This window comes from Lampetra planeri, unplaced genomic scaffold (genome assembly GCF_965212315.1).
Source record: "Lampetra planeri unplaced genomic scaffold, kcLamPlan1.2.h2 scaffold_361, whole genome shotgun sequence".
NCBI lineage: Eukaryota > Metazoa > Chordata > Hyperoartia > Petromyzontiformes > Petromyzontidae > Lampetra > Lampetra planeri.
In genome coordinates, this window is record NW_027615184.1 from 3,833 (window position 1) to 67,580 (window position 63,748).

Sequence of the window (63,748 nt, forward strand, 5' to 3'; positions counted from 1 at the left end):
TCTGCAGCTTAAAGACAGAGACCATCTTTGGAAAGTCTCTGCGTCATTTGTTGAGGTGAAGTTGGTGACTTTGAAAGAAAGATGACAAAAAAACGAGAGAAAAGTACCATCTGGAGGTCGTCAATACGGCTGTTGACTCCGGCAAGCATCTCCTTCCTCTCCTGGGGGGTCTCTGGACAGGGGTTAGAGCGACGCACGGAACCTGGGGACACACACCTAGTCAGCTCAGAGCCTCTGAGACGTGAGACATGGAATGCTGATTTGTTTGGAGTTTGTTTCTCCATTCTAGAGCTGGATTTCCAGAAACACATCAGCCTTTTTCTATTTTTTACGCTCTCTCCTCGGATGTCTCTACATTCACACCATGAAACAAGCTCTTTGTAAATTTGTGGTCGTAGTAGAAGTGCGCTGTCCAGACTCATTTTCTGAGCTGCGGACAGGAAGTTGAAAAAGCACCCCTCCACACACACTCACACCCTCACAGGACCCTGGAATTCAATACAGCAGTGTTACCTGTTAGTATGAATATAAACGGGGACAAAGAACTCTGTCCGTTTCAATTCTTTCAACTTGAATTACTTCATAACGAGTTATGAATCAATTAGAATGCACCATGATCTCAAAGCTCTGTTCTTGGTACTGTTTGTAAGTTTTGATGCCAACTAATTAACCTGGAATCTGAACAAACTATTCATTTTTTTACCTCAAATACTAATAATACTTTTAATCCAATGTTTACACTCTGTTAAAAATCCTATCAAAACTTCAAAACAAGTGTGCAGTGTACAAAGATACAAAGCCCCTAAAGGCACATGAGCAAAAAAAAAACCCAAAAACACTAGAATGAAAAATAAAATCAGGAATGCACCTCATATGTACTGGAAATGCCATTAGATGGGCATGTGATAGCATTTCCGTTTTTTACAGGTGTGCCCTACGTAAGTGCCCTGAGCAGTTGTGAGAATTCCAACTTGAGTAATAAAACACCAGTCAGAGGCAAAGGCATAAGTATAAGTGTGTGAAACGGTGTGTATCAGGTGACTGACGGATCTTATCCACACACACTCATTTGCACTGTTTGAATATGCTGCAACTGATGTAGCGAACCAACTTCAGTCTTCAGTCTCTAGTAAAATGCATCTGAAATATTTGGGGCTATCCTCTTTTGTGACACCCACCCTTCACAGATCTTCTTCACCCGGTTCTTCAGCTGGTCACCTTGGAAAAAGATGATGAACACTGACTTGTGGACTTGGTCTCCCTGTTGGAAAGAAATATATATACTGGTTTGACATACTTTGAAATGAATGTTAGTTCATTTACATGTATCAATATGACCAATATTTCTGTGTTCTACTGATTCAAGTCAGCATGAGTAAACTGCCACTGAATGTCATGTGATCTAACCGTAGCAGGGTCCTCTAGTGGATCCTCAATCTCTGCCTTCCGTAAGAACACGTTGCCACGACACACCCTCCACAGCATCCTCTCAAAGGTAGGAATCCTTTCCCTGCCGATCACCCCAGCAACAAACCTGCACAAAAATAAAAGTGCTCAGATCTGAGAACACAGTCTTATGTTCATGTATGAAAGGGAATGATTACTGAACATATTTACTCCTCTTGTGAAAGTTTTGTTGCATCTTGGATGCGAGTTGTTATTTGCCATCAAGTAAATCAATCACAGAAGTACATATGATAACATTTTGTGTACTTGCGTAGTGTGTGATACAGTTCTTGAGACTACTCTCATATTAACCAATAATAAAAGCTGGTTTTACCCCAATCTCAGTGGAGCCCCACGCCCCCCCTCGTTGCCCTCCATCAGCGCTGATGACTCTTCCAGCAAATTGGGATCCTCCATCTAGTAATAACAGAGAAAGAGCTCAGAATGAATTCAGTAAATGGGATTTTATTATCCTGAATGGATGCTTGTGGTGCTGTACGACATTAAACCTTCAATAAAACGGAGAAACCTCAGTGGATCTAGTGTAGTGTTGACATGGGAAGGAGACAGGACAAACCTCATCGAAGAACTGCTGTGTTCGGCGGAGGATGTGTTTCAGCTCCGTCAGCTCTAGAAAATTCTTCTTTAGAGCTTCCTGGTTAGTGTTGATCTCCTTTAGTTCATTCTCCAGTTTCTCAAAGGTCGCCTGCCAAGCACAAACCAGACGTTCTGAAATTTAGCTGATGGCAGGTTTTCAAGCAGGTAATGAACAGGTGCTTCCTGTATTTTTTTTTGTAGTACATAGAAGAAGATAGCATTCTTTAGGATCTGTTTCCTGGGAAATTGCATTTTTGTTTTTTTACCCATTGAAACATGCATATGAAACACACACACACACAGGGCCTTAAAGCATAAATCTGGTGAAGGGGCCCCGATAAACCACGTGAACGATCTGATGCATTCAGCCTACTTGTGCACTTTATACTAGACTTGTAAACCACTACTGGCAAAAGCCAATAGAAGAATTATTCACTTTTATGAAAATATTTGTTGATATGTATTTCACATATAAACATTAAACACAGAAGAAATAAAACAAACAGAAAGAAGAAGAAACGACAACAACACAACCTCTCAAAGGACCAGAAAGGAGGCTGTAGGGGGCCCTCGCGGTCACTGGGCCCTCGCTGGCCACCGCCACCACCACATGTCACTGTCAACAGTAAACCTATTTCCTTTTGGACCCACTTACTGAGGATTACCCATTGATTACCTCGAGATCGATCATGTCCCTGGGAAAAGGCACCTCTGGATTTTCTCCAGTGTCCACAGTTGGGATGTTGGCCTTCTTGATCTCCTTCTCCACAAACCCTGTTCCACACAGATGAGACACAGGCGTCAGCAGAGTCTGTGTGCCGTGCATGTAGGATTAGAAGCCATCAGTCAAAGACTATGTAGAACTCTGAAATCTCTATATTGGACATGAGAATTCAAAGCTGCACTGAAGTAGCTGTTTGAACCACACTCACTCAGTTTTCTGTCCATCTCCTCACACCGCCTCACTTCATTCACAAACTTCCGCTGGAACACGTTTACATCTGGATTGAGCTACGAATTGAGAGATAAAACATCGATAACAAACAAATAATTATTGTCGTAGTCGATTGTGAGCAATATTAGCTGAATCATTATTGGTATACGAAGAAAACATTTCTTCAGGAAAGTGTCTGACTCGTCAAACATTTCAGTTTGATTAATGAGACCAACAAGAAAAAAAAGGTTCCATGAAAACGTTCCTACTTACGTCCCTGAACTGGACCATGCCCAGTTCTCCCAGTTCACTGACACAGCAGTAAGCTGCCTCTGACTGGAGAAACAGCTGGGCCAGGGTCATCTCCTCACTCCTGAACAGTTCCCCCATGACGACCACCACACCCCAACTCAGCTAGGAAAGAAGAAAACCTGTACAGGACAGGAGCAAGACGGGAAAACTACATTTCACATTGTTTAAATACATTCAGTGGATGCTCTGTCACACAGTAAACAGGTTTTGACCCAATATAAAATAAATAAAATATCTACTGCAATATTTCAATAACTGCTGTTCCTGTTCCTGGTGTTAGAAGTCCAAAGTAGAAGTGGAGGACCAGAGACAAATGATTTCTCTTGCTTCATAGCTCCACTTTAGTTTGTGTGGTGAATCTGTTAAGTTCTGCATCACTGCACACATGTGGACATATTTGTGCATTTAAAATAATTTCTTGTTATTCAAGTTGCTAATCAATAATTATTAATCAGTAATCCATCTGTAGTTTTCATTTCCAGATAGCTGTTATTAATTGTTATTATTGTTACAATTGTTAGCATTTTCACAATGCACTTTGGAATTGGGAGTTGCTATTTATTTTATTTTATTTTATAAGGTTTATTGTGTGCATTATGTTTCTCAGAATTTCTTTGTAAGTGTAGTGGTTTTATTTTTATTCTCTGTTTATGTTTATCCTGGCATGCAACTGAGAGAGAGAGAGAGAGAGAGAGAGAGAGAGAGAGAGAGAGAGAGAGAGAGAGCGGGATGCTGGTGTCGCAGCATCCTTCTCCTCCTCGTCGTCTGTCCTTCCTCCTCAGCTCAAGGACGCCATGATGCTGCAGTCCGGCCTCCAGCTCTGTCGGAGCAGCCAACACCGCTCACAGGAAATGTGTCCTCATTTTAAATACGACACCATTCACTGCATCATATAAGATACTGTTATTTTTTAATTCCCTCCGCTGTGCTCAAATATTCTGCTAAGTAAACATATTACGCGCTGTAGAAAGCGACCTGCCCTTCGATTTCGACTATTACAGCACAGAAAATAATGGTAAACAATATAGATATTCCAAGTCCTTAATCATTACATAACCTACAAAACGATCTTTTATTACCAAACGGTATTTTTGCGACCGTGACGTGACGTGTAAAGATGTCGACGTGCCATCGAGCTCTTTCAATCTGTTCCAAAGGCAACAATGGCTAAACCAAAAACGGACACCGAGTGAGTAAAAAATGACTTTTTTACATGTATCTATGAAACATTTTCGTTAGAATCCTATCATATATTTACCTATCGCTGGACAGTCAAAACCTCAGACGGATGCTGCGCTCCAATCGGTGCATCAAGTTAGACACCAGCAGGAGAAGTGGAACGACCGGTTGACACCGCCAGAACAAAAGCTTTTTTTTTCCCTGTTTGAATGACATTTTTTCAATCAAACGGCTTAATTTTACGTTGCAACGTTATTAAATTATTTCAAACTCAACTTATTAATAAATAATCAAATAGTGGTCGACATTTTACTGTAGTATCGGCCGCAGGCCATGCAGGCTTATTTTTCTATTGAAAATATAAACCGGATACACAATAAATAAGTCTCGCTAACTTGATCTGTCGGAGTCAGGATTTAAAAGACAAGAAGAGAAACTGGTTTCTTTTAATTTATATCTATTGTATTCTGTTTAAATCATTTCTCCGATTATTTCCACCTGTGTTAACATATTTTTACAAACGCACTGAATGTGCAATTCAGTCTGTGTGTAGAGTGTAGAAAGGATGGATGTGTGTGTCTCCTTTAGTTCATTACCCAGTTTCTTGTAGTTAGTCAGCCAAGGACAAACCAGATGGTTCAGACTTTTACCTGATGTCACGTTTTCAAGCAGGTACCGTGTTTCCTGTTTGTTTGTTTTTTTTTGCATGATTTTAATAGATGGATTGATTGAAAAAAAGAGTGAGTGGAATACAAGTTCCAGTTTCAGCCTCTGTTCTCGTTTCCAAGACGTGTTGTGGAGACTCATGGCTGAGGAACGACCTCCTCAGTCCCCTCAGTCAGTGGAACAGGACATTGTCAACAATCTGTCACTGAAGCTGTTCCTACTCCTGCTTATGTCACAGTGGATGATCTGGATTGTTCATGATGGACAGGAGCCTGTTCAGCGTCCGACACTCTACCACAGATGTCAGGCTGTCCAGCTCCGTGCCAACGACAGAGCCCACCTCCCTCACCAGTTTGTCCAGGTGAGAGGCGTCCTTCTTCTTCAGGCTACCCCCCAGAACACTACCGCGTACAGGAGAGTACTCGCTACCACAGACTGCTAGACGGTCTGTACCAGCTCCTCACAGACGTTGAAGGACACCAGCCTTTGGACAAAGTACAGACGGTTCTGTCCTTTCCTGCACAGAGTGTCTGTGCACATACTTGCTTTACATGTCATATTATGTCAACCCTACTTTATTGACTAGCCTCCACATCTGTTTCACCCTGCCTCTCACCCGGTGTAAATGGATAGAACAATCATTTTCTTCCAGCTCTCTCCTCTTCATGTCATCATTTACAAATAAGCAATTCAATTCCTTCCGGTTGTTCTACGTCTAAAATAAATCCAGCGCTACCTTCAATTTTACTTTCCAGACCTGCCTGACATTCCTTCTTCTGCTGCGCCTGAGCTTGTATACATGCAGATCAGTTCAACTAACTATTCCAACCATGCTGCTCGGACCAAGGGGCGTGTTTGGAAAACATAAGGGGCTGAACTCCACCAAGTAGCTGTAGGTGGAGTTTTGTGCTGTGCCGTGTGTGTGTCTGTGCACAACACATGTATTTAGGGAGGATACAGGGGAGGGGTTTGGGGGTGGGGGGCGGGGAGTCAAGTGGAAAAAAGAGAGTGGCCGGAGAGAAAACACTGCCTGCTGTAGCTTGACTCAAGGATCTCTTTGTGGCACTTACGTCCCAGTGCTCATGTGGTAGCATCCGACTTTGCTTGGTTTCCCTGCAACTTGGTGTAAACCTTGGCATTTGAAGACAGGACAGACAGACAGTGAGAAGTCGGTGTCAGACAGACCAGCTCATTTGCAAGCAACAACAAGTACGTGAGGAAAGAGAAGAGGGGACAAGAGAATAAACCGCTGAAAGGGCACACAGATAAAAGGATCTGGAAGAACCACTGAAGAACTGAAGAAGACGAATTTGCTGACGTCACGCTATAAATCCAAGTGATATGGCAGCCATGGAAGCCCTGGAGCCTTCAAGTTCTCAGCTAGAGCCACAAACCCTCACTGAGATCTCAGAGGATGAGGTCAACCTCCCACCCTCAGAAGATGAAGACGATGCTTTTGCTGCACCAAAGAACGAGCAGTCCGCCATGGGTACAGAGGGGGAGGTTAACGTGGACCAGGATGAACCGGCAAAATTAGACCCGCAGATGAATGGGGTGATGGTGCTGACATTGCTGGACAAGATCATTGGGGCAGTAGACCAGATCCAGCAGACCCAGAGCGGGCTGGAGGCCCGGCAGCAGGAGATGGAAACGCTCCGTGACCGGCATCCAGGGCGAGCTGAGCAAGCTGGCCAAGAACCACAGCACCACATCCAACAGCGTCAACAAGATGATGGAGAAGGTGCGCAAGGTGAGCGTGAATGTCAAGACCGTGCGTGCCACCCTGGAGAAGCAAGGAGGGCAGATCAAGAGGCTGGAAACCAATGAGGCTGAGCTGCTCAAGAGACGCAACTTCAAAGTGATGATCTACCAGGTGGGCAAGGGTTTGTTTTGAGCATGTTTCAAAGTGTCTGCTTCAGCTGTCACGTCCTACCGGTACAGTGCATGGGACGGGTGTGGTCAGCTGGGTACCGGCTTTTCATGAGTGAGCTGGACGCATGCCCCAAGACTACTTCTAAAAATGACTCATTGACTGGATTTATAACAAATATATTCTAAAAACATATACTGATTCTGTCAATAAATGTTATTCAGTTTGTCTTGAATAACTGCTTAACTGTTACTATTCATTGCTGCACATATTCAAGCCAAATATGTAGTATAAGTATGAATTTGACATGCTGAAAGCAACGCTTGTCACAAATGACATCCAAGAAATTCAAAAGTACTCTTACACTGGAGCCAGACCACTTGACCGTAACTTTCCACTCCCGTGGAAACAATTACCAGCAGTACTCACTGCTTGGAGTCAAATAAAAAGAATTATTTACTTGGTCATTCTGCTCTGAGTTGACAGGAACAGTTAATGATGTTCAAAGAAAAAAAAAAAAAAAGCACATCGGAGAATGATGACACCACCCCTGCTCCACCCCACATCCAATGTACCTTGATCCAATACTCCGTTTCCAATCCAGGTGGCTTCCAGATACGTTCCTTCAATAGCACAACTGGTGAAACACAAGCCCCCACAAGTGCACTCAGCATATCTGTTGTTCAAATCATTCATTGGAAAGTCATTTCATTTTAAACAGGGATAGAAAATACCTCTGCTGAAGCAAAGAAGGCTCGAAGAGGTGAAGGTACTAAAGGAAATCATCCTGTGAGGGTCAATGTTTCATTCAAAAGACAAATAGCTCATTTTTTCATCAGAGGGGAGTTCTGTTTCTTTTTTTAGCCTGTGAGGTTGCAGTGGGATGTGTAATAGCTTGCAGCTTTTTGCACAGTGCTGCGAGAACATTCAGAGTTTCCACCCTTGACTCATACATGATGGCTGGGACCGACCTCACTCCGTTTGTCTCAGTCTCCATGCCAGAGCTGAGCAGGAGCCAAATGAGAGCTCCATCTTAGGAAATCCAGAGTCTTTCACCGCAAATAGCAGTGTACTGGGGAGATGTTTGCACAACAAACCCTGCGAATGCTTCTTGGTCTGCTGGCACAGGAAGACAGAAGACTGGTCAGGAGATCTCCCAGCAACAACCACTGGTCTCCATTATCTGACTGAAGGGACTGTTCATCTACCCGTATTCAACCCAAAATACAATATGTTACTGTACTGAGTAGTTTTTTGTATTTTTGTTTTTTAAGTAGAATTAAAAATAGGTCATTTTAAGTTTTGACTGAAGTATCGTACTTAGCTACAATATAAATTCCAGCTTCAAGTTGGAATACAAAAAGGGGAAAAATGCCCCCGTAAATCAACACAGTGACAAGTTATGTGATGAGCACGAGCGCCTTCTAATATAATGTCACATGTTTTATGTTGTTATTGAACTTAAATTGGTTTAGGGTTGGGATTCATACCCTCTCAACCTACACACTATGTAACTCAGTTACTTTTACTTCAAGTACATTTTAAATGAATTACTCTTTACTTTTACTTGATCAATATTTCATTAAAGTATTGGCACTTTTACACGAGTGCAGTATTTTAGTATTCTGTCTAGTAGTGCTGAAAGTTGTAGTTGACAGTCGAGCGCATCGAGCACCTGGATTTTGTTCTTGTTCGTGAACAGCGTGGATCCAGTTGTAAGAGACTGGAATGCCTTTCTCTGGCTTTTCCTAACTCAAAACACTGGCCCTGTGTGCAGTTGCCAAGTGTGACTTAACCTCAGATTCATCTTATTTTAAAAGAGGTGTTCTGATTCCACTTTACTGTTTCATCTTTGTTGCCTCTAGATTCTCTTAAAACAGCAGTAGACAGAGAGCAAGACCTCAGGTGAGGCGTGGTGTTATTTGGCCACTGAATGCTAAACACATAAATAAGAACAAACAGCACTGAGGACTTCCTAACACTTTCACAATAAAGACTCTTAAAATGTTTGTGTAATACTGGCTTTAAAAGTTACTAAATCAATCTGCTCTGCTCCACGAAACAATTAACTGTACTAGAGGGCGCCATTTCACGCACGAATTGTCATGGCAGCTTCTACAGTCAGGCTGATTCAAGAGACAAATCATGTATACGCCGACCTTGGCTGTTACTTGTAACTGAATGTTACTTTACCATGTTGACCAAAATGGAGAGGGTTCTTAATTGACCAATGCTGCATCCGTCCAAAAGTTGTTTACTGCAACAGCCAACAGGAAAAACAAATACTGGCAAAACAAATACTGAAGAATTAAGTCGCTTCATATAGACGTGCATTGCATTCATCAAAAAAAAAACAAAAAAAAAACAAATACAACAAAAACAACAAAAAAACCCACATTATCTTGCAGTTATAACAGATTTAAGAATTATGACAAAAATTCTCATAATGTCGATAAAGGTGTTTTTTTTTTATTGGGTGAATGCAATGCACGTCCATAGCTTTGTTACCTATATTATTTAAAAAATAGTTTCATCTGCACAACAGGAGGCTCCAACATAACGCTGTGGCTCAGAGCCTGTATGTGTGTACATTTTATCAGTAGTCGTAGTACTCGACTCCCACAGCGAGCCTTTGCCATATAAAGATATTTTAAAAGAGTGCTAATATTCTAAAACGGGATGTGTCTGTTGGTCAATCAGCCCACCAGCTGCTCTCAGACACCTCTCTTTGACACCTGTAATTTGGAGCAGAGCAGTTTGTACTGCGAGGAAAGACCCTGCCCTGGTGATCTGCTGACAGTAAAAACACACTGTGACTGAGAGGTGTTTAATGTTCGCGGGTGCGTGCACATGTAGGAGGACAAAGCATCGAGCTTTGTAGTGGAGCATATGGTTTTAATCTCTGCTTTACTGGCGTCTGTCTACCTACCTTTTCTTCATCCAGAAGAAGGCCATGGTGCAATGTCCCTAGGCAAAATATTTCAACTCTAATTGCGCCAGATGCTGTCGTTGTGTATGCACTAGTAAATGATCCATTACAAAGCACTTTGATTCATTAACGAGAAAGACAATTTGTTTAGAATGGGCTTGACTGGAAAGAAGACGCAGGCGAATGTGTTCACCGATCCAAACGGGGATTCATCAGAATGAAAATATCAATTGTTTTCTTCTATTACGAATGAGTTAAAAGTGTTTTTATTCATAGTGATCACACAGACAGATAGATACTGTACATCTGTCAGGGACATAGTTTCACATAGATGTCATTTGGCTCACGGTGAATTGCGTCTGTGTTAATTCATATGGCAATCTGTTATGTTCTATAGAGTCAGGTTTATCCAGCTGATACAGTAATGAAACCTTTCACTGGTCCACAGTCCCGTCCCATCTGCCCTCCCCAGGCATTGTCTGTCGTTTTGTCACTGATTCGCTGCCATTAACACTGACCAGAAAAGAGCGATAAGCTAAGAGGGAGTACACACAGAGTAAGATATTATAGCACTATGGATGGGTGGTGTTGGTGGGGGGTATGAGATGAAGTGGAACAGAGGGAGACATCTATCCACTTCATACAGGGAGTGCATGGGTGTGTTGCGATGAAGAACATGGGACCATATTTAGACAGCTGATTCATAGTGCAGGCATCCATTTCTCCATGCTGACCTCCTCCTCCTTCTCCTCCTCCTCCTCTTAATGTTCCACCCTTTCCCCAGCACTCTCACCAGGAGACTTCACTCCTCTTCTTGTCCTCTTCACCCTGCCCCACCCTGCCCACCAATCCCAGCTTCTGGATAGTTCTTATTTTTCCAGCAGATCTGCCCACTTGATAAATCAGGTCTATGTGAAGCTGAATTCAATATATCAGCAATCGATTACCTCAGTATCTTAAAATGATGGCCTGTCATATTGTCATAAGTTTTTCAAAAAAAATGGATTAAATTATCATTCAGAGCAAACTTGTAAAATGTAATAATAATAATAAGAAGAAAGTGATGATATGCAGCTTCTGTCTTTTGTTATCACAGCTTCATCCAAATACACATTACCCTCAAAGACAAGATTGCAAAGAACATATTTTGCCCACTGCCTGAGTGCAAGCAAGCTGCCCAAAATATTTTTCATGTCCATCTATCATGAGAAAACCCATTCTTGTTACACAGGTCAATTCAGGACCATATATGGACCTGGAGACTCAAACGTTCCTGGGTTCAGTTTACAAGGGGGATTGTGTGAACGCTTGTTTTATCAGTGTCCAGTACTTTCTGGCTGCTGTACAGTAAGTACAGGTGGTTTGCATGTCAGGCAGAAGCCTGATCAGAACAATGTACAATGTTGCTGAGAAAAGGTTCAGTGAGGGATAAAGAGGGTAAAAGGATTAGCAAGAGAGAGAGGGAGCTAACGGAGAAAGACAGAGAGAGATGACTAAAAATAGTCGCTATCTCATATGTGTTTGATTGTGAGAAGGAAAGGGCCCTTAGGTTGTGTTCCTGTTTGATCTGAGGGTCAGGATGGCTGCTTGTTTATGACATGTAGAAATGTTGCTGTTTGTTAAAAAAAAAAAAAAAAAAGGTCCTTTCGGGAACTGCATTAGATTTTACTACCTCTGGTAAGGTAGTGGTGTTTGTTCGCCTCTCTGTCTGTTTTATCCAAAAACATCAAAAACATCAGATTTTGTTTACAGCAATGCTCCGTGTTCAAAACAACACAGCAAATTTAGCAAACTTTCTGGACAAATCGTAGCAAATTTCCACGGCCAACTATTCCGCAAATAGGAAACATACCTCTGCATTGAGTGAGAACAGAATGTTCAGTCCACACAGCAGCTGACAGACACTTGAAAGAGCTGGGAATTACAAATGATCTCAAAGCTCAACAATATGAGATGGATTTATATTTTAAAAATATTATATGTATTATTTGTTTTACACTGAAGATATTTCTATTAATCACTCACAAATACCTATCTACATATATTTATGAATCTATTTACACATCGTCATTGGAATATACCCAACGTATTTGGTTGTTGCTGGGGAGGGGCTGTGAATTGGATGCTTGTGACTCATAATCAAAAGCCATGATCACACTTTGTTTACTCATGATCAGTTGGTCACAAGACTGCCCTTCTGAAACTTCTCATTGTTGCTGCTGCTATTTGCCTGGTAAAAACGGGTTATCAAATCTGGTGTATGCAAACACTTCAGCCTTAACCCTCAGTGTTTATATGTACATGTTTATATGTCTCAACATACATGGTCCAAGGCATATTTTCCTTTGTATGTTTCGTCTCCTCAAGGCTGATTACTAAATATATTAATCTATTTAAATACACAAACAAGTCACCATACCTATTCAAAATTATGTACTATTGTGAGATTTCATTCGGCTATTTAACATGTTCCACATTATGATAGGCATCTAACATTCCTTCTGGCTGAAAGTGCAGCACACATTGTACTAGCACCCGAGCAAACAGGAGAGGAAGAAACCACTTGTTTTGCAGCTTCATAAATCCCTCCATAAATGTCAACCTCCTCCATTGTTATTGGAAAGACTAACATGGGGTCTCCATGGAAACGGCCCCTGTCATCCCTTTCTGCCCAAGTCTCTGTTAGTCAAGCATGGGAAACGGCTCATGGACTCAGAGAGGGCCAGAAAGGATTGAGACAGGGCTGTATTATCATTCAGTCCCTTTTAGAAAAAGTCAAACCTGCGTGGAAATCTACTGGAGAATTTGTTCTGGATTACACTCCGTGAATCACTGTGCTATTTTACAAAGGACTGGAACAGAGTCTGTGCGAGTGCATTTGCATGTGTGTGCCCATAAACATACATGTGCTGACCCTGCATGAAAGTACATTAGAATACCCCTCCAACCAAAGTTGTAAAAACAACCACGGTTGACAATGACAAGCTGTGTCTTGCAGTGGAGGCTGAAAGGAGTGAGAGTGGAAACATCTCCGAGCTCCCTCACTCACACACTGCTGCATGGAAACACTTTATTTAGCCCTGTTTTGTGCTGGATTCATGTGTATATGTTAAAAAAATAAAGAAAAATACATGTAGTTTGCTAAAATTTACAGAAAAGAAGCAAAGAGAATGCTGGTAACTGGAACAAATGTATCATTTCAAGGAATATTTTTGCTATTTTGCTTTAATGTCAAGAATGATAGTAAGTAGCAGTAGTCTATATGTGCGGTGCTACACTAGAGCTCACCAAGTAATGCCTCACATAAAATTGTCAAAATAACCATCACATACTGCCAGAAATCAACTGTCAGGAAGTAAAACAGACTGAAATGATGTTCAAATAAAAGAACAGTAGAGAGTAAGAAGCATGTTCCTGTGCTCCTGTGCAACGACAGGCCTGATGATTCATCCTCTCTCCCCCCACAGGGAGCGATGGCATGCCATCACTTTATATAGCAATCTCTCGCTCTCGCGCTCTCTTTCTTTCTCTGGTCCCATCTCTGTGATTAAAGGGAGTGAGTGGAAAACAGAAGGAGAGTAGGGAGCTTTCTCCCCAGAGTTTTATGTTGTATGTGACCATCACAGTCTTTCCCATGGTACAAACATGAGAAATGTGCTCACACAGAAAACACTGCACCATGTGTACTCATCCATCATCATGAGAGCCATTCTGAGAGGACACTTCATGGTGGCCCAGAAGGGTCAATGAAATACAAAAGGCACAAGACAACACATAAACCACAATGGAAGTAAACTACAGTGGACGTTATGCCATAATGGATAACCAGCCAGATCATTTATGCCGTCTGGGTGATACTGGCTGTCGTTGGAAAGAAGTAAAGAGAAATTGATGTGTGTTATGGGCAGACAGAATGTCCGTGGCAACAATTTGTGTGCAATATTCTTTGAAACCTCTGATAAAACCAGGATCCACAGGGAGTAATGCATGTATGCTTCTGTGTTACCTATGGCATAGGGTAAGTAGTAGTCTGGTGTGGACCTCTTCAGAAATGTAACAATCGCCCAGAAGGTGATTTGTGAGTGGAAAGATGAACAGAAAATCAGGCTGATCTTGTTGGAGTTGCTTCACATTTAGTCTGTATCACTTGAAGTTAAAAAACAACAACGAATAAGCGGGCTCAAAGCAGCATGTCCACCTCTGCCTATAAATTCCAACTGTCCTAAACAGTTTGTGAGTGGAAAATAATGCTGAGCTTGTTGGGGTTACTTTCACTTTCACTTTCAAACGTTGGAAGTAAACAAAGAAAAACACAGATAAAACAAAGCGCAGCGCTGGGATTCAATGCACTACATGTACATATACTGTAGGTGTCATATTTGTAATATAGTCATGAAAATAGAGCTCAAACCAAAGTCCTGTCACATTCATTATTATTATTATTATTATGTTGTAAAGTCCTAAGGTCTGAATTAGGTCATTCACTGCACTATACTAAACTATGCACTATACACACTGCTACTAATTATGAAAATTAAAGTGTGTGTGTTTGTGTGTGTGTGTGTGTGTGTGTGTGTGTGTGTGTGAGTGAGTGTGTATGTGTATGAGAGTACTCATATAGTATGAGTATTCTCATACTATAGCTCACACTGTACAGCATGAGTGGTGCTACAGGCACATCTTTCTCTCTCTCTCTCTCTCACACACACACACACACACACACACACACACACACACCACACACACACACACACACACACACACACACACACACACACACACACACACACACACACACCTTTCCACAGCAGTGGGGCAGTTTGTGGTCTCGAATTTAAACAGGAAAAAAGGAACAGAGAGGGGTGTGTTACGGCGGGATTCCTCTCTCTCACCCTAGTGCACAAACTTTAGGCCACATTTGGATGTGCACAGGTACAATAAGTTTCAGTACATATAATCTTCATCACAGCCTTCATCAATACGAAACATGTTGCTGTTACTTGTGGAAGCATGTTCAATATGTTTAAATAAAAAAGCACACATTTGACACCATGTTGTCTCACATGTTCACATCCCTCCCAGCAGGGAACCGTCTGCGTTTTCTGACTCGTATATTTTCTATTGCAGCTGTTTTTTTCCTTACATCTGGAAACATTATGCTTCCATGGAGAAGGAGAATTAATATATGAATTAATATATTTTACTTCTTTCTCTTTTTTTCTTTTCTTTTATTTCTTCTCAAAGTGGGATTTTGAAACAAACATAAGCAATTACATGACCAATGCACAGGCAACTTTTACTAAGGCTACAACCAATGTCTTCATTAGAATCTTGGTAGTTGTTATTTGGGGTTGTGATTGTATCAGCATATCTTGCTGGGTTAAATCATAGACAATTTCACTTGTCAGTGTTCAAGTAACCTAACAAATCTCTGACTTAACCCACCAAGGTATGTTGACCTGACTGTGTGTCAACATGTGACCGTTGGAAACCTGGATAATCCATTAAAACTGTAGATAAGGTGTTGGGTTAATACCTGTGTTTAGATTGGTGTCTATCATGTGTGCAGAATCAGATATGACAAAGTGGTGCTCTTAGAAAATCCAAACCTTTGTTGCTATACGACAAAATTCAGAGGGGGTGGTAGTAAACACGACAACATTAACTAACATGGGGGCACTACTACTTCTAGTGATCACAGGCTCTCTGTGGCTCTCAGTCACACATGTTGTGCTTTGTCGTAATTTGCAGCTAACCTCTGCCCACACTGTAATTTTATAATTTTAGTGCAAACTAAATGATGAAAACGATTTCCTCATCCATGTTTGGAAAGAGGGACAAAGTTGTCAGTGTAATCTTGCACCAGACAATCTCACACACACACACACACACACACACACACACACACACACACAAACACACACACACACGCATACACATGCGCATGCACACACACACACACACACACACACACACACACACACACACACGCGCACACACAACATTCCTCAATCATCTATTTTCCATGGCTCTGAGTGCACCTTCCTGTCTTTAGCACAGCAAACACATGGAAAACAATGTCCTGTTAAATTAGGAGGGTCAGGAAGTCAGCACACCATGGTGGATGCATGTACTTTACCAGACACTCTGTTCATGTACTTTTCAACACACACCCCCTAGCAAACTGTGTAACTGTGTATCCATTGGATGCCCAGGTTCCCCCAAGATAAGGCAGTTCAGGAATGATAAATATCCAGGTATGACGCAAGGTCGCTTATTGTCAGAATAAATTAAATGGACTTTGTGTGGTCAGTCATTTGAAACATATACCAATTCTAAGTAGTACATTTCAGCTAAGCCAAGTTTTTTTTTTTTTTTTACATCACTCCCATTTGGGCTTTCCTGAACGCAGCTGTCCAGGAAAACCCGAATCCCTCATCTAAGGTCAAGTTTACCCAAGGTACTACAGTACAATACCTTCATAAAACTACCATTAAGCTCCAGCAGAAAACAATAGTCCCAGCTCTCATACCTTCCAGCCAACACTTTGATGCTATCGGCTTCCTGCGGAGCAGATGGTTTTCCATTACTCTGAAGCATCATCCCATTTGTGTTATTACTCATTCACACAATACCCAAACTACCCCTCCCATCTGTGTCTTTTGTTCTGATCTTGCTGTGTTCCTGTTTTGATCATGAATGGACTGAGAGGAAAACACACAACATACAACAGATACTGGCCTTCATGCAGACAGACATGAGCCCACTGGGGACTGACTTAGATTTGCCATCATGGAAAGAGGAAGATCACCCCTCATTCTTGTCCCTCCATTAACAGCTTGGTGTTTTGTATTTCAAAGGAGGAATGGAACACAAGAGCGAAAGGGTGAAAAAAGCCTTCCTCATCTTGAAGGCAAGGGTAAAGGTGAGAAAGGTGGGTGGGAAAAAGAGGGATCAGGGGAAACATGGAACAGGGAATGGAAAAACAGGAGCATGTAATGAAGTGGTGCAGGAATGCTTCATCAGGGTGGGCTCAGGTCAGGTCATGTTCTCCCCTGTTCTCGATATGTTTCCTTGTGCGGGAGGCTGAAAACTGTAAAAACTAGCCCCTTGAGGCTTCACATAACAACCCATTCATTTCTTAACAATCTATTACTATTACTCTCTGATAGCTCCTCTTCCCTTCTAGGACTTTTATTTGAAGAGTAAGAGATGGTCATGTGAGAGAAGCAGAAAGGACTTCTTGGAATGGTTTGTCTGGACAATATAACCCTAACCCAATAAATTATTGAGTTTAGATCCACACATTTGTATAATTCACACAACCAGGGTGGTATTCAGTTAACCAACTGTTACATGTCAAGTATAGTCACTTTGGCGGATCCTTTTGCTTGGAGAAAAACAATGGAAAGTGTGACCTCAGTGTATACCCTCTCTTACACAAACTAAGGGAGAAATGAAGTAAGAGAATTATAAGCTTATGGACAATCCAGGCTTGTGTCAACGTGCAAAAGCAAAATACAATTAGAAGATAAAATTTCACTCTAATCCAGACAAGCATCGACAACCATCTCAGCAACTGCTTGTCAGTGACACCGTAAATTCGCTGCATAATATTTTGCTTGCAGCTCTGACATACAAACACCCTCCCTCCTAATTCCACATTTGCATTCCATTGTGTCTGGGACAGTTACAGTTCTCTCTGTGACATAAATGTGTAAACACTGGAGTTTGTGTTACAGATTCTTATTCCCACTCATTTGCAATAAAAACTGACAGGTGATTTTCCTCACCAAGAAAACATATGAAATAAAACACAATTAAACAGTAATTGAAACCTTAAATTCCTGCTTAATCTGAGTGCAGTTAATATTTACTGTACGTCCATCAACCTGGAACACGTTGTAAGGTGTATAACTGCCCTAACTCTGTTGTGAATGTTACTTGTTGCTGTAGAGGCTGACATGTTCTTTACCTGTTCTGTCAGGTATACAGATATTCGGGTATACAATCTTAATTCTTTTCCATCACTGTTGGTTTTACAACGCTGCAAACAAGCATGAATGTCCAACTAAGGAGGATACCGCTATATCAATATCATTTCCCCTGATATTACATCATTGTTCTGTTTTTGATATGTTCCACTGCCATCCTGGTTTTGTGTGCACTATAAACCTACAGTTCCTCTGCAACCTGAATGAAACAAAAACCCAACTTCCATTCAGTTACACTAAACTGCATCAACATTCTTTGTGTTCTATTCACCACAGGATGAAGTCAAGGTTCCCTCAAAACTCAACATCTCTAAATCCATGAAGGTATCTGAGTCTGTGTCAGGGAGCAGAGGGGGCAGCCTGCTCGAGCTTAAAGAAGGTGTGGATGAGCCTGGAGAAGGGGAAGGAGAAGAAGAGAAGACAGACAAGCCCCATGTAGACCTTTCCTCAGATGAGGAGGGCTTTGGGATCGAAGACACCGCTGAAGAGTCTCGTGCCGAGCGAATCAAGCGAAGCAGCCTGCAACGCGTACAAACCCTGAAGACGGTCTTCTCCAAGGAGAAAATGGATAAGACAAAGGCAAAGACCAAGCAAAATATTGAGAAGACAAAAATGAAAACCATGGAGAACTTGGAAAAGACAAAGCAGAAGACTAAAGACAACCTGGAAAAGACAAAACAGAGAACCAGGGAGAACATAGAGAAGACTAGGCAGAAGACCAAGGAGAACCTGGAGAGGACTCGTCACAACATTGAGAAGAAGATGGGAAAGCTTGGCACACGCATGAGTGTCAACCCTGAGCGCAAGCAAAAGATCCAGACATCCCGTGACAAGATGAAGAAAGCCTTTACGCCTGATCACGTTGTGTATGCTCGCTCCAAGACAGCTGTGTACAAGGTGCCCCCCTTTACCTTCCATGTCAAGAAAATCCGTGAGGGCGCTGTTGAGGTGGTCCAAGGCACTGAAATGGTGGAGGTGTCCCAGGACGCTGCCCCCTTCAGTGTGGTGGATGGCGAGGCTGAGGAGGATGCAGTGGAGGTTGAAATGGAGATGATGAATGGAGCAGAAGACGATGAAGAGGCTGAAGAAGAAGAAGAGGAAGAAGAAGAGTACAGCCATGAAGCCCGGCAGGAGAATGAGGACCAAGACAGAGATAGCGACTAGATATCAAGAAAAAAATTGCCAAAATTCTTTGCATCAACCCTGAAGTTCCTTTGTAAAAAAAAAAAAAAAAGAAGAAGAAAAATGAATAAATTGTGTTGATTAACAAGCTTGTGACCTGGGCAATAATCCAAGTTGATAACGGCTGTTCAACAAACTTACTGTTGTTTTCTGGGAGCAGGGCGATATCACCCCAAAACAACTACAACAAGTGAGGTATGCCCGCTTGCTTTCTGTAACGTTTCAAGATAAGACAGTTAAGGTTTTGGGCACAGGCCTTGACGTACGTCCGCATTCCAGTGTTTCCCTTCCAAATAGCCTGGGGGTTGTTTCTGACTGACATGCCTGATCATCTGCTAATGTCTTTCTTACCCAATGTCTCTGGCTTTTCTATCAAAGACTACAAGAATACCAACCAGACAAATAGATGATTCCCCAAGAATTCCAGAAGCACTGAATCCTCAGGCTTAATGTACATCAACCTGTTTGTTATCAATGGGTTAAACTACTCGTTTCTACCTGTCCCAGAAGGTAGTTGTTTGACAAAAACTATGGGCAAAAAAGATTGGTCTATTATGCAAATCTAACAAGTCAAAGCCCATATCTAGCTGGTGGGGTACAATATTATTATTAGTAGGAACTTTGACCAAAACCTTTGAGTTTAAAGCAAAGAACAGGTTGTGTACTTTCACAGTCACCAGTTTCAGATTTACCAGTTTTCATATTTACAAAAGCACTTAAGGGTTGTGGATGGATAGTGTGATAAAATTGAAAAGGTGGTAAGAAAGAGAGAACATAGTCAGTATTGATGGAAGAAGAAATAATATGTATTTTCTCTCTTGTTGAGTTTTTAAATCATCAAGGGACCTACCTACTTGTCTCCTCTCCTATCAATTGAATGTCAGTCGATGTCAGTTTTGACACTTTCCAAAACGTCATCAGAACAAATTAGTCACTTTGAATGAAGGCGCCGCACCTCATTTTGGTAAAGGAGGCAATCACTGGAGACAAATATATCTGTCCAGAGCTCGTGTTATCAAAGAGTCTATCTCTGAGTCCCTCTTTCACGTCACTATGTCACACAAGTCAGTAAACGCATTTAAAATGATGGAATCAAGCGATGAGCTTTCAAGGGCTTCCCCCTTCTTACATTCACACTGCCAGGAACACTGAGGCTGAGTTCGCTGGCAGTCTGCTGCCAGCACATTCCTGCAAGCAATAAAACAATCTTGTGGGCTTCATGATGATAATGGTAATCCAAAGGAGGTGAATGTAATACTTGCCTTGCTGCCTTGTGACCATACACCTACTTTCAGAGTTCCTATTTTAGTAGAAGGAGCTAGAAAAGCCCTTCAAAATGTAGTTTAAAGAACTGTGATTGTCAGCGTTCCAGAGACGTTTGGTTGTTCTTCCAACATTTCTTACTGCAATGAAAATGTTTGTTTCCCATTGTTATACATGAATAAAATGTTCACTCTGACTTTTCAGCTGCAGATTTTCAATGCTCAAATCATTCATGAACACAGAAACGTATTCATATTCAGAACCAGAAATACTTTGCATTTATGAAAGAACATTACTCCTTTTTTTGTTCAGTTGTTTGAATACTGAAGGGTTTTCTTACACTACTAAATTGACTTATTTAGCCAAATGATCATGCTGTAATTCGTAATTCTGCATGTTTTAATGAGCTCACAGTTAGGTAATGTGTATATTTTATGTGGTCAGGCTTTACACTTGGCTTCTTATCTTTTCGATTCAGAAATCAAAATGTACACCTTACGCCCTTGCTGCCTTTTCACACGTTCTGTCAGTATTCCGAGAGAACCAGTATCCATGAAAGTGAAGTCTGTGTGATAGAGAACACTTTTTTCATAGATTCATGAAGTTTGCTGTCTCCTGGGACATAAGCCTGTGCTATCATTCAAAGATGCCTTTCATAAATAAAATGAAAAAAAGGATCCTTTCAACAGCTCTCACAGCCCTTACGTTGAACGAACATGGAATGTCAGCCGCGTCGTGCCCTCTTGAGGCCTGTCTTGTCACATACGATTTAAAAATGTGAGGATGTAGCTGTTGTTGCAGTCTGCTACTGACCCCTAGAGTCCAGTCATCTCAAAATGTTTTTTGGTTTTTGTTGTTTGACCCAAGATAAACAATGGTTTTCAACAACTTCAAACTGTCATTTGTATGAATTGATTCAACCTTTTTGTTTTAACATACATTCACATGATTCTATCTATTCTTATGTAACACAATGTATACATGCGTAAGACTGATTCACTGCTTCAAGTATGTCATGGTTGATTTTCATGTTCTTTTCTATGTTCAGATAGATTTGTACTTCCATGTGGATGTTGAGAGTACAGTGAGCTGAAAACTAATCGCAGCATACTTTGGGCTGAAGGATATTCACCCCTGGACAGGTTCAACCTCTCCAAGAGCCATCGCAGAGATGAAAGATTTGTGAATCCAAAGCTGGAGAAAACATTTTTTTTTAATGTTGCCAAAAGTCACTCCATGATTTTGTTTTGTCACTGAGATTTTCTGCAAATTGGACCAACCTGCAGTCATCTGTTTTTGTTTTGTAAATAATTACTGCAATGACTGCTGCTTACACATACTCTCCCCGTAGCCATCTGCTATCCTTACGTCTGTTTGTCTGATTCCTTTTAAATGTTTTATTGCTTAACCACTAATGATTGATAAATAAAAGCTATTTGATTCAGTTTCTGTGTCTTACTGAACGTCTCACAAAAAAGACATACTTTCATTTTGCGAGAATTACCTTCTAATCAAACAACTTTTTCACCCTCTGTGAAAGTCTGTAGGTCTAAGAACACACTACAGCTACCTACAATGTTAGTGTATTGAAGTGTAAGTGTCAGGTTTCTCATAAAAACACTAAATGCTTATCAACATGCAAACCATTCATATTTGCAAAGTTAGTTTAAATATGAGGCAACAGATGATAAGAGCCAAAAAGCTCTGAAAAGCCGGCCCTTCTCTAGGAACCAAGGCAAAAGAGCTGGTTCTCAAAAAACAGCAGAACTTCCCATCACTTGTAGTTTGCAGAGACAGACAATGACTCTTCATTTACATAAGGCTCAAGAATGTGAATGCGTATTCAGAGGACAGTAAAATAGAAAACAGGGCAACATACTACAATATCTATGAATAAACTATCATTCCATACAGTATGCATTAAATTAAAATACAATAAAACAGAAATGATGCCTAACAACAACAACAACAACAACGCACTTTTCTCTATAGGATCTACGAAGTTAACTGTTATACACAGTAATAACCAGTTGATAAGCTGTCACTAGCCGCCATTATGTCTTTTATTTTGAAACGGACCACCTCAGCTCAATGCTGATCAGCAGCAGCGGCTTTATCACAGGCCAGGAAATGAAGTAGGGACTGTCAGGACGTAATTTACGTCAACTTACCTGCGTTTAAAGTGTTCAAAGTTGTGTGTAATTTTTGTCCACTGCCTCTCCATGGTGTTTCTGTGACGTGTGTTGCAGTCTCTGCAAAAGGTAAGTTCAAAACGGAACTGCAATGGTAGCGTGTGGCCCAAGTGAGTCGGGGCTTTGGTCGAATGTTGTGACATCCTGTCGTGTGAGTTTCACGATGCTAGCTGATAAAATAGCATAACTTGGCTAACTGGCTAACGTTGAATGCCACCGAAGTGACGTTTAGAGACAAAACGTCAAGTCGCCACCTTCCCGACGTGTATTTACATGTCACATGACATCAGCACTGAATGTATTTGCGCGAACAACAGACGTTTCAACACACTGTGAAGTTTGTGTTAGCAGCTAGTCTGTCACTCAAACGTCCCGCCCTCTTTTATTTACTGAAAAAGTAACACCAATGCTCATTATTACTATTAGTAACTTTTGTCCCACTCTTCTGGCTTAAAAAGCATTTTTTGTCCACTACCAATACATGTTTCAAACGTATTTACTCTGTATTCACTGGGGAGGAACTTGCTGTATTGATATGGTGATTTTTTGAATGTTATATCAAAATGTGCTGATGATTGACATGAATCGTTTGGCTAATTGGCTTTCTAGACTAGAAATCGTTTATTGTCAGTAAACAAGTTTGTCCAACTAGACCACTGCTCCTGTTGGTGCAACAAAAAGTATATATAAATAGTAAGTAAAAATAAAGTAAGTAAGTGAAGTAAGTAAAATAGTATAAAATGAAAAGAATAAAATGAACTAGATTAAAGTAAAAAGTATGCGGAAGCTTTGGAAAGCATAAGAACCCAGACTCATTTCCCCTTCAAGGAAAATGATCTGGGACAAAACACAGTCTTTATTTATTTTATTTTATTTTTATCTATGTTTGTTGTTGTTTTTTTCCCAACATGACAACCCTATTGTCAAAGTTCCGATATGTTTACGTAAGATTAGCTGTTTCTGTCACATGTGTCACATGTTTAGTTTTTGCAGAAGCAACAACAACACAAAAAAGATTTATAGTGCTTGGCACTTGAAGTCTGAGTTGGGATTGGAGTAATTTTCCAAGCTGCAGCCAACTGGATGCCTTCCTAACCAGGGAAAACAGACTCAGACATTCAGTCCAACTGCCGAGGACATCTTTATTGAAGACAGGGTTGTTTGCGCTCTTTCTCTAAGCTGCTTTTTGTAGCACAGAACTGTTTTACTTGTTGCCAGTAGGAATGTTGTTGCACATCATCGGATTCAGCTAAACCACAATAAAAGACATCCACTGCCAACATAGACTCAAGATGGGATGTTCAGCAGGTAGCAGGTTAGAGCTCAGCACTGACAAACTGATGACAGTGTTTTGATGTTTCTCATGTTGATTGAGAGAGACCAAAATGTTTTTCTTGGCTTTCACTCTCTCTGTTCCTTATTTTGCCCTCATCCTCCTTGCTTCCACAGTAGCACCATGGCAATGTGGATCCAGGCCCAGCAGCTGCAGGGCGAGGCCTTGCACCAGATGCAGGCCCTGTATGGTCAGCACTTTCCCATTGAGGTGCGACACTACCTGGCCCAGTGGATAGAGAGCCAGCTCTGGTATGAAATAGATCTCCATCTCAATCTGTACATCGACACCAGGAATTTACAACCTCACACTTTACCATGCTGGGTTATATTGTGTGATTTAAGCCATCCAGTTATTATGACCTGGATGACTGAGAACCCTCACATCTCATATCATAACACACTGTGTATCTCCACCAAAGATTCAAGACCTTGTCCTCTTGTCTCTGGTTATCTATTGCCGCGTTTCCTCTTAATAGTTTTAGCGCTACTCTGCTCGACCTTTTTGTTTTGTTTTGTCTTTCCATTCAGGATAGTACCTAGTACTCGGTGCTCCTTTTGGTTCCCTCTCTGGTGAAGTTCCAAGAGAGCTGAGCTGATACTAGAATGTGAGGTCCACAGAATCCTCGCCTCTGATTGATCAGAGGGACGTCCGCACAAGAATCTAGTGGCCTTTTTAAATACCGGCAATAGTGATACAGTTTAACATGGCTCTGTGCACAAAAAATGGCACCATTTACAGTACAGTACAGACGTTGATGTGTTTGGCTGGTGAGAATGTTCACTAAGAGCTGGACGCAGCCAGAAAGTAGCTCAGGAGTTTCAAGCACATTTCGTCTCGAGCAGCATGTTCACTGTCTCCTCCCATGTCTATGTGTTTGTGTCGTGTACAAAACACCATCATGGCATTTTCACGCAGTTGTTGCTGTGACGACCCCTCTTTTCTGTAAATCCATGTTTGTCGAGCAATCCGCACTGTCAGAGTCAAATCATCAGTGCGATAGATGTCCCACATACAGACAGTCAATAAGACGTAACCATAGGATGAGAAACATTTCATTCAATGTGCATGAAAGCTTATAATATGCAGGAAACTTCATTCTTAAATACATTCGTTCTCTTCATTGAAATTGATATCCCATGTTTTCCACCTCACAAGTAACCACCAATGTTCCATTCCTCAACATTTTTCTCTTAACCTTCCTCTTGTGTATTGCTTTAGTGTGCTTTTCTGGAGTCCAGCAAAAAATACCTTGTAATACTCTCTCATATTTTTTAAATTGTTCCCTAGTCACAATCACTACCCGTCTTTCACTTCTATGTACCATCCATTTCCCAGCTGTCATCATTCTCCCTTCCTATGGCGTTCTGACCCGTCGTGTCCCCCTGCACCCTGTCCGTTCACACTACTGCTGTAGTCAGGTGTCTTCACTGTGACCTTTATTGGGTCATTCACAGGGATTCTGTGGAGCTGGACAACCCAGCAGAGGAAGCCAAAGCCAAGCATCTGCTGGACAACCTTGTGGCTGAGCTGCAGAGGAAAGCCCATCTTCAGGGGGGAGAAGATGGCTTTCTTCTCAAGATCAAGCTTGGACACTATGCAAGCCAGCTCAAGGTGAAGTAGGATAACAATCCAGCACAGTGTTGCTATATTATTGTGTGTCCTAGCAGCTGTCAGAGCTTTCACCACCACTATACATAGAGTTGGTGCATTTGTGGAGTTTCTCTGAGGAGATCGTCCCTGTCGCCCAGCAAAGATTTGACATGTCTGGTTTTCATTATCTAGAGAGAAATAACTCTGACAGTGTGTGTGTCTGTGTGATATCCCTGCAGAGCACTTATGACCGCTGTCCTTTGGAGCTAGTGCGATGCATCAAACACATCCTGAACTCAGAGCAGAGACTCATCCATGAAGCTTCAAATGTAAGTCTTGAGGTGTCATGTTGGTGTGTTTTTCATGGCCCTGAAAATGCTAATGATGCACAATTGAATTGCTCATCTGGAGCAAATGTAACCATTTAAATGTGCACAGGCAAACTGTGGGAGTGGGGGGCAGGCCATGGACAGCCTGTCCCAGCGACATCAGCAGATCAACCAGGCCTTCGAAGAGCTCCGTCTGGCCACACAAGAGACTGAGAATGAACTGAGGAAGCTGCAGCACAGCCAGGAGTACTTCATCATCCAGTACCAGGAGAACCTGCGGCTCCAGGGTGAGGACAGGGGTCTCTCACACTCACACACACACACACACACTACCATCCATTGGTGTCACTGAGAAATTATTTTAGAAAGAAAACCTGTGTTTTTATCAATAAAGATAACATTCTATTAATCAGTCTGGACCTTGTTAGTGTAGTAAATGACTATTCTAGCTGGAAACAGATGATTTTTATCTCCATAGTTATACACTTCATTTAGATGTGACACAATTAAGCAGTGAATTTGTTAAAACATCGGTGGAGGTGATCTGATTTCACTTATTGGAGTCATGGTTCACAGATTAGGTTTGTATATAATTTATATCACTGGCTACCAACTGTTCTGAGCAGATAATGTATATCAGAGTTTTAGAAATGTACTTTGTCTTCTCCCACACACCAATAATCCACAGTTATTGGAGTTGGACACTCAGGTTCAGCCCTGTGAGCGACTGTGGACAGATGTACGCTGGGATCGGCTTTTCCTCCCCGTGGACATTCACAGGATAAGCGGTTTAGCAAATAGATGTTTGTGAAAGCAGCTGCCTGCTCCATCTGAGCTGAGCTGTGAAAGATAACGGTGAAATAGTGAGCTGACTGCAAAGCTCCAGAGTCATCCATAATGCTGTGGAGACGTACATCACGAAATGCCACCCCTCTGACATTACATAGCTGCTGGACTGCTGGACAGTTTTAACAAGCTCTCTTTTTTTTTGAACCTCCTGCTTCGTCAGCCCAGCTGAGCAGTCTGGCTTCCCTGCCTCCAGCTGAGCGCACTCAGCGGGAAACCAGCCTCCAAAGCAAGAGGGGCCACTCTGGAGGCCTGGCTCAGCAGAGAGGCCAGCACGCTACAGAAATACCGGCTGGTAATGAGGATACCACATAAACGTCATGCTGTATCTTTGTAATACACAAATAATGATTCAGCAAAGAAAATGTGATTATATGGCTCATTGGTGGTGGTTTTGTCATCTTAAATCACTGTTACTGTCTCTATGATGTCGACTGTTTCTCATCATGTGGCTGGTGTTGTGTTGGCAGGACCTGTCAGAACAACATCAGAAGACTTTGACCCTGCTCAGGAAGCAACAGACTCTGATCCTGGATGAGGAGCTCATCCAGTGGAAGAGGAGGCAGCAGTTGGCTGGCAACGGCGCTCCTCATGAGGGAGGACTGGACATCCTCCAGTCCCTGGTAAATATTGGATGTTGTTGTACGGATTATTTGTTTCCCTCCAAAACAGAAACAATAGACAGAGACACATATACTTTTGCTACATAACAGTAACACCAGGATCAGACTACACGAATTCTGTTGTGGCTGACAAATCTCTCGTAGTGTTGATTTTGTGTCCGCAACAGCCTGTTCAAAACACCAGCATGTCAAACACAATCTGTGACATCGACCCACAGAATGACATGTTCATTACCGTGAAGAGGAGGAAGGAAGCTGTAATCACACTCTTCTCTCTGAAGGATTGTGCTCACATTGTCCTCACCCCAGTGTTAAGAGTTCGGGTCCAAGTTGAATGTGGTCGCAAGAATGAAACAAAAGTGCTGACTCCCTCATCCAGCATTTCCATGATTGTTGTTTATTACTTAGACATCAGTCTCAGAAAGGGACACAGCTCTGCCAGCATGACACGCAGCACTTCAGGATTAATTCAAGTTCTCAGAAGAAGAAGTCTCACCTGTAGTGTTGTCAGTCTCCTGACCAAGACACAGGCTGAATTCATGCCACTGAAAGACAAGAAGACTGTGTAGTCTGATGATCCAGACATGAGTCTTGGTGGCCCCCATCTTGTCCTTCTGCCCTCCTTTCGGTCAAAATGATGAATCTGTTTCCATGTCCTGTCCTTGTCAAACAGGTGTGAGAAGCTGGCCGACCTGATCTGGCAGAACCGGCAGCAGATTCGACGCTGTGAACATTTGACTCAGCAGCTTCCTCTGCCGGGGCCCCATGGAAGATCTGCTGAGCAAGCTCAATGCAGACATCACCGACATCATATCTGCCCTGGTTACCAGGTTTGAACCAGTCCTTCCCTCCTTTGTGTTGTGTAGAAGTCAAAGGTCAAACAGCTTAGATGCATCTTTTCTAATGGCTGTAGAATAGAATCCTTTCTGTTGTCATTGTGTACAGCTTTCTCTTGCAACGCTTTAAAATGAAAGATTTTATGTGCAAAAAAAATACCAAAACCAAAATAGATACAATTTAAAAATAAGATAATATAGGACAGAAAGAAAGGTATTGGCATTATTTACAAAGAATAGACAAAGAATAGACGAGAGAAAATATAAAGTTGCTGTCTTTTCTGTGCAAGATGAGCACGATTTTTCCGTTATAAATCCAAAATCTAAAGGCTAGAGACTTCATTGACCAATCACAGTTGAGTCCACACAGCTTCTTGATTGCATCGCCAATCAGAGCCCAAACTGCCCAGGAAGTCTTACACAAGATATTTGCATACATACATAGATGCATACTGCCATGGGAAGCTGTTATTAGCCAATGGGCTTTGAGCTGAAGTTGTGGTTACTGTATGTGTACAGTCTAATTGATTATTCACGTCGGCATTTCCCTCTTGTGTTCAGTACATTCATCATTGAAAAACAGCCACCACAAGTGTTAAGGACCCAGACCAAGTTTGCAGCCACGGTGCGTCTGTTGGGTAGGTGGGAAGCTCAATGTCCACATGAATCCACCTCAGGTCAAGGCAGTGATTGTGAGCGAGCAGCAGGCCAAAGCTCTGCTGAAGAATGAGAGCACACACAGGTGAGATTAAAGATTCAATATCCACTCATAGCTTCGCTGGTGATGTCCCTACTAGTCATCAATGAGAATTTTTTTTCTTTTGCATTGCTAGTGAAAGCAGTGGTGAAATCCTGAACAACAACTGTGTAATGGAGTATCACCAGGCCACAGGCACGCTCAGCGCACACTTCAGAAACATGGTAAGCTACCGTATGTTGGTTAGAGTAATACCACACCAGTATTTACACCTTGTTTTTTTGTTTGTGTATGGTACTGAGGGCTGTGTATGGGTAGATAGATTTCTTTATTACAGACACAAAAAATAGAACACGGTAAAAAGAAAACAAAAAACACAAACTGACCATGACCACTACGTCCAGGATTAGTTATGTAGAGGACAATTCCGTTAACAAAGTGAATTACATGAAAAAGATCCTGCATATGGATATGGATAACTGCAGCACAAGTTGGAGCCCCAAGACTAGCAAGCATCTGACTAGAACTACAGCTCCTAGTGAGAATGTATGATTGATTCATACTTGATACTAACTCTGAAAATAGACACATTGTTGACAAAGTGTTTCTCTTCACTGAACTACATGTTCTCCCTGCCCTTGTTTTTTTCATGCCACAGCGAAGCCATAGCTCTGTGTGTAGACAGTAACCAGGTTCGGGAGGAGGCAGATTGGAGTGTGTCATGTCACTTGATGTGGCTACTTTGGCCTGTGTCCTAGCACGATGGTCCTGGCTTGTCTGCCCCACTGCCCTGTGCTCATCATCTCACACCTCAGTGGATGTACTGTTAGAGTTGTTAACTATAAATTAAAAGGGGGGGAGGAAGCCAGGAATAATATGTCCCTTATCGTCACCATCGTCATCAAAGTCTTTTAAAAAACAAAAACTGTGATTTATTATATTTGTTCAATTACATATCAGCTACATATATCATGCCAAAGAAAACATGAATTTGTCTTACTAATGTGTGTGTGTGTGTGTCTAGTCACTGAAGCGGATCAAGCGCTCAGACCGTCGAGGAGCGGAGTCCGTGACAGAGGAAAAGTTCACAGTTCTCTTTGAATCCCACTTCAGTGTCGGAGGCAACGAGCTGGTCTTTCATGTCAAAGTAATCTCCCTTGACGTTTCTCCTGTTATACATGTGGATGGCAGCTAAAATAACATTGAATGCTTCGTTTCTGATTATACATACAGTCGAATCCAGAGAACTCAGTTCAGTTCTTTAATTTATCCTTGAACAAATTTTTTCCTTGAACCTGCAGACTCTTTCACTTCCTGTCGTCGTGATTGTCCATGGCAGTCAGGACAACAACGCCACAGCAACGGTGCTGTGGGATAACGCCTTTGCTGAGCCGGTGAGTTGTCTGTTTCTGGGTTGTCATGTTACACAGTGGCCTTTCTCTGTCAAACAGGGAAGTGGTGACTGAATTTATATGTTTACACAGTGTTTCAATGTGTGAGCGCATGGACCTATAATGAAGAGTCTGAACTGTCAGACGCAATAAGGTCCAGGTTCCTATTTCTGAGTTAGCCGTTTGCTAACTCAGAAATCTAGCATTTGGGCATTTTGAACATCTGTAAGACACAAGAAAAGATGTTACTTAATGATCTGTCCAGTAAGACGATCAGCCCTGGGACAGGATCTGTGTGTGGCTCAGCATGTAGAAACCCTCCAGAGACTGTGTTGAAAAGTTCCTGACCAACACTACTCGGTCCACCTCAAAAGCTAAATTTTTGGAAATTCTGTGCGTCACAGGATTCCTGTAGGGTTGTTGCAGGGGGACAGGAGTTTGGGCATTGGACAGGGGAAAACACACAGGAATGGGTGGTGCAGGGAAGAGCTATGCCACTGCCACCAGTACGCTGACTTTGTAGGAAAATTCCACCTCAACAAAGCGACAGAAATACTGTGCAGCTGCAGGGCCTGGACGTCATTGCTGTCTGCAGACCAGAACCAGCAACATCTGCTGCTTTTTTTTTTTCCACTGTAGCAGATTTCAAAATTTCAGAAATCAGAAATCAAACTTTTTTTTAAGAATGTAGATTTACTAAAACCATGAGTAGCAGGTCTCTCTTCAATCTATTAACAATCACATATGCTCACAAGCTCCAGTAATGATGGCTGAATATTGCCTGCATCAGATCATATTTTCTTGCATGATTAATTTCACTAGTGTCATTGTGGCAAACAAGTGGTTCTTTCAGTCTGGACTTTGGATCTCTTTCAGTCTGGTTACTAAAGATAGAGTCAAGATGTTGTCCACGTCCTCGTCTCCTCAGGGCAGGGTACCTTTCATCGTGCCAGACAAGGTGTTGTGGCCCCAGCTTTGTGAGGCCCTTGATATGAAGTACAAGGCAGAGATGCACAGTGGGCGCGGCCTGTCGGAGGATAATCTGGTCTTCTTGGCGCAGAAAGCTTTTTCAAGCAGCAGCAACAACCCTGAAGACTACGGCAACATGACCATATCCTGGGCACAGTTCAACAGGGTGAGCAGACGGCCATCCACCAGATGTAACCTGAAGAAGACAAGCTGTAGATTGACATCATGGAGCTCCAATAGTAAGACACCTGTGTTTCTGGAATGATGTGGTGTGTTTCATTTGTCCAGGACAGCTTACCTGGACGCAATTTCACCTTCTGGCAGTGGTTTGATGGTGTTGTGGAGCTCATGAAGAAACATCTCAAACCACACTGGAATGACGGGTAATTCATACTGACTATTCATGTAAAGTTACTTCAGGAATGAAACCTTTTCATACTAATGCACTGAGTGATTTTCTGGGATGGAAAAACTTTCATGTGGGTCTGAACCCACCAAGGTCCACAGGCCTGTCACTTGAAAATGCACAGCGATAACACAGCAGTGAAGTATGCGATATAAAACATTGTTTTCCCTAATTTCCTCTATTTTGTTTTATATTGTTTTATTTGTCTTTCAAACCAGGTCATTGCATGTCTCTAAACCGGGGAAATCCACTGAACTGAAGCCTTTATTGTCCTGCAGTGAAGGCATTTATGGCATTACAGCAGGAAGTCACAAACCAGTAGACATGATAGAAGAAAGTATACAACTAAAGGAACTCTAAGGATTTTCACATGAGAATGGTGGTGTTATTGGCTGAGATGTGAAAGGTGACAACGCTGAGTATGACTGTAAACATAATTCATCATTTTATGGGACTCAGGATTATTACAGTTTTTATCTTTCTTTCATTTATCTTTATGCTTTATGTCTGTCTGCACAGACCACAACCAGCATCACTGATGCTGATGGTGGGAAATGTGGTACTGGCATCTGTAACCAGTAATAATAATGATTTTATTATTATTAATTAAAAGTAAAATATATATATATATTTTAATTTAAAAAAAAACAGTAAAAGTAACAAATGGATGTTCACTGTAAGAATAACAATAGGAACAAAGTTGTGTCTGTACCTGCAAACGACATTTAGTTGCGTCCCTCTGATGAACTGATTTACCACATAAGAGAAAATGGCTTTATCAGCTTCTAGAATGGATTTCATCATTTGACAAACTGGTTTCACACAGTGACGGAGCAGAAGAGCGTACAACTACAGCCGCTGGTGAAGACGCACACACGTAATGATCATGTGTCTGGATTCTTCCAGGGCCATTCTGGGCTTCGTCAACAAGCAGCAGGCGCAGGACATGTTGATGTCTAAACCCAATGGCACCTTCCTGCTGCGATTCAGTGACTCTGAGATTGGAGGCATCACCATCGCCTGGGTGGCTGAGAACCCCAACAAAGCAGGTATCACTCTGCCTCTCCTACATGATCTGATGCAGCATTTGTCTCCTCTGCCGCAGCCGTACGTTTCCATCAGTTTCCATCAGTTTCCATTAGTTTCCATCCGTTTCCATCCGTTTCCATCATCGGTGCTCTTGTCTGTGCAGTGATTGTAGCTGTCTGCTTCTTGACTAGGTGAGAGGCTGGTTTGGAATCTTCTGCCGTATACAGCCAAGGACTTCTCCATCCGCTCTTTGGCGGACCGCATCAGTGACCTGAACCACCTTCTCTTCCTCTACCCTGACCAACCGAAAGATGACGTGTTTGCCAAGTACTACACCCCCCCCTCTCTGTATGTATCAGATGCAGCCGTGACCTTTCCTCAGAGAACCAAAGAAGTGACACCACAGAGGAAAAATATAGAACCAACATGATTTGAATGTTTGATTTCCCTCTTCCAGCTAAGGCAGTGGATGGATACGTCAAACCACAGATCAAACAAGTTGTGCCAGAGTAAGTGTTTGTTCCTCTTCTGTAAAATAACCAACTCTGACAGCAGTTGTGTAACAGCAAATTGGATTATGTCGTATAAGCCCCCTAAAGGAAGTGGTACAGAGCTGATTCTTGTGTATATAGTCACATACAGGAGTTTATAGCCATGTAAGTCTTGCTGTGATCATAACACTAAATAGTACACAAACCTGTCAACAATACATCGTCATAGAAACATGTCACGTTTTGCCGGTTCTGTCGGTCGCCGACGCCTCTCCCGTCCTCCTGATTCCATGTGAATGCAGCGTTTTGTGTGTGTGTGTGCGGCAGATTCACCACCCCAAACCCTGAACCCAGTGGACCAGCTCCTACATTCATGGACCAGACCACGTCTCCCTCAGTGGCCCTCCCCAACAGCTTTGCTACATACCCCTCCATGTAAGCATGCTTCTTTTTCAAGTCACTGAGGAGTCAAGGGTTTTATTTGACATTGGCCATCGAGTTCCAGCTCGACCCCACTCGGTACCTCGTCCATGGGAGTGCTGTCGTCACAGCAACGGCTGGTTGAAACTGCTGTGAGGGCGTTTTATACACAACGCCAACAACGGAGGAGATGGTGAACCTGGATTCTTTAGTGACCAGTCAGAGGCCGACTTCTGTGGAAGTCATGTTCTAGCATCTGCTCGGCTAGTTTGAAACCTGAGCAGAGGAAAAACCAAAGAGAACATCAGCTACCAGAAATAATCCCTGATGGAAACGAAAGAAAACGTGGAGTCGAGTTGAGTCGAGCTGGAACCGTGTGGTGGACACGGGGCTTTAACGTACGTTCAGGAAGTTGTGCTCAGCCACGTTAGCTCCAGTCGGTCAAAGGTCTTTACTCTGTCAAACATCCGGCTGATACCCGTTTCAGGAGCGACACCATGCTGGACGCAGAGGGAGACTTTGACCTGGAGGATACGATGGACGTGGCTCGTCATGTTGAGGAGCTGCTCCGCAGGCCCATGGCCAGCCAGTGGAGCAGTCAGCAGTCCTGAAGGTTCTCCAGAAGACCCCCCCCCGACCCTGTCCGTTAGCTTCTCCACACAGTTCACTAGACCACTTTATCTCAGCGGCCATCAGGACGTCTGACACAGGGACTTCCTGTCTACCACAGAGTGTTTATAGTCAGGACAAACCTGAAGGTCTGTTAACTCTCTCTGGGATTGTTCTGAGCTTTGCATTCATATGTGCCTGAACATTCTTCAGCTGACTGAAGCCTTTCAAACATACTTAACATTCAAAATCTCAGTGGAAAATCAGGGTAACAGTACAAAGCCTGGACACACAACTCTGAAATAAGTCATGAAGTCAAGTGGTTGTTCGTCTCCACGTCGTGCCTTGAAACCGTTTAACACTCACCTACGTGTTGATTAACCCACTTCTACCCTGGTCATTGGCCACAGAAACAGAAATGGGAACATTAGTTGATGTTTTCATGTGTTGTATCAGCTCTAAGTCACATCGGGTGTCACTTCCCTGGGCTTCACTTTTGTCTCGCCCTGTTTCTTTTTCTTCTGCTGTGTCCCACTCGTCAATATTCTTGTCCTCTCCAGACAAGTGTAAAGGAACGTTAAAATGATCCATTTTGTTTGTTTTCCTCGTCAAATGTCCAGTTGTTACCGCTGACAGCTGTTCAGTGTAACACATCTCCTGTTGGATCCTCCCAAAGACCCAAACTGAGCAACCATGGACCTGCACAGGCAGACATGTGGAAATACACCCAGCTGCAGCTGTAAACAGCTGTTCGCTCTCCTATTACCAAGAATGTTTGTTATTTCTAGTCAAAATGTCTCATTTCTAGTCAGACAAAACTCTTTACACTTACATAATAATAATAAATAACTTATTTTTAGACCACTTTCACTTGTTTCTAGCAATTTTTTTTAGAAGCAAAAAAATCCTACGCTTATGTCCAGTAAAGAAAAATGCTTGAAATAATGAAAATTGCCCACAAACAACAGTTGATGTTTTTTATTTCAAGTGTAAAGAGATTTTTAGACAAGTGAGACATTGTGGCCAGACATAAGACAAATATTGTTGGTAAAATTTGGACATCACAAACTGCAACAGCTTTGATGGACGTCACAGTCTGCACAACACAAGGTTCAGTGTTTGTTGGTTTATCTCCACTGGGAGATGTTTGTCTTGGATTGAAAGGGGGGTTGCTACATAGAAAACACAAAAAACAGGTACAGGGACAAAAGAATTAGCTCCCAACCTACATGTGCATTCTACAGAACACACACGTTCTCCATCACACATCTGCTGTCACAGCCAACGTCACACGCTCTAAATCTCATATGCACCTCTGTCCTTAGACCCTGAGCTGAGGGAAAACCTGCATAGATACCTCTACAAGGAGAATGGAGAACCCTCGGAACCATTGTACATGTACAGACAAGGAACATTTGTGAGCAGCGCTTTGATTCAGCTCAGTCTGACAGGGCACAGAGGATTTTATTATTTCTGTAAGTGCAATAAAAGCTCGTCAACCAAACCAAAGACAATAAGACCATGAAAGCAGAGGAACTGCACGAATGAAAAGTCACAGCAGGTGGTGACAATGGACTGCTTGTCTGACATTGTTTTGTTGTTATTTCTAAAGTTCCTCATGTTGAACGTCAGGCAGATGGAATGTTACCATCACCGCTTGATGTTTGGTAACAGACTTTCTCTGACCCCAACACACTCACGTTTGGTACAATATGTGTGCGACAAACCCAAATTGTCATTGGATGAATGAAATCCATCCACATCCGTTTGATGTGGCTCGCAAATATTTACATGTTGCATTCAGTGTCCAGTCATTGGAGTGAAATGATGCTTGTGTTGTAGCTATTGTTACAGGTCAGCCTCGTGCCAATGTCCATCTCTGCCTCTGCCCGTGCTGCTCCTCTCCCCACTGTCAGAGCTTACTGGTGTGTGTGTATGTAACCTACATTTACAAAGATACTCATTGATTTCTCCCAGATCTGCTTTGTGGCCTACATTTTTATACACCAGTGTGTACAATTAATGAAATACTTTAGTCTGTAGCCAGTTGAGGATAATCAACTACATACACAGTTTTTCTGTGAAACCTGTTATTCCACAAATCATATTTAGTGGCTTTTTGTACTGGGCGTCTGTGTATATATGTCTATAAGTCTGTCTTTGTGGACATTTGAAAGCCATTGTCATTAGTCTCATTAGTCACATCAGTCTCAAAAAACTGGAAAAAAGAATTTATTTTCAACCATGCCAACTGACAAGAATTGAAAAAAAATGTCTTTTACTTTTTGTTAGAATGTTGACTAGACGCAGAAACACTAACTCTTATGTGAACTGCTAAATTCACCCAAAGCCAACAAGCATTGTCACGCTCACACCAGCACTTATTTGATACTTCTGCTAATAGTCATTGTCTCTCATCTTTATTGGAATCAGATGTATGTGTCTTCAGTGTAAGGTTGTTTTCAGCTCGCTGTGTGTGTTCAACAGCCTCTGTACAGTCTGCTGGAAAAAAAACACAATGGGCTTCATGTTGAAAGAAGTTTGGAAATGAGATTAAAATATTTTTTTCTACTCAATATATTCCGTTTATTATGATCAGTGTGCTTTTTCCTACTCATTTCATGTTATATGCTCTTGATGGCAGAATTGGTAGACGTGAAGAATTTACTTGCCAAACATTTATTTACTGTAACAAATATCATCATCATCAGCTCATGTAAAAAGTTGGAGAAAAATTTAGTGAATTTCTGAATTCATTTGACAAGGTTTGAGTTGTTTCACATAAACAATCCAGATTCCTTCATCAAGATCTTCTGTTTTCTAATGCTTTTGAATGCTGGATATTCTTTGAGGACAACCACCTGTGAGTAAATAATTGATTTCAGCTTGTTAATGTGGTTTTTAAAGTGTTTGTTTGGTTACTCTGGTCATTGAATCTTAAAAGGAAAAAGGTCACCGTATATTGTACACAGACATGTTGAGGTATGTGGCATTTAGGTGTACAACTGATCCTCAGACTACGATTACAAACTACCATGTATCTTGGTTTATCACGGGCAACTATGGAAGCCCATTTCTGCCACTAAATACAAAAGACAAATAAAATGGAAAATCCTAATTATGAAAATGTCATTATTATGAGATTTAAATGTCAAAATTATGATACAAAAGATTAAATTAAAAAGTCATAATAAGATCATCTCAGTATAACATCAATATTCAAATTTTTTTTTTTTAAAAGCCTGATGACAAATACCCGTTGCCTGATTTTATACTAAGATGATAATAATGACTTTAATAATGACTTTACTTATGATGATAATGACTTTAAACTCATAATTGTGACTTTCCATGATATCTAATATTAATGTAGTGTCAATGGGCTTCCATACAACTGAACTGTAAAGAACACAGAATGTCATGTGTGCTCTAGAGCCCAGGGAACAAATGTACTGAGCTCGGACTAGAAAGTCATGATAAAACCACCGTACCATCCTTTAATGCAGTACAAAAGGTGCCACATCCTTTCATAGATACAAATGAGAATGTTTACACAGGAAAATAAATTTTGATTTCCACTGTCGAAAGAGCCAGGGTTAAGAAACTTTTAACGAAACAAAACATTGCAGCTATTGACAGAGAGAAAGACTTCATTGTTTTAATGGTTAATTTATACGGTGACGATTGAAATTCACATGAAACGGAACAAACCACGTCCTGCCAGAGCTCTGAATACTTTCCAAGAACATGACACGTTCGCAGCTGCTCCCATTGTTAGACAACTGTACATTGTTCAAACAACTTTGTCCATCATACGTCATAAAAAAAAACAAAAAACGTCCAGCACCCACAAACTGAAGGTGAGCTGACCTGTTAGTACAAAGAATATTTAAAAAAGGTCAATTTTTCAGACGCGTCTCATCTTTGAACTTTTCCTGGGTTGTCCAGTTCCTGAGCAGCTCACTGTGGTGATCAACAGTTTGATGAAATGAAACAAACGTTTCCTTGATGCAAAAACGTCCAACATTTGAAATGCCAAGGTATCCCTTAGGGACCGCGTACCGCCTTTTCCCGTCTTGTCATTCCTTTGAAAACATTCTGATTAACACGATTCACATTATTTGATGGATGTTACAAAGCTTTACTTGCTGATTCCGTACTACAATTTACAGTGTGCTGCGACTTTCAAAAAAAGTAAAAAAAAAAAAAAAAAAAAAAAGTGAGATTTTTGGTATCGTCAGCGGCTGTTTTCGTTACATTGCATACTTCTGGGTCCATTCTTTGGCTAATCGGTTGTATCTGAGGAGAAAGGAGAGAGGCGGACATATTAATGCTAGAAAGAGTGAGAGCACACAATCAACATTGTCTGAAAGCATTTGTACTCACTTGTCTTTGTCATTCTTATATATCTGTGCTATGTCTGGAACTAAGGGGTCATCTGGGTTTGGGTCACAAAGCAACGAACATATGGACAATAAAACTGGAGGGCAGAGGAAAGAAACAAGATGACATGGAGAGAAAGAGCGTCTGACGGGCCCGGGGGCTGGTTTGTTACCGTTTGCAGACATTTCATTCATTTCTTAAATTTCATTTATATGACTTAGACATGACACACATTCCGAGAACTGGACACAGAAGTGAAGTGGTGAGCTGAGTCTAAGACGGGACGTTATCATTCCAAAGTATTTTATAACTACAGTATTATATGATATATACTCTAAAATTATTACTATTACTATTATATTCATTAATAATATGATATATAATTCTATACTATAATACTATTATTACAGTATGTGTTCATTAATAATAGTATACTATATGGTATATTAGTATACACTTCTCTTTTTTACCTTAATTTTTACCTGCTGTAACGCATTTTCCTCATGGAATCAATACATGAATTCTATTCTATTAACTGTGAGAGTAATGTTTCGTGCTGATGCCACACACACACACACACACCTACGTTCACCCCCTATCAATCATAAATTCACAAATATTCAATAAAAGTTCACTGATACGACAGTTTGACCGTTGACCGCGGGTTCTATTCCAGTACGACCGTGTGCTACGTTTGCACACGGTCGATGTGATGTTTTCATCCATCAACCGCCGACGTTGGCGTTGGTGGCACGATACTGGAGTCAGTATCAGTGCATCCCTGACGTCTCTGATTTATTTGGGCATTTTGTGCAATAAGACATCAATGTCTTTAAGCACACGTTTCATTTACAGAACCTGTCATCCAGTGCTACACCTTTATTTTGTAACGAGGAAGGCATTTTTTCTGTTGTTCAATCGTCCTCATGTTGTTACACCTGCAGGTTGTGCAGCAACGTTGTCTTATCTTTCTCCATAAAGTTATCTGTCTACTTGATCATCTTCATATCTTCCGGTGATATTTATTTTCCTCTGGGTGTATCTGCTGATCACATCGTAAGACCCGACGTGTGCCGGTACCTTTAGACACCGTTAGCGCAGGAGACCACTGCGACCGAAGAATATCCAAACAGATGCTCCCGTTGCTGTTTATGTTCGGGTGGTAGATCTTTGTGGTGAATGCGACCTGGAACAGAGACATTCAGTGCTTTCACAGTGAGCTCACAGGACAGAGGGCGACACGTTGGTCGGAGTCCGTTTGGGAGATTTGCTCAGTGGAAACAACCCAACCCAAATGATTATCGCAGTCATTTGCTCTGATCCTCTGACCTGATCTGAACCCATTAGCGCGTTTCCTTTGCGCACATCCTGGAGGCGGAAGATATGGAGCTTAGAGGTTTTAAGGCGTGTGAAATGAACAATTTGAGAGACTGTGACTGCAGGTAGAAGGGACGATAACGTCAGAACAACATGCAGTGAGCCGCGGCACCTTGGTGCTCGTTCCAGAAGGTTCTACCTGTTCAGTGACTGATAATGTAGAACAGACTGTCCAGAGAATGATGAGATAAAAACCATCAACCCTCATGAACACAGACAGCTGTAGTCAGCAAACGGGGTCGTACCTTTGGTGGCTTGAAGGGGTAGTCGGTAGGGAAGTGGATGGTTAGAAAGAAAACTCCTCCTTGGTAAGGGCTGTCACCCTGACGTGAAGACAGTTGACAAAAACGCAAATTAAATTAGAAATAATTTCATTATTACGTTATTATTACATGTAATTCTATAAATGTAATTACATGTAAATTATACTACTTATATTAGTTGTTCCTATACTGCAGATCAGGAACTATTTGTTTTCAAGGACTGAAAAGAATTTCAAAAGAAGTAAAAGGAAATAAAGAGGCCTGAGTGTCGCACACTGTCAGTACACGGCTAATTCAATCGGTGAACTATTCCAACTGCTACAACTGCTGACAAACCATTTCTTGTCCAGCAGTCTACATGAGAGGAATGAAAACTGTGAAGCGATACTCACCGGACCCATTATGGTCGCCTGCCAATGAAACACTGGAGGTATTCACAGGGGAGAGACAGAGGAACGTATGAATGTCATGTCTGAGTCAACATTTACCAGCCCCGATCCATCACTTACAACCTGTGGACATGTTTACATCCTCTTTCATGCATTTAACACGTGCAATTTAGCCTTTGTACATCGTGGATGAATATTTATTGATGCATATTTGATCTTATTCTTATTTACCTTATGTAGATGAGAGTGCAAATGGATATTTTAATCGTAATTGTATTTAATACTTATTTTAACTAATTTAATATTATAGAACTTCTTTTGATTAGTTCGTATCTTCGTACTTAACTTCAGCTGTTGGAACGAAGGAATTTCCCTCTGTGTGTGTGTACTGGTTGAATATTTGCAATGAACTGTATTATCGCCACATTAAAAGCATTTTACTTGGACAATGACCATCACAGAAGTGCAACTAATAATCAGACCTTGAAATACAAACTTGATTTACAAATACGAAAGCAGAAAAAAAACGCTAGGGTGAACTTTGTGAACTGGCAGCAGGTTGTGTGTCTCTAAAAAGGCAGATGTCTAATGTGTCATCAGGTCCTGTCTGGGGCAAAAGTCAAATCTTGTGAGTAAAAGGAGACACATTCTGTATTGTTCAGGAAGTCGGTGTTTACTTTATCTGCCACAGCAGTATTTGTCCCCAGCTTGTAAATGAAAAAGAAGGGTTTTTTTTTTTTAAATGAGTAATTACGTGAGTCAACGTACAGACTCATTGACGTTTGAATGCCAGGCTGCTCTCTCAGAGTCAGCTTCCACCCAAACCAGCTAAGAAATATGACTTGCGTGTGAGAAGCGTGATAAGGATCGTAATAGATGCACTCACAGTCATCGCCCACTGGTCCAGCAGAGCACTGCGCTGGAGGATCCCTCTGCAGGTCCTGCAGCTCCCTTTTCAACCACAGATACAGCTGTTAGCTATTGAGCGATACAGTCAAAACTAAGCATCAGCATCCTTTGATAACACTGAAATCTAACTTTGTGGCCTCTGAACGTCTTTCTTGTTGAAGACCAATCAATGTGACTGGTAACTAAAAGGACAGAAATACATCATTTCGATTGTTTCTACAATATCAGTGGAATCTCTTTCGGGGGGGGGGGGGGGTTTACATGAAATACTTTGCCGAGTCAAGTCAGAGTTTATTTGTAAAGCACCAATTTACAACAGTTATCTCATAACGCTCAGTTTCAGAAACCTGGGGCAGATCCAAGGCTGCATGTGGATGGCCTTCTGCCTCGACCAGTTGGGGTGAAACAGAGAGAGAGCCAGAGAGGTAGAGAGATGTACTGACAAACCACAGGTTTCTTCATATATGAATTAGCTGTGGTGTAATACAATTATGACAGTAAAAATACATGATTTAATAGTATTTATTGTGGCTGTAAATACTTCTTATCATTAACCTGCACGATGACTCAACTCCCCAGTCAATAGTAAGAAATGAATGTCAGGATGTGTCAGTAACTTAACGCACCGATTCAGAACACACACACACACACACACACACACACACACACACACACACACACACACACACACACACACACAGATAGAGAGAGATGAATGAAACAGGGGAGTCCATCATTACTGAAGGTTTGATACTCAGCTGACATGACACATCCAAGTTGTCGGTGTTGTGTGTTCCAGAATGTGCCAACTACGAAGTCAGTTCCAAAAACGTTTCAACATTCGCCAGAAGTAGTTTTTATATCAGAAAGCGGCAGAGGTTGTGTCAAAAACACCTTCTCGTTAGCCGCTGCTAGGCCAGCTAGCCTCCGCTAGCCGAACCCGCGCCCAGCTCGTCGCTCACCTTCTGTATCCTCTTCAGAGCCATGACAGACGCAGGTCGCCCTCTGACTCTCACACTTTCAGTAGTAATGGCCAGCAAAGCAGTGGTTGTGACTGATTCCCTGAGTACTTCAACAGAGCCGGGTTTGTGTTTCTGTTTCCCTGAAAGCTCTTTTGTTGCCTTTCTTCTGTTTACGGTCGCATGGCCGAAGTGGATCATGGGAAACGTAGTTTACATCTATGTGACTCTTGATGTTGGTTCTTTTCTATCTAAAGCCCATTTTTAGTTGTCTTAGGTTAGTTAGTCTAACTTAGGTCTTAGCTTAGTCATAGTCATTCCCCACTGCTTATCTCATAGTTTCAAATGAGGTTTGTTTGTGTCAGATAAAAGTAAATACCCAGTGCATTTTTTTTTGGATAAGATGAAATGAGCCTTTATTGTCCCACAGCTGGAAGATTTACAACATTACAGGAGCAAAAAAAAAGTGATAGTAAAAGTTAAAACATAAGAAACAGGCAATAATTACAGGTAAATAAATACCATAAATCTGAATTAACATGTGATAGATAATACAAATACAGAACAACATGTACAAAATATTAGCCATATAGATATTTATATGATAGTGGGATTAGGTGATGATTAGGTGAGTATGGTGATAATATTGCACAACTTTTACATGTTATAACCAACTGTCAGTGGTAAACTAAACTATTGCACATTAACAGATGTTGTTGCATCTAATTGCATACTGGATGCCTGTTTTAGGACCATTTGTGAATATCTTCAATTATCACCAGCTGCAATCCAAGCTGAGTCTAGTTTTGAGACATGCGACATCTGTTTGAAACTTAGGCTTGAATCTGGATTTGGAATTTGGAAACATTTGCCAAAGAGTGCCTCCAGGGTTTGTGGCTTATCCACCACAGTGAACCTATTAGATGTAGGGGTAAGTTTCTGTGAAAGAATGTTGTGAAAGCATCACACTTTCAGTCTGTCAGCGTGTGTCTGGAGAGCAGATTGAAACTGTGGGGGAGGTTCGAAGGATGAAGGTCTGCTGGATGCTTTCAGTGGAGCAAGACTTGGCCAGTGGCCAACTCTACTCAGGGCTTAAGATGGACAACTGACTGGTAGCTGGAGCAACAGAAGGCCCGACAATGACCCAGAACATGTGGTGGGACTCTCGGTGGAGACACTAGGTGGAGGTGGCAGTCTCTACGTACTTTTTTGGACCTCGGATCGACCATTGCTGAACAGAATAGATCTCTGCATCCACAAAGGTCTATCTAACCTCATGCTTTTGGTGTCAAAGTAAAGGAGACACTTGTGAGATTTGTATATTTGTTACTGGTAAAGAGTAAATGATGATGGCACACAGTGTGTTACTGAAAATGTGAAAATGCATCTGCAGCTCTATACCTCTGTCAAATCACAAAGTTTAACTCTGTGGGGGTTGACTCTGATAAAGTGGTGCAGAATATCATAGATTTTTTTTTCTGGGGGGAAGCATGTAAAAAGGCTTAGTAGCCCAGCTGCTGCTGTTTAATTAGATGTGAAACCTCACCATATTCTAGCGTGATAAGCGCATGATTTCATACTTCTGCTGCGTCTCCTCCACTCCTCCTCCCCGAATTGGTGGGCGCTTGCCCAAAGGGTTCAACATGGAGTTGTGTAAATTTGTGTGAATTTCTGGTCGAGGCTGCAGGTACATTTGGAGCATTTAGCTTGCTCATCAAACAGCGACAGTCATCTTCAACATCTAGGGGAGAGTGAAACTTCTTGATGGAGCTGTAGATAAAGCAAGATCTACCTCCAGGTGCAACTTATGTAATATGAACAGAAATCATTTGCCAAGTTCCAATAGCAAAACATATTTACATTATGTAAGGAAGGCTTGCAGGCGTATCGCTGAGATGCTATCAAGTTACAGGGTTTAATTTTCCTGTAAACAGAGTTTCGGTACGTTTACTCTTTCCACTCTCTGTGTTTATGGGACTTTATCCTAATTAGCGTGATAGCAGAAAGTTTCCACCAGATAAGTGTAATTACCATCACAATTAGGAATCCAGACCATCTGGAATTCACAGTACTATGAAGAAGGAGATTGACTGGATCGGATCTTACCAGTAGAATAGGACAGACAATTCTGCGTAAATCTAAATTTTATTTATATTTATTATATTTATTAAATTTATATATTTTTTACATGTTTATTGACAAGAATCCTTTATAATACCACTGAAGGGTACAAAGAGGTGTTTTATTTTTTTCTCAAGCCTCAATCAAACTTGTTTACTTGATTATTGTGGAGGCTCCTCATATTTCTTTGTTATATCATGCGTAGACACCTGTGCCATAAGCCTGCACAAAAGATGTACAGTATATATTATGATACATCTGCTGCCAGTGTGAAAAAGACCACAAAGCAAAAGCCAAGAAGAAGCCTCTTGGTTTACCGTAGAGGCAAAACTTCTCCAAGCAACCAAACAATTCTATTTGCCTGCAATAGACCCTAGTATATGTGATGACCTACATGACTGACAAATTTAACAGTAAGACCTTCAAGAGTTCTTTAATGTTTTACTTGAGGTGATGTTATGAATCAACTGTCAAAGTCAGTTAAAGTGATATGTCTTTGCCACATGTTGGTCGCAGATAAGTGTGGGGTGGTGGACTGCACTGGACTATGTAGGTGCTGAATAAGGAGGAAGGCCATAGGTATATTACATTGTAAATAGTGTTTATATCTTATCACATCTTACTTTTTTCACCAACTTTGCATTTTTCAGAAAATAAATAACATAGAACATGAATAAATCAATATAACAAAACAAAGCAAACAAACAATGGGGCAATCGTATGTCAAAATAAGAAAATGCATTGAGTAATTTAAGGCTGTTGTTTCTATGAACTAATTCAATCAATTTTAACAGTAATTTGAAATCATTTTCCAGTGGGTGAAACAGATGTATGAAATATTATGAAATATGAAATATTATGTATGAAATATTTTCCAATGAGCAATATTGATAATAATATTCAAGGCCAGATCCAACTTCCTGTCTCTGAAGTCTAATCCAAATCCACTACATTATTAATATAATACATAATTAACTATTTAAGATCTTAATAATTGTGATTTAAGAACTGACCTCTTTAGGGGGCAAGGCCAGAATAATACATACTACATTCCTCTATCTTTTCAGTTGAAAAACATTGGAGAATTTGGGCGAGCCATCCCGAACAGACGAGACTCTCAACTGAGACTGCTGCCGTAAACACGCTGAGCACTGTTTGCGACAGTGAGTGTCGCGAACTTTTGGTTTAAGCTGTTCGTCATAGCAGTGGTATGTACACACGCTGACCTGGATATTCAACGCTGTGAATATATGGTGTGATGGGCGCAGTGGACTTCTTCAAGTAACAGCGACACAAAGGGGACCGTCTGTCGGCTGTTCGTATCGTCTAATGACAGACCTTCATACGGAAGGTTGTTGTGCGCCATGTGTGATATTCCGCTTGTCAGCCGGATCGTGACTCGAGGAAGAGCTTGTTTCAAAGCTGAAGGGACTGTGTCGACAAGTAAGCGTTCGAAACCCGAAAAGAACAGCACGGTTATGCAACTTTGGTATTTTACATCCGCCCCGCCTGCCTCCTCATCTGTTGTGTGGGGAACTGTGTCGTAACATCTTCATTACCGAGGAACAACAGTAATCTATGAAGGGAGGAAGTGGAGTCACGAAGACACGTTTCGAGGTTGGATTATTTTCGACAAATGACATTCACTTTGACCTGACACACCTTTGAGGCGATACCGGGCGGTTACTGTTGACGAAAAACGACAACCGTCACCAGTGTTATTAGGAGCAGTCCATTTCGTACCATGAATCAAGTCACGTTTTATTTTGGAAACCGCAAGCGGAAGTCGTGCGTGGTCCCGCAACGCTTGACAGTGTAGGAAGTGGGATGTGGCCAGAATGTATTAATACTGCTGTTGAAGGTATGAGAATCATTGAATCAGCGCTGCTGGCGAAGCATGTTGCACCGTCGGACACCGAGGGGATAACGACAGCGTGGCTTTCCGACAGCGTGCTCGTTGTCGGCGGTGGAAAACAGCGAGCACCGGCCTGGACTGGAGCTCTTCCATTAAGGCTTCGCAACCCCAGACACTGAACTGAATTAGTCTCCGCTTATGTGACATCAGTATGTGAATTCACACAACAGCGTTTTGTATTGTTGACCAAGACATTTATTATTATTATTATTATTTTTATTTTTATTTTTACAAATGTCAACAACTCATCATCGAGTGATGATGGAGTCCTCTCTAGCTCTCGGCAGACTGGAACTGACCCAGAAAACAGCCGATGTTGGGGTCAACAGGTCCCCGCAGGTGTCTGCCGGCGCTCCCGCGAAAGAGAAGAGCGGCCAGCGGCCTCAGGGAGCCCCGGGACCGGCTAATCTGAACGGCTGCGTCCCGCTGTCACATCAGGTGGCAGGACACAAGTATGGAGTGGATAAAGTGGGTGAGTAAACTTTGTGACACCGGCTTCTGTTGGAGCTCTCAGCTGAATGTGTACTGACAGTAGAGATGGAATTTATGTCTCTTTTCTTTCTTTTTTCCCAATTTCTTTGTACAGTGACAGAGACAATAAAAGCCCTCTGATTCCTCTGATTCTCTTTGAAGGGAGCCGGATCTGGAGGAGTCCTTCAAAAGACTGGCTCATTGTTATATTTATTTAAATTATTACTAATGGCATTTATAAGGTCAGATTTGGATCCCACCAATATATTGATGGGATTTATTCTGAAGTACTGATTATGCTTTGGCGGTGAAGTCACAATTTTCACAGTTTTTCAGAAATACAGGAAAAATATGAATAAGGCTAGAATAAACTTGAGCATCATCAGTTGTCACATGTTGTTTTTTCTAGACAACTCGCCCAACTGGACAAACAGGATACAAACGTAAATGCCGTATACGACTCTACCTGGTGTGATCACCTGAGCGACTCACAGGACACGCGTCACATGAAGGCAGTTTGCCTTGAAAAAGAACGGCTCGCAAACGCAACTGCAACTCGGTTCTCATCGTTAATTCAAAGGAGCCGTTCAAAAGATTGGACTCGTTCACGATTTCATATTCTTTGACCAGGCCTATTAAGTCGAATATCATCAACCCTTATGAATCCTTGTGTTAAATTACGCCAAACAGATATGTGTCTTAATTTGTGTTGATTAGTGTCCATTGAAAACACGTTCTCTTCACACTCCTCACTGAGAAAACACACACCCTACACCTGACATTATAAAAGCCTCCATAATGTGTTATCTGGTGAGATGTTAGCTGAATTGGTTGTGCGTGATACAATTACTAGCTGGTGTAGATTACAGTCCATTCTCCTTTGGATGAGTCATTGCTGGTCAGTCAGTTGCATTAAGACATTGCATCCGCCTGTAAAACATGTTTCATATGAGGGATCCTGTGTTTGTGTCTGGTTAATATATATTCTGAGCTGACGAACATGCCACCAGATCTATTTGCTAAAGTTAAGTGATTTGACACGCTCATGTACTGTATATGTCATAGATTGGGTAACTTCCTCTTTATTCACTTACCCTAAGGATTTTGGTAGCAGAGGACAAATCTGTTTTCACAGTGGATAATGACAATACCGTTCAGTTCTATATATATGCTATATATTTTATTCTCTGTATCAGTAAAGTCTAACTGCCATGCATCTAGAACGGTCTCTTTGGTGGTGTTGTACTTGCTGCTAATGGCGTGCATGACAGTGTTGTTTCTGCAAATCTGTATTTCGACTTGGTTAGTGATGTCCCTCTTCCTTTTCTTGAAAAGAAGTGGTTTCAGGACAAGTATTTGCTGTGTCAAGGTTGGCTGTGCGGATGATGTGGCCGCTGGCTGTGCTGAGAAAAAAGAGACTTCTAACAGGAGGAAAAATGCAAGAAACCTCAGCTATGCAAACTGAAAAGATCAGTTTTCTGATTGTTGTGCCTGTGTGCTTTGGTACTACTAATTATCAATTGATTCATGTCACGGAACATTGAACAAAATGATTTCTTGTTAAAGTAAGTAACTTAAAAAATTCTTTGTTCAGGTGAGATTTTGTTTGTAGCAACTAAACTGGTCACTGAAACAGGTTTACAATCAATAGGGGATGATGAATGAGTGCTTCATTCATCAACTACCACGTACATTCACTGAGTCGGACTTTGGACTTTCGGACTAGCAGAAGATCGATCCAAATCAAAAATAATTTTATTCTCGTCATGCAGACAAAGTAAGGAGTGTGGCAAAGTACATTATATAGTTTTTTTTCCCATACTCTGAACTCCGTTAGCTACACTCTTCATGGGAGACAGAAATGATCCAGCAGATTATTATCTGAATAATCATATAATGTTGAAAACACTTCAAGCTGTAGCAGAGAATTTTCTCCAAAACAGTTTATAGTGGAAAAATGATTAGGATTGTTTCTCAGTGTGCACTTACATGAACAAGCACGTTCTACAAAGGCCCATCAATGTAGACATTGTAAGAAGTACAGTGTAAGTTATAGAAAAATGCAGGACAGTCATTGGTGTGTGTGTGGTGGTGATTTTAACCCAAACTTGCAGGTATGGCGTTCCATTAACTTGTTAGTTAAGTTTACCACTAAGTATCAAGGTAAAACAACTGCAAAACGACAGAAATAAAATTTATTTTAAATTGCAATTTAATACAATATAGATTATTGGAATCATGATAATGTCTTGCCATCAAAGGTATTATGTATATGTATACTTTTTATCCAGTGACTATGCAGTGGTTTGCATAGAATTGCCTGTGACCAAGTTGTTATGCAATAAGATAAATGGTTTAAAAATCCTAGCATGTTCAAATCTGGGCAGCAGATGGAGACAGTTGATACCTGGTGGCTTTAAAATTCCTGATTAAAGTTCACATTTCCTATGTCTTTAGTAAGTTGTTTTTTAAATTGATAGGTTTGTGTCAGTCGTACTGTTTTGATATTTAACATGCCACTGATGTGATGGCTTGAGCATGGATGCATATCATGTATAACTCAAATAACTGTAACCAGTTATTTGAGGAGGGAGAAAACATTGTTAAGTGATTGTTAGTACTAGGTCTAGTATAGTACCAGTACTATTCAAAAGTACCAATGGACTTAGAATTACAAGTCTATGTAAGTACGTAATGTAATTGTGAATGTGGGCAAGAAGATATTTGTGTTTCCAATAGACAGCACAAGGTCTCTGTGACAAGAACCTAATTCATATTTTTGTCTGACAGACATTTAGTAAAGCACACTTGCAGTATATTTGCTCAGAGTTGGAATGTGGAGCTGTTTAACCTTTTTCTTATCTCTGGGCTTGGTAGTGAAGAATAATTAACAGTGGTGTGAAATATGGTAAAGCTCACTGGCCCGTGAGAGGACATTGACACTGTGTTGAGACGCAGCCAACAGTGTCATTTCAGTGTTTCCCCTAGGTCTGTTTGAACTGAAGAAACAAAGAAACCTTTTTGTGTGTGTGTGTGTGTGTGTGTGTGTGTGTGTGTGTGTGTGTGTGTGTGTGTGTGTGTGTGTGTGTGTGTGTGTGTGTGTGTGTGTGTGTGTGTGTGTGTGTGTGTGTGTGTGTGTGTGTGTGTGTGTGTGTGTGTGTGTGTGTGTATATACATACATATAAATAAAATAGGATTTAAATAATGATTGAACATGAATAGAGGATGTTCAATATTAACTGGGGGAGAAATTATTTCTGTTTTACGGCTTAATGGTTCAATTTTTGGAAGTGGTTATTTGGGGGGTAGTGCGGGGCTTCATGATAAGTTCATAGCACATATCTGATAATGATCAATGATATTGTGTGTAACCCTAGGAATGAAGATGAAATTCTGTAATTGTAGGGGAAACACTGCATCTACTCTCCACTGTAGTGAGCTGTTGAACAAACACTGGAATCCAGTTCGGCGTGCATTGCTGCTGACTAAAAGTGACTTTCTGGTTTGCCCTGAGTATGTATTCCCTGTAGGTGCTGTATACATGTGCTAATTGATAAAATGTGTAAATTATAGACCATTAAATGTGCCACAGGGACTGGGCGTGGAGCTTTTCATCCGACAATGAATAAACTGGTTTCATTGATTCGTTTTTACGACTCATGGGGACAGGTGGACCCAAACACAAACCACTCTGCGGAGAATCCTAGATTTGTTGCTTGGACTTGAAATCATAAGGAAAGACGACAAAACATATTTTGGCGCCCGTTGTCAAACATATGCCGTGCTGTAATAAGCACTGTGTGGACTAAATCTCTGTTTTGGAGGCTCATGCATCCACTAAGCCAGTTTTATTCTAGTCTACATTCTGAAAGTGAGTTTGTTCATGTAGCTATCAGGTCACCACACTGACACAGTGAACGCTCCTGTTTTTAGTATAAATAGGAAATGAACCAGAAATATTCTAAAAAAAATACTGGACTATCCTGACATACTAACATAACCCAGTGTGTGAAGGACAACAGAGAATCCTTTGCGGTAAATTGCATTTTGCATTTCACATGACCTTCTTGACGGATGTACTTAAAGGTGATTTTCAGCACCAGTCCTGTGCAAATGAACTCCCCAGATCCCATGACTCTGAAGCATCTTCCCCTACAACTTCTTTATTATAGAACACAGTGGATTGAAGATTAGTATCAGCACAAGTGAGTCACGGTTAGTGATGCGTGTGATTGGAGTTAACTCACCACAGATTTGACAAAACCTCAGGTTTGTGCATCTCTAGGAAGAAAGTGTGTGCGTGTCAATGTATAATTACACATCTGTGTTCTTAGAGGAGCCTAGAGCTCCACCGGAGGACAGACTAATCCTCTCCAGTGAAGATTTACACAGTCCAGCTATTACAGCTGCACTGTGTAAATCAGCTGTGGTCAGCAAGCAATGATGTAACATCTTTTCATCATGTATTTTTTTTCCTCAGTATGTTCAGAGAAAGCTGGCAGAGGAGGAACATTAATGTAGGACATTATTTCAGAAAGTTTTCAAAATGTGTTCTCATACTGAAACAAAATATATGTTGAGATTTAAGTTGAGGTTAAGGCCAAACTCAAACTATCGAGCACTAGCAGGATTCATAATCCAACCCGTGATAAACTAGAAGATAAAAATAGTATGAGCAAGTATTGGTGCCAACACACGGTACTATACACAGAAACTACCACTACCAGTTTCTAAAATCTAGTAGTTTATGATGTTTCATAAAAGTGAATAAAGGGTGGGATAACTGGTCACTTTTTTCTCTCAATCCTTGTGTCTTTACAGCAGTTTGAATAATTTGTTGCAGGTATTTTGCAGCATCCAGATGGAACAGTCCTGAAACAGCTCCAGCCTGCACCCAGAGGTCCACGAGAGATGCAGTTCTACAGCATGGTAACAACACCCACAGACATTTCCAGAACTTTTACACTCTTACATACATACACTGTTCAGAACTCCACAGCTCTGTATGTCCCCCCTTTTACAAAACACTGTTGAATGCAGCCAAAACCCCTGTGGTAATACAAGTTATTTGTTCTGCAAATTGCATATCATAATCATCCAATTATAATGCTACACCACTGTGTGGGCTTTTATGATCCACACACAGTGTCTGAATAAACTATCCTTTAACAAATGCACTAAATGAGAAAAAAAATCATTATTATTCAGTGCAGATGTCAGACATGTAGTTATCAGCAATCATCTGATCATAGACCTTCACTTGAATGTCTGAGGAGTCTGATTCGATTAAAGGTTGATATGATCAACCTGATCATGATCAATGAACAGTAAATGTTTCAGTCCTCGGTGAGTAATTTGCCAATCTAATAACCAGAATTAGTACTTCAAAGTACACCGGCAGTAGGTGGAGATGCTTTTACATGCTGAGATACCTGATGAAATAGTCACTTCTTCTTAGACCAGGTGTGTAGTGATGTAGTGTAATACAGATGTGTTTCTTCATACCAGGTATATGCTGAGGACAGCTGTGATCCATGTCTTCTCGAGCTGCAGAACCACCTTCCCAAATATTATGGCACCTGGTCCTCTCCGGATACCCCCAGTGGTGAGACGCTGGACTTTGAGAAATTTGAGAGAGAAGAATGGAAATCTAAGTAGGGAAATTTTTACACAGCCCAATTACCTGAACCACAACGGTTTTACAGTGTGTACATACACATACACACTGAGAAACGGAGTCCTCTGACTCAGTTTAAGGAAGAACTCCCAAAAAAACTTTTAACAGCACAGAGAGAGATCCCTCTCCCAGTATCTACAGATCATGTACAGAGACAAAGGACAGAATATACTGAATGATAAAGCTTTTATACGAAGTGCGTGTGTAGGGAAATACATGGAAAAAAAAACAAAACAACAACATTGAACGGGGGAAAAAGGCAGAAACCTCAGGGAGAACCGCAGACAGAGGGATCCTGTCCCTGGGACAGACAGACAGACAGACAGACAGACCAGCACCAGACCAGTCTTTCATGTACGGACAATGAAGATCCTGAGGGGACAGAAGAGATTTAGCTTCCTCAGTCGTGGATGTAATGTGTAGTCCACACCACATGTATCACCCTTGTGTCTGTGGCTCCGACTCAGATCTCTACCTGAAGCTGGAGGATGTGACTCGACGCTTTGCCAAGCCGTGTATCATGGATGTGAAGCTGGGCCAGAGGAGCTACGATCCATTCGCCTCTCAGGAGAAACGAGAACAGCAGATCAAAAAGTACCCGCTGATGGAGGAGATGGGTTTCCTGGTCCTGGGCATGAGAGTGAGTAGGACCTGTGGTGGTGTCGAGGTCTCTTTGTAGTGTTTACTAATTTGATAACACCTCCAAACTGAAATTATTCTAAAGGGCTTGACTGTGGTTTTCATATGTCAAGTGAAACCCTAACCCTTGTGGCATTTGTTTTAAAAAATTAGTTTTGGGAAGCTTTGAATTAGTCGTGTGGGAACAGGTACCCATTAATCTGACCACTGAACTTCCCTCATGTGCTTTAATGGGATCATTACTCATTGCTATAAACTTGCATTTTATTGTGTGTGTGTTATTGCTTTTGATTCAGGTGTGTCCGTGTCCGTAAAAAGTACGTAGAAGCCTTTAGTAAATAAAAAAAAAACACCAAATAAAACCAGAAAAGCACTCTGAAAGCGCAGACCTCTGCCAAGCAGGTCATTTCTACCCAGTGTTATCATCCTACATTCGTTTTATCTACTGTACTGTAATGAATTCATTGATCATCACAACATGACTTTGTGACTAAAAGTCAAATGGTAAAAAAAAAAAAAAATTGGTAAAAAAGTTATTAGCAACCTTGTTACACAAATTATGCACTTTTTTATTTTTGTTCTTCATTTTTTTTCAACAGTAAAACAAAGTTCTATACACATCTGATGAAAATGTCCTTATCTGACAATGAGTAAGAATCCTTTCAGAATAGATTTCTGGATCCAGATGGTTCCAGAACACGACAGAACATTCAATCATCTGGTCCTGGTCCACTGGCAGCATTTAGTCAACATTACATTCAAATCTGTTCAGAACTTTTGAATTATTTTGCAAACAGACAATGAAACAAAAAAAGAAACAGCAACAGCAAAAACATAACCTCATTGGCAGAGGTAGTTATGTAATTCCTTGAAGGCAAGGTCAAGGTCTAATGGTACTGTTTCTACAACATTTCATTTCATGGCCTAGAGTGAATGATCCCATTCCAGAGAGTGACATGGGACATGAAACATGAAACGAGCAATGGAGACGATCAATACGTGTTTATTGAGGTAGTAAATCTAGTGAAGCGAATTCTGTTCAGGCTTCTGTTCTTGTCTGGTGCCATCGTCAGTTTTATTACAGCAGCTGTTGGGCCCCCTCATGAATCTGATGACCGACAGGAACGTTTGGTCGCAAACATATTTAACATTCATGAAAACAGGAAACGAGTTGTATGTTTGGGGAAAAATGTTCTGATAATAAATCAGCCCGGTCATTATCTTATCATGTCCTTTATATGAAAAATAGAACAAACACAGTCAAAAGAGAAACATGTGCAAAGGGCTTATCAGCACATCCTTCACCCGTACACACACTCCTATAAAACACTCACTGACACAGTGTGTCCTGGTCTCATTACCATGTTCTGTACTGTGTTTGTGAAGCTCACACCCGACCTCTGCAAATGTAAATGGTTGTTTCTCTTTTTTTTTTTTTTTGATCAGTGATTGTCTCCAGGCAGTGGAGCTATGAACACACATTGTGATCCTCTCATAACTGGATCTACATGGGGTGGACCTGTAGGTCTTTGACTAGTGAGATTAAACCTTGTTGTCAGATAGATTAATGCACAAACAGACAAGTTATTAGATACTAGTTTTTTCAGAAAGCAGAGGGTATATCTAACTCACCTTTAATGAGGTCTCAAGTACATAATGAATGAAGGTTTATTTGGGTTTCCTAAGTGAATTAACATGGTAAAAGGCCTGTAGAGTAATTGTCATAGGCCAAGGGCCATCACATCATGGACTTAGGTGAAGAAAAATACTGTTTTTATGTGATTACACACAAATGAAAACACACTTGTGATAATAATTTAGATAGATATGCAAGTTCTCTCTCTTTCTCTCTCTATGTCTCTGTCTCTCTGTCTTTCTGTCACACTTATTTCCATGGAAGGGCAGAGCACTCATTGTTTCTTCAAGGTTTATCAATGTTTAACTTCCTCGAGTACATAGCAACACCAAGTGACAACAGCTTTGACAAATGGTTCTTATGCAAGACACACACACACACACACACACACACACACACACACACACACACCTATTTCTTGCTGTGCAGTATCATTGTAAGCAGTTTCCAGTGACTGAACTCAACCAGTATCATAAGTGAATTGGACCGTAGCAGTAGCTGAAGGTTACTCTGACACGTCGACATGGGATTAAAGTTCCAATCCAGAGATTTTTGGAGCATTTCTACCTCTTCTACGCCGAGCCACAGCTGGTAGAATGAAGGTAGAATGAAACTACAGTTGGATGTCCCCACCCTGTGTAAACAATGGTGAACATGCTGCCCACTCACATTTGCTCCCGTTTGCTCATACGATCTCTGCAGAGGTTCATGTACAATTCACCTTCATGACGGGGTTTATTGCAGTTTAACTTTGCATAGTGAAACATTACCAGACCTCAATTTCAACATGCACTGATCCATAGTTCTTATAGAAACACTGTTTTGCTTGAAGACGCATGACACTTGAACTGCCAGTCCCGAGGTTTGTTGAGAGGTAACCGTCGACTGTCTGCTCACATTGTTGTCCATGTTTACTCCAGTGGTGACAATTGTATCCCTTCAGAAACAGTGACACCGCACAACCTTTTCAAGAAATATTAATGATCATAATACTGATACTGAATACTGATAACTACACAAGTTTCATTACCACTTGACCTGTGTGTTACACACATTCATCAAATGTTAAAGCCACAAACACAATCTGCCTCTGACACAAACAACCCTGCTCCGTTGGTTTTGTAAATGACAATGTACATTGAACTGCTCATCTGCTCATAGTCCAGATTCAGTAAAGCCAGAAACGTGACGTATGTCTTGATGTAATTTCAGGTATATAAGCTGTGCAGTGACTCATTTGACACCTACGACCAGCACTACGGCAGAGGACTGGGAAAGGACACTATCAAAGATGGTACGTTGTATTTCTCATGAAACCTTTTTGGCAAAAACAGATAAATACATTAGGCTGTAGATTCTGAGTAATATAAGTATGTTTGTCATAGTGATATATAGGAATATATATATGAACACACACAGTTCAGAACCGACCCCCCACAGTATATCTATGTAAATCTATCTCATTGGTTTTTGTCTTCAGTCCCCGTTACTGTTCACGGTATCTCATGATTAACCTTCTCACAGTCAGTAAGACGTTCTAGATGTCTGCAGAATGTTGAATTGAACGTTCTTGTTCCTCACGTTTGATTTACTGATGAAATGAGTGAATTTCTCCTAAAGATGAATACAAGTATCTATCTATTTAGTGATGAAATGAGTATGACCTAAAAAGTACCTTTACAATGTATTTACTCCGAATAAGTTGAGGAGTTTAGGGGCCAGATTCTCCAATCTGTTCTTATTTATATCTTAGATAATGTTCATAAGTGCAATTCCTCAATATTTTCTTCAGAACAATGCTCACAAACTTCTTATGACTTGACAAAATCTGATATAGAGGCCTACACTGCAGGAATTAGAAGACAAAGTTTGTCTTCCATAGATTTTTTTCATCTTCCGATGAAAGTTGAGAGAATAATTAAATCACTTTTTGTCTTGTTTATTGATGCTAAGAAGACTTTCTTTCTTAAGTAGGTTTTGTGAATCGGGCCCCAGACTAAAGACCATGCAGCTTCATCTGTGTTCTTCTCTCCTGCAGGCCTGGCTGAGTTCTTCAGTAACGGCGTAGGTCTGAGGAAGGACGCCGTGTCCGCCAGCATCCACAGAGTTCAGCACATCCTGCGCTGGTTTGAGTCCCAGCGCCAGCTGGTGTTCTATGCCAGCTCCCTTCTCTTTGTCTATGAGGGCCTCCCCTCCTCTGTCTCCTCACCCCCCTTCTCCTTGCTCCGCGGCGGCCCGATAATCGGTCCAAAGGCAGGTGACACAGGTTGGGGTGGGGTGGGGAGGGCAAGACAGGACGGGACCAGCCAGAAAGAGGAAGTGGCGGAGAGCAACAACAACAACATTCAGGCAGCCATGCCCTGGGATTACAGCACCATTTATGCCAATCACAGGAAGGGGGGGCATCCTCCGCTGTACCAAAAGTCATCTCCATGGCAACAGTGGAGATGGATCTTTAGGGAAAGTGAGCTCAGTTTCAGGAGAGAACATGTTAGCGCTGTGTAAGGAAATAACTCTCCATGGAAACGATCAGGTGAGTCGCAGCAACCACCAAATGGAAACGGAAACAAATCACAACTGGAAGGGAAGGATGAGGATGGAGAGAGGGAGGACAGCAGCAGCAGGAGGAGGAGGAGGAGGAGGAGTGAAGAGGAGATGATGAAAGGACAAGAAAGTGATGCAACGGAAAGGAGCAGAGGCGGCGCGGAGGTGGAGGTCAGGATGATTGACTTTGCCCACGTGTTCCCAAGCGAGACCCACGATCACGGCTACATCTACGGGCTCAGACACCTGCTGACGGTGCTGGAGCAGATCCTGTGTGACGCTGCCTAGATACCGACTCGCCCGGACCTGTGAACCACTGTCGTCTCCCTCAGTATTACAGCAGAACCATCATCTCACCTGTGTGTGTGTGTGTGTGTGTGTGTGTGTGTGTGTGTGTGTGTGTGTGTGTGTGTGTGTGTGTGTGTGTGTGTGTGTGTGTGTGTGTGTGTGTGTGTGTGTGTGTGTGTGTGTGTGTGGTGTGTGTGTGTGTGTGTGTGTGTGTGTGTGTGTGTGTGTGTGTGTGTGTGAGCTGACAGCTGTGTTTTACCTGTGAGCAGCAGCACTTCATGCACTAATCAATCCATGAAGGCATTCTGACCCTGTACTTGAAATCATTTGCTTGGTTTATGGCTGCGCCAACAACTTTCATGTCCCCTGGCTTCATTTGAACAGCGTACAGGACAAAAAAAAACAAAAAACAATTGACATATATTTTTATGCTATTGACACTGGAAATAACTGGTTAGTTTGTGTTCAAATTGTAAAGAAGTACATCTCAAATCAGGAGTGAGCCTGAGCTATTTTTGAATCGTATATATATATACATATATGTGTGTGTGTATATATATATATATATATTTGCAGAGTAACTATCAACTATCCTCCTAATATATCTTGTTTTATTCTACCTGTGGTGGGAAATGCAGAAATGTTTATAGTAGCATTAGCTTTAAAGGAGTTTAACGTGACGGCGTTGGATTCCAGATGTTCCAATCTGCCCTCAGACACTTCCCAGTTGTACTATTCCTGGATGATTCAACACAATGTACCAGTTTAGGAGCAAAGAACTAAATGTTCAGTCAGAAAACGTGACAGTACGGCCCTTCCTTCCTTCCTTCCTTCCTTCCTTCCTTCCTTCCTTCCTTCTTTCCTTCCTTCCTTCCCTGCGTCAGGATCATTAGCTTCAGGAGGAAACGATGCTGGACAAACAGACTATTTAACCCTTTAACACCAACGGTATTGCTGCTGATACATTGGCGCTAACGTACTTCGGAGTACCGTAATTATGTGACTATTTGTGTCATCAGAAAACGTCAAACATTTCCTGAAAGCTGAGAAGTGTTACTCTGGTCCCCTACCTGGTGTGAAGAAGGAGCGAGGAGAAGGAGAAAGCATCCATCGGTTCCTGAAAGTTGAGGAGAGCCTTGTCGCTGTCATTACGGTAATCCTATTCACTGTGTTTGTGGTAATAACCGTGTTCACGGCTGTCTCCCACTTTCAGGGACCAATCAACCTTTTCTCCTTCACACCAGGTCAGGAACCTAGTGACAGCTTTCAGGAAACGTTTGACCTTTTCTGATAGTCGTGGAATTACGGTACTCCAAAGTATGCTAGCGCGAATACATCAGCAGTGACGCCGAAGGGTTGAAAACAACAGAGTACACGAACATTGCGTGTGTAGACCACACTGACAGCGATCTGACCTTAGATTCTGTTTTCATTGATAATTCATGAAGGGTGACCGGGCCCAGTTTGTCCGTCGTGCTCCTGCTACGATCACATCCATCGACATCCACTCGCAAAGGGTTGAAGTCCTCCTCTCCTCTGAGCGTCATCAGATGCTCAGCGGTCTTAGAGGTCTGCACACTCGTTGCCTCGACGGTGACGCTGTCACGTACTGAAGCCGCATTAGATGTATTTGAGAGCGTCTTCATGTCATTCAGTCAGACGAAGAACTTGTTTGAAATTGCCCCCCCCCCCCTCCCCCCTCTTGAGGCCTAAACTGGGCCGGAGCTGCTGCAGGTTTGTGAGCATCAGGTAAACCAAGACAGGAGGAGACAGGATCCAAGTCGGGTCTTAATTGACTGTTTCCTTCAAACCGCTGACTGCAGGTCTGGAACTCAGGTAACTGACTCTGACAACTAACTCTTCACCAACTCCTCTGCTCCTGTTCCTCATGCTGCCTGGTTAGTAACCATGCTGTGATATGGACTCTCTCTGTGTTCATCGTATCTCATCGACGTGTTTTCGACATGTGAACCCCCCCCCCCCGAGCCCTGTGCTCCAGGTGACATGATGTCCCACTCTAACTCATACGTGTAGAATTAACAGAGGCAATAGGAAAATGACATTGTGGGGAGGTTAGTGACCCTAACGTGACCCTGTATGATGGTACAACGTTTGTTTTATCCAGATTTTAAGTCGTTCTATATTCTGCTCAATAGACGTTGGAATCGTGACAAATGAAGAGAGGAAGACGACAGCTGAAGGGTGTTTGGTTTGGTGCAGCTGGGTAGAAGTGGAGAAAAGATTTGTTCAGTAATAGAAACAGAGTTACAGCGTAACGTCGTCTCCGGTTCCACTGGTCCTCATTTTGAAGGCGTCAGCGAACAGACTGGGGGTGTTCTGCTTTCACTCTTCTCATCAGAGCTTTCTGACTCTGTGGTCTCTGAGAGGGAAACTACGGAGACCCTCAAGGGATATGAGCAAAAAAAAAAAAAAGTATCAAGTGCAACACCTGATTGTTAGTTTTGTTTTCAGTTTTATTTGTTGCTCATTCCCTTCAGGGGCTGCAGACTAAACACACCTCAGATGGACGTGGATGTAATAATCCCAATGGACCTAATGATGTGGTGTGGTGTGTCTTCATCAAACTGATATTTCCAACCTTTTTTAAATGTCGCACACGGCATCAAATGTCTCGTGCCGTCATAGATTTTCCTCTAATTCCACCACCTTATACTTCAGAGGTCTTTATTTTGCCTTCATTGACAGCTGCAGCTTCACACCTGATGCGTTTTCAGCTCAAATTCAGTTTACTTGTGCAAATAGTTTCTTTTTGTTATCAGAGATATGAGAAGACGTGAAGTTTGGAAGGTTCATTTGGAGACAGCAGAGCCACCGACGTCATGTTAGTAACGTGATACGACTGCATTCACTCCAACGTTTGTCATGTACTGGACAACATTGCACACTCTGTTGTTTATGTTAAATATCTATGGATCTCCAGGAACCTGGTCTGACTGAGTGTGACCAGTCCAATCTTCATACATTAGGACAAATGCAACAACCGACATCAGCTGTTTCTGACATTGGTTTTTCATCCTTCACCCTCAAATGGTCAGTGCAGCTTAAAAGATGAGAGGGTGAATCCCACTGGCCCGTTCACCACACCCACATCCAACCATGTTGGGCATTCATCTTCAGTTCATGTAACTGGAAAAATAGATAATACGAACATCCTGATCTCTTGTAATTGAACTTAACTGAATGCATTCGGATTTTAAATTGAACCAAAAAGGGACCGCTGGCAAATGTAACATAGGGGTTTGTTTTGTTTTTTTAAATAGCATTTGTTTGGAATCATCAACTAAAATGTGATGTTTACAGGATTTTAAAAATAATTGTTTCTTGTTTTAAAAATCACTGCCTTACTTTGTTTTGATGACTTCATGTTTTTTTTTCTTTCTATGTTTTCATTTTGATTTATTGTTCAGTTTGGCAGCTTTTTCAGTGGCTGTGTTTCTGTATCGTGGCAGTCTAACAGGAGTTAACATATCACACATCTACGTCGGGCATTGTTGGTCAGATAAAACCACGGTTTCGTCGTCAGCGCCAGTGACTGATTCCTCTTTTTACATGAACTGAGTTCATCAGCACACAGCCATTTTATACAGGAAGTGATGACCGACCATTGGAAAAGTCACAGAAGCAAATATGATGGTCACTGTATCTATATCTGCTTCAATACGATAATTAAATAAAGCTTTGGCAACTAATTTTCGTATACATTACCATGTTTAATGCGAGAACATACGCAACGTTTGGTCTGTCTTGATGCACCAGATGTGTTTGATGTCCACATTTAGACCTTAAAGAGTCCCAGTGACTCCAGGGGTTGTTTTTCTAGATTCAGGAACATGACGGTTGACGACATGCTGCTCAGTGCATTCAACACATACGGTAGAACGTTCTGTGCAGTGTGCCGTTGCTGTGACGTGACGCTGCCGTCGTCCTCTGTTTCAGAAAACACACGGATAATAAATCTCCGTCTGATGGTTGTAATGACGTCAGCGTGCAGCTGAAATGTATCACCTGACGCTCTGACGCTCCACTGCAGGAAGCAGAATGTCAGATGGTGGATGAAGATGATGAAGAGGAGTAGAGGGGACGGGCGCTGTGTGTTTTTATGATCTACTCATTTGTTTACATCTCAGTTGCTCAGCTCATGGGCAAGAACAAATACTGACCATTTCCATTTTGTAAAGGACTGGTGGGTGCTGGGTAACTCTTTGTTGTAATTGACTAACGACACTGTGGACTAATGAAACTAATGAAACATGTGTGGAATGGACAGTTTCTTCCTTTGTTACAAACATTTGATCATATTTGTTGTCCATTAAAGGACCATAACGTGTTTTTTTGTACATGTTTAAGACATGACTACCAGCCATTTTCACATCCATTGTATCATCTCATAATTATGTTAAACCGGCTTTCGTCATGTGTAATTCAGTAATACAGTTGAACTTGAATCATTCGTATGTTCACAACCACAGTAATTTACTAGTTCTGCCTTTTACAGAGGGGAGCTTGCAATCTGATGCTGTCAACATGAATGCAAAATGTTATCAAAGAATAATCTACTTAACTGGTACCAAACAGGACAGTCAATCAGAATCTTTAACTTCAGTACCCCTTTGGATTTAGAACACTGGCCTCCTGTGGGAGTGGCCACGTCCACAGGTCAAACAAGGCCACATGTGACTGAATCGACCACCAACTTTTTGTTCTGATGATGTCACCTGATCCACTCAAGCATCCTAATGTGATGAGGCTTTTACAAGTAAATGTCAAGAATTCGTACCCCTCGTCAGGTCCAGTGTTGGACTTCTTACCATCCATCTCGGCCACAGCCTCCTCTGTTGAGCCCTGAAGTGACAACTGACCATCCTTCATTGTGAATTATTCATTTTGGATTACAAATGTCTAATCAATGAGCCTCTACAGAAATACCACCAGTGCAACAAAACTTCAAACCTGATATTTGCTCATTATTTTTCAACAATAAAGAAGAAATTATCAAATCAAGTGCTTGTGTGTGTGTGTGTGTGTGTCTCTTGTCCATTTGTCTATTTTTCTGGCCAAAACACGACAGACTAGTGAACATGGAGGTAGGATTCATCAGATCCGATAAAGCCGAGACACTTCGCTGTAAGACTCGTGATGCTGTAGTGATGCTTCTCCAGAGAAGATGTGACCTGTGTTCATGTTTTATGTTCTACATGAGCTTCCTCCTTCAGTCTGAAGTGAAAACTAGTTAAGAAAACTCCTGAATGGAGTCACAGTGCATAATGTGTGTGTGTGTGTGTGTGTATTAAAATCAGCACTGAGCAGTCACACAGCAGGTCGACAATAAAAATCACTGTATTAGTCAAACAGCCTTTTATGAACATGCCTGAGTTGAAGAATCACACTTGCAATCAATACAAGTACAAAAATACCATTTATACCATCAAACAGATCATTTTCCAAAATAGTACTGCATTTCAAAAGGCACGTCTACATTGGATAGAAATTCAAAACCAAACCCAACATGACTCGTGATCCACGTGAATGTTTATCAACTATAAATGTTCATATAAAAATATATATCTTCAAAAAGAGGGACGGGGGTTGGGGGGGGCGGTGAGTCAGTTGGATGGCTGCTCCACCACGCAGCTTTAAGAATGTCGTGAATGTCCAGTTTCAGTAAGAACTTGTCAATTGGGTAGAAAAACATCGGACTGGTTTGGTTTACTTCTACTTGTTCTAATGCTACTTAGTGAACTGATCAGTGACATATGAGGCACAATATTCAAGTTCATTTCAACTGATTAGGTCTTTCATCGTCATTCAGATTAGTCACGGGAAGTTTCATCCCTGATGTGTAAACCTGTTGGTTCCATTTCGTGTCTGTGTGAGACCAGAGGAACGTGGAACATGGAGGGATGGATTGTAAAGCCTGTTAACATGCTCCAGATCACAAAGGTTTAACGTACAATATGAGGGAATGTTGGACCAACTTCAGCATCCATTTTGACTGACTTTTAAAATATTCAGCTACTCTT

General features: G+C 41.5%; 5 protein-coding genes across 6 annotated transcripts in view; 3 read left to right on the plus strand and 2 right to left on the minus strand.

The window, feature by feature from the left end:
• The window catches only part of LOC144740959 (V-type proton ATPase 116 kDa subunit a 1-like), a gene marked incomplete at its 3' end in the record, with an annotated part of 4,363 nt that extends 996 nt beyond the window's left edge, over positions 1 to 3,367 (minus strand). The window contains 9 exon segments of the mRNA XM_078623650.1: positions 108 to 185; positions 187 to 202; positions 1,179 to 1,261; positions 1,408 to 1,534; positions 1,781 to 1,863; positions 2,024 to 2,152; positions 2,720 to 2,817; positions 2,976 to 3,054; positions 3,251 to 3,367. Of these exon segments, the coding sequence (XP_078479776.1) occupies positions 108 to 185; positions 187 to 202; positions 1,179 to 1,261; positions 1,408 to 1,534; positions 1,781 to 1,863; positions 2,024 to 2,152; positions 2,720 to 2,817; positions 2,976 to 3,054; positions 3,251 to 3,367 (810 nt within the window).
• A 3,117-nt stretch (positions 3,368 to 6,484) lies between these two features.
• Positions 6,485 to 19,091, plus strand: LOC144740955 (caveolae-associated protein 1-like). The gene is given in 4 exon segments (XM_078623647.1): positions 6,485 to 6,637; positions 6,680 to 6,784; positions 6,786 to 7,007; positions 18,204 to 19,091. Coding segments are annotated over 4 exon segments (1,368 nt in total).
• A 4,929-nt stretch (positions 19,092 to 24,020) lies between these two features.
• On the plus strand, positions 24,021 to 34,138 carry LOC144740958 (signal transducer and activator of transcription 5B-like). Its single transcript, XM_078623649.1, is given in 21 exon segments — positions 24,021 to 24,148; positions 25,355 to 25,511; positions 25,730 to 25,833; positions 25,943 to 26,106; positions 26,829 to 26,902; positions 26,904 to 26,960; positions 27,136 to 27,281; positions 27,962 to 28,046; positions 28,048 to 28,118; positions 28,686 to 28,761; positions 28,763 to 28,866; positions 28,958 to 29,045; positions 29,846 to 29,968; positions 30,123 to 30,215; positions 31,141 to 31,347; positions 31,470 to 31,564; positions 32,494 to 32,636; positions 32,808 to 32,968; positions 33,079 to 33,125; positions 33,435 to 33,542; positions 34,015 to 34,138. Coding segments are annotated over 21 exon segments (2,355 nt in total).
• Positions 34,139 to 38,389: 4,251 nt separating this feature from the next.
• LOC144740954 (ubiquitin-conjugating enzyme E2 D4-like) lies at positions 38,390 to 42,443 on the minus strand. 2 transcript variants are annotated; one of them, XM_078623646.1, is made up of 7 exons: positions 42,420 to 42,443; positions 41,435 to 41,495; positions 40,552 to 40,583; positions 40,142 to 40,219; positions 39,600 to 39,705; positions 38,523 to 38,616; positions 38,390 to 38,435 (listed from the first exon to the last, which is right to left on the minus strand). In XM_078623646.1, the coding sequence occupies exons 1-7, from the start codon at positions 42,441 to 42,443 to the stop codon at positions 38,390 to 38,392; spliced, it is 441 nt and encodes a 146-aa protein (XP_078479772.1). The 2 variants fall into 2 exon arrangements, with proteins under 2 accessions (XP_078479772.1, XP_078479771.1); XM_078623645.1 differs by having other exon boundaries at positions 41,435 to 41,480; positions 42,402 to 42,443.
• A 4,270-nt stretch (positions 42,444 to 46,713) lies between these two features.
• Positions 46,714 to 57,707, plus strand: LOC144740956 (inositol polyphosphate multikinase-like). The gene is made up of 8 exons (XM_078623648.1): positions 46,714 to 46,773; positions 46,819 to 46,924; positions 51,767 to 51,852; positions 52,432 to 52,528; positions 53,068 to 53,240; positions 56,088 to 56,169; positions 56,914 to 57,289; positions 57,572 to 57,707. The coding sequence occupies exons 1-8, from the start codon at positions 46,714 to 46,716 to the stop codon at positions 57,705 to 57,707; spliced, it is 1,116 nt and encodes a 371-aa protein (XP_078479774.1).
• Positions 57,708 to 63,748: the final 6,041 nt, after the last annotated feature.

What these genes read in the sequence shown, in the direction of transcription:
- LOC144740954 (XM_078623645.1), bottom strand. Translation starts at nt 42,443, where the DNA reads ATGGCTCTGAAGAGGATACAGAAGGTGAGCGACGAGCTGGGC. An exon ending in AGGCGACCATAATGGGTCCG is followed by an intron (nt 40,220 to 40,551) that starts GTGAGTATCGCT and finishes TCTTCACGTCAG; the next exon opens with GGTGACAGCCCTTACCAAGG. An exon ending in ACCCCTTCAAGCCACCAAAG is followed by an intron (nt 39,706 to 40,141) that starts GTACGACCCCGT and finishes TCTCTGTTCCAG; the next exon opens with GTCGCATTCACCACAAAGAT.
- LOC144740956 (XM_078623648.1), top strand. Translation starts at nt 46,714, where the DNA reads ATGGAGTCCTCTCTAGCTCTCGGCAGACTGGAACTGACCCAGAAAACA. An exon ending in AGAAAACAGCCGATGTTGGG is followed by an intron (nt 46,774 to 46,818) that starts GTCAACAGGTCC and finishes CCCGCGAAAGAG; the next exon opens with AAGAGCGGCCAGCGGCCTCA. An exon ending in AAAGGACACTATCAAAGATG is followed by an intron (nt 56,170 to 56,913) that starts GTACGTTGTATT and finishes TCTCTCCTGCAG; the next exon opens with GCCTGGCTGAGTTCTTCAGT.